The 72,089-nt window shown below is 37.9% G+C and overlaps 2 protein-coding genes across 2 annotated transcripts; one reads left to right on the top strand and one right to left on the bottom strand.

Moving 5' to 3' along the window:
- Window positions 1-12,741: 12,741 nt before the first annotated feature.
- On the bottom strand, window positions 12,742-14,151 carry LOC149839485 (insulin-induced protein). The gene is made up of 5 exons (XM_090004141.1): window positions 13,841-14,151; window positions 13,607-13,731; window positions 13,272-13,460; window positions 13,121-13,172; window positions 12,742-13,038 (listed from the first exon to the last, which is right to left on the bottom strand). Exons 1-5 carry the CDS (start codon window positions 14,111-14,113, stop codon window positions 12,910-12,912), a joined length of 768 nt encoding a protein of 255 aa, XP_089860267.1. The 5' UTR covers window positions 14,114-14,151; the 3' UTR covers window positions 12,742-12,909.
- Window positions 14,152-46,640: 32,489 nt separating this feature from the next.
- On the top strand, window positions 46,641-51,634 carry LOC149839486 (gibberellin 2-beta-dioxygenase 2-like). Its single transcript, XM_090004877.1, has 3 exons — window positions 46,641-47,008; window positions 49,893-50,238; window positions 50,903-51,634. Exons 1-3 carry the CDS (start codon window positions 46,641-46,643, stop codon window positions 51,143-51,145), a joined length of 957 nt encoding a protein of 318 aa, XP_089861003.1. The 3' UTR covers window positions 51,146-51,634.
- Window positions 51,635-72,089: the final 20,455 nt, after the last annotated feature.

Below are 72,089 nucleotides of genomic sequence, written 5' to 3' on the forward strand. Positions count from 1 at the left end.
ATTTTGACCCCATAGGAATGCTCACATGATTGATTTACTAGAAATCAACTCTTGGATCATGCATTTTGGATGAAAAATGGTATTTGAAGCCTAAAAAATTATAGGTCATTGATTTTTGAAACCATATAAAAACCTATCCATGCATCAAAATCAAATGTTCTAAAGTGATTCTTATAAAACATGCATATAGATCACATCTGTATGGTTAGAATTTTGAAAAGACACAAAAAATTCATTAGCATGATTCATTTAACACCACACCTATTTTATAAGTTTTCATTTTGTAGGTGCTTGCATGGCACCCCCACAACTACTTCAGCTCAACTATTATGTATTTGTTTATTTTAAAATATAAGAGGTCAGACTTCCACAATCTCAGTACAAAAATACACCAACAAGGCATATATACATAACACAAAGCATACATGCACATGTAATCAACAATCATAAGCATTTAACTAAATAATCAAAACAGTTAAGTTCAGAAAACATGATACAAAAATATATCACAATTAAATATCAACATAATCAAGAACATGCTTTCAACACAAACATAACCATAAAATGAATACAATATTTATAAAATATTCATACTCAACTAATGCATTGTTTCTCTTTTTAAAAGCTCTACTGGGTACACAAAGTGCAACTATAACCCAGTCCAAATGATTTGAGGTATATTATTCTATGTATTTTAATTTAACCGGGTATCTGACTGAGCTAGAAATCCATTGGAAGAGGTCTAATGCCGAAAAAATCTCCTCCAATGGAGGCAACCATGATCGATTCGAACACTCTATAGAGACAAAGATATACCACCTATGACATATTTGGTAGTTCGGCCCCTTAACTCAATTGACTGGAGGAATCCTTTCACCCACAAAAAATATAGGGTCCACGCAAGCTGTACCACCCGCCCTCTCCAAGGCAGGCATGGGATCTCCGATCATGCGAGTTCTGCAGCCAACACCCAGAACCGCTAAATGTGATCCATGATCTCGTGATTTTGGCAGTCAATGCCCAAAAATCATCGATTTCTGCAGCCAACGCCCATAAATTATGCGGGGTTCTCTTTATTAAGGTCAGGTCAGTGAATGTCTCTTTGATTCATCTTCCAGAACCAATATACATATATATTATTTTTCATAGTTTTATGCATCACACATACCTGACAAATTTTATGGTCATTCTATACACAATCATGATATGTTGCACTTAACCACTATCACATGCATATTATCACATCATATGCAAGAATCACATGGACACATGTTATGTTTCAGAACACTTTATGCATGTACAACCTCATATGCACCATATACATGTCATAGCCTTATATGCATCGAGTCATATCACATGCATATCATAAACATGCGATTCAATATGAACACATATATCAATTCATACTAATCATCATAATATAAACATATGCATAATCAACAAAGTGCATATTATAAACATTAATGATAACACATATTGATCTTTAACAATACATGTATTCACTTAGCTCAGTTCTGAAACTAAACTATGTCTCATTGATCTACTTTTAAAACCAAAACAACACAATCACAAGAGTTCCAACTCGAAATTGAAAGGATTGAATTTTATCAGTGGGTATAAATTCTATCATAGTTAGATTACAATGATAAAAAATTTGAGAATTTAGGATGTGTTAACTAAACATAGCCATAAACCTTGCCTCATTCAGAATTCAAAGCAGACAAAAATAAATAATTTACCAAAACTGTTTTTTTTTTCCTGCTCTAGGATTGATTTGTTTGATTTAGACCCTCCAAAGAAGTATCAATTAGTAATCTTACATAAGTAAAAAAAATTTATAAAAAATATTGTAGGTAGATGAACATGTCTAGAACAATCTTCCATAGAGATCAAGTTCAAACTCTATCTGAGATGTGAATTAAAATCCATGGATCGTAGCCTATTCAAGTTCTTAGACAGACTGTACTTCAAAAATTTTTAGGCTTCAAAGCCAACTTCCGTAATTTTTAACTGACATATCATAATAAATCTGTGCATTAAATTTTTATTGAAAGTTCATCAATATATAACATAACATACATAAATTTTTCAGCCATAACCATGAAACAAATTAAGAGAAATAATGTAATAACCATATTTTTTTGTTATTTGTTTAAATTTTGTATTATAATGCATAAATTTTTTGATTTGGGCCTGGGATCCAAGTTTCGGATCCAAGACCCATAAAGGGGTCGTTATATATATATATATATATATATATATATATATATATATATATATATATATTATATCATATAAATTTATATGTATATATAAATGCAATAACTTTAACTAATTTAATTAAGTAAGAATTATTTAAAATAATACATAGATGGGCCTCAGATCCACCTTTCGGATCCAGGATCCACAATGGAACTATATATATATATACTATAAAACTACGCGAGGATCCGCAGTTGGATCCATTTGGATCTGACCTACGGATCCATTTCACAAAGATGCCACGGATCCAGAAACCAGACCACATCTAGATCTTGGATCTCAGACTCTGCTTGTGCCCTGTGAAACGAACGAAAAAAAAAACTTTCGGACCTGGGTCAGATTTGACCCGGATACAATAACCCGTTAGGGTTATAATGCTCGACACAGGGGGGAAGTCGAGGGTTTTATTTTAAACCCTCTTCTCCCCTCCCCTGTGCTGCTTTCCCCTTTCCCCCTTGATTGAAAAGGGAAACCTTTCGAGGGTTTCCCCAATCGCCGCCCCCTGAGCTCTTTAAGAGCAATGCAGAGGGGAGAGAGGATTGACATTGCCTCCTCCTCCTCCTCCTCCTCCTCTCTCTCTCCCTATCCCTCTCGACCTCTTGCGTGACAGTTGTGTCATCAAGGCCGATGAAATCATCTTCGTGGTAGCAATCAACATCTCGCTGGAACATATAGAATTTCTCTGTTGTCTTCCTCCCCCATTTTCTCGCTCTCCCTCCCGATTGCCCCTTTGCGGCAGCGCTGTCGAGGCTCGGCCGACCTTCCTCTTGCTGCATCAATCGCCTCCAAAGAGTGCATTTTTGAGGTACGGTTCTTCTTTTGAATCTAGGTGAGGGATCAAATATCGGTTTGATTCTATGTAGTGTTTTGAGATGAGAATCCATGGGAAAAACTATATATGGGTGTGTGCCCTAAGAGACATGGAGGGTGAACCATGGATCACTCTCCATGGCCCGATTGATTGCTTTTCCGTCTACTTTCCCCTTTTTTTTAAGAAAAAAAAAACAATCTGTGTATATTAATGAATCTAAAAGAACTGATTTCTTTTTTGTTGAGATCTTAGTTTTTGTTTAAATTAATTTCATTGTTTCAACTTGGGCATTGAGTTTTTGGATTGGATTCACGTTCTTGGATTAGATTCACGTCAGGGGCGTAAATCTTTAGTTGTGTTTCTTTACTAAAAGGGGTTCACACTGATTTTAGTTTCATCGATTGGTGGATGAATGTGTACCTAAGTCAGACTACCATTACACAGTCCAAATCATTTTCTGTTTAGGATTTAAACTGAATATACCTGTCATGTAGGGCTGCGTGTTTCTTTTTGTTTTCTTGGGTTGAGATCACGCTGGACTGATAAACTATAATTTGTGTCTCTCCTAAATAAAGTTTCACGCTGAGTGAAGCTTGATTCGGGTGGATCGACATTTATGATCATAAAAAGACTGTTTTTACACATTCAGAAGTGATACCAAGGTTGGGATTAAACCTGTGCATCTGCCCTAAAAATCGACTTTTCTTTCCAGATTTAAGAAAAAGGGAAATCTGAATAGCCCTTAACAAAAAATTTTGACCAGGAAAAGCTTTGCTAGGTACCCACTTTCTTTGGGCCGTTTCAGTGCTGAACAAAGATAAATTTTTTATAAATCTGGTGTGTGTGTGGGTTGCGCTGATGCTATAACAAACATATCAACAACTCGATGTGTGTCGGTACACGTGCATTAAGATAACTATGTTTGTAATGGTTGATTCTATTCATAATGTTAATCATGTTCATTCATGATACGTTGATAGTGGTGCTCATGCATGAAAGTTATCAGGTCTGTCCCTATATTATATATATAATGGAGTTTGTTAGACAGATTTATTATATGATTTATGTATAAGCACCATAGGAATGTTTCCTGAAACCCTAAACTCTGGATAATGATATAATCATGTTAGACGGTTCTTGTGTGTTTCAAAGATGATTTCCTTTTTGGTACAGACCCATGGTACTATGCAAACTGTGCTTTTTTCATTAAAGCCCATGCAGTTTCAACATAATCAATTGATTTGTTGGACAGTCAACTCCAACTGATCCAGTCGGTGGGCAAGCTGGCGTACAAGCTAGAGTTGCTCCCATACTTCAAGGTATACCCGGTGTTCCACGTATGCAACCTCAAACAGTTCCATCCAAACGATGGAGATTCGGAACGCAGTATGCCACAACGCGCTCCCATCATGCAGAGGGCCCCGACAACACAATGGGCTGAGAAACACCTCAGTCAGATTCTTCGCCACAAGGTTAACTACTTGGGTGAAACAAAGAAATACTTGCTGCAGTGGGAGAAAATAACAGAACCTACGTGGGAGTCAGCTTTCCGGATGAACAACCGTTACCCGACTGAAGTCAGAATTTATCATGAAACAAATGGCGCCGAGGACGACACATGATTTGAAGATGAGAGCATGTTCCCTTGTGACTTACATTGTAAAGTTGCGTCTAGAGTCTGATTTGCTTTTGTTGACTCTGATGTAAGTTGCCCGATTCAGGTGAATCAATACCTCGAAGGGGCAGCCCATGTACTTGAACTGTAATTGCCTGCGGGCAAAATTGTGAATGAATTAAATGCATTGAGCTTTCTTTTGTTCACCCTTGTTGTGATTGCAATTATTTTCCCTCTATTCTCTCTTGCTCTCTAATTACAAAGCTTTTGCGACTGGAAAACGAGCTGACAAGTAGACTTGCGGTGGCAAGGAAGGATCATCGCGCTGTGCTGGCCTATTGAAGAAATTAAGCCCGTGACAACCATACTACTATTTATAAATTAGATACAATTATATGCATAAGATGTACTATACAAACTTCTTAGTAGCCTTTTATGCACAAGAATCATTTAGAAAAACAAAAAAATGTTGCACTGCTTCTTTAATTAAAGATTTATTCAGTGAAAAGTCAATATATATATATATATATATATATATATATATATATATATATATATATATATACAGGATGACAAAACTTTTTTTTTTTGAAGAATTGCAAAAGACAGAAGGTGTGGTCAACTTCAAAAGGTAAAAGTTGACACAAACAATAAGCTAAGAAGGTTGTGGTTTTCATAGACCTGAGTACTTGCCACCATATACAAATGACTTGGATGATAATGAAGATATGGAATATATCAACTTGTGTAGGATGGTACACTAAAAAGGATTTTTCATAATACTGATCATTGACAACAATCTTTTTATGGGTTTGTTAAGAAATAATAGGCAAAGTCTGTGAATGGTGTTGGGGATATTTTTACCTTTAGATCCACATGCATGCAATGGTTGTGCAAACCCTAAGTGAAATACTTTGCTTTCCAACCTCTGTTTGTTTGCTACACAATTGTCTTCAAAGATGTTGGCCTTCTGTGACCATACCCTACTGCTGTTAAATTTGTAACTCATATATATATATATATATATATATATATATATATATATATATATATATACTTTGTAATACCCACTAGAGGTAAAATAGTCTTTTTACATGTAACACACATATTCAAATGAATATGTTTTTTTTTTTGTTTTATTGGAGGGGTCCACCATAGAGACATTAGGGAGCCCCTCCTTGGGTCCCTTGTTGTCTATAAATAAGGGACATTGCCCCATGTAATCTTTAAGCTTTATAAAATTCTCTTTCTCAATAAAAGATTCTTTTTTATGCCTTTGTGTATTTGTGTTCTTTTATGAGTGTTATTTTGTGCCTTTGTGCACATATTTTCCATTGTAAATATAATGGGTTAATCAAGTCTTTTTTGAACTTGATATTCTTAAAGATATTTTTACATGGTATCAGAGCAAGGGTTATGAGAAGCTAGCGCGTGTGCTGCATCATCATGGTTGTTGCCTAAAAAATTATGCCCACTCTTCATTCTCTCATTTTGGCGTGGAAAGTTCTTACAAACTTCTTTCTCTTTGACATGGTACAAGAATAACTAAAGAAAAACCCATCATGGTGTGTGTTCAATCGTGAAGATTTCTCTTGTCTCTCAAAAAGCTTTTTCATAGTAGAAAAAGATTCACATTTCTCTCTCGGATTCAAACTCAATGGTTCAGACTATCATGTTTGGGTCGGAAATATGGAAGCCCATATCAAGGAAAAAGGGATTTGGGGCTACATCAAAGGTACGATTCTAAAACCGAGCCTAAAATTACTATAGTTGAAAAAGGTGAAATAAAAGTTCTTGATGGAGAGGAAAGAGTAAATGCTTTTGAAGAATACAATAAGAAACATGAAGAATGAGAAATAAAAAATTATAAAATTCTTTCATGAATTTTTTCTATGGTTGAGACTAAGATTAATGCTAATATTTTAAAATTCAAGAAGGCATCTCAAGTTTGGGAATATCTTGAGAGGATATATACCTCGAGAGATTTATCTCACAAATATTATCTTTAAAAAAATGCCTTAACCCTTCAACAAGGAGAAATGACTATTAGAGAATATTTTGCCGAATTATCATCTATTTGGGATGAACTCATTCTCCTTGAACCAAAGTGGAGTGGAGAAGCCATTAAGCTACGGTACAAACAATTAAATTTTTTTTTCCAATTTCTTGAATGGGCTTAGACCCGAATTTGAGCAAATAAGATATTCTCTTTTATTTTCTTTCACGTCTCCACCTCTAGAAGATGTTCTCACTAAGCTAAGTGGAGAAGAAACTCAAATAGGAATGAGTAAATCCAACCAAAGTGTTCTAGTTATACCTTCAATCAAAGATGAGAATGAAGAAGCCTATGCAGTTTCTAGACTGAGAAATAATTTAAAAACCTATAAACATCCTCACTTCAACAAATTTCAAAATCAAAATCAAGGAGTAAGTGAAGAAGGTGGTCAAAGTGAAAGATGAAACCAAGGAAGGGAGTATGAAGAAATTATTTGTCATTTTTGTAAAGAACCGGGATACATTAAGCCAGTTTGTTCAAAGTGGAAGAAGAAGGTAGTCATGTCTACCACATTTTAACCACACAAGGAGGAGAGTCCATCTACTTTCAACAATGGAGCATTATTATTGAGTCAAGTCATGGAGGATCTTCAACCCCTCTTCAAAGGATCCATTTTCAGTATCGCCATATCAACTTCTTCTCCTCTCGGTAAGATTCTTTGGCTTTTAGATTCAGGTGCGTCCTTTCATATGACTTCAAATATTTTTGCACTCTCTAAATACACAAAAAATGTATTACCTTCTTTTGTTTCAATCGCAAATGACGCTTCTCTTGAAATCAAAAGAGTTAGAAACTTTGAAAAATAAGATTTTTTTATTTCCAAAGTTAGATTTATACCAAAATTAAATTTAAATTTGCTTTCGGTCTCTCAACTCTCGAACCATGGATACGATGTTATGTTCTTATCAAATAAATGTTGGGTACATAATCGTTGGTCCGAGAAGTTGATTGGGGAAGGCTCTAGGAAAAAAGATCTATACTACATGGAGTTTCTACAAATTTCAAAACATTCTTTTTGTAATCTTGCCCAACATAAAGACATAAATGTTTGGCATAAAAGACTTGGGCATCCCAATGTCATCAAGCTTTCCTATCTACATTTTGTTAAAGATCGTTGTAAAAGTGACTTCACTTGTAATGATTGTATTCTTGGAAAAATGAGAAGTTGCCTTTTGAACAAAGATCTATGTTCACAACCAAACTATTTGAACTTGTGCATTTGGATGTATGGGGACCGACACCCGTCATATCTAAAGGAGGATTTGCATATTATGTTATTTTTGTTGATGATTATTCTAAATATTGTTGGATATATTTCTTTAAGCATAAACATGAGGTTTTTGAAGCTTTTAAGACATATCATATGTTGATTAAAAATCAATTTAATGGTAACTTAAAAATTCTTTGAACCGATTTCGAAGGTGAATATCTTTCAAATAAATTTAAAAATTATCTTGAAGATTATTTATAAAAAATCTTGTCCCAAACACCTTAACAAAATGGTTTAGCCGAAAGAAAACATAGACATATAATTAAAACCACGAGAACTTTGTTTATTTCTCAAAATATTCCTAAAAGATTTTGGGTCGAAGCGGCTCTTGCATCCGTTTATCTTATAAACCGTCTTCCTTCAAAAAATTTAAATAAGATCTCACTTTTTAAAATTTTATATAAAAAAAGAACCCGATTATAATAGATTAAGAGTTTTTTTATGCAAATATTTTGTTCTTACCGACAAAAATGATAAACTCTTACCAAAAGCCATCCCTTGTGCATTTTTTGGATATTCCGAAACACAAAAAGGGTTTAGATGCTATGATATTAAAAATGATAAATTATATGTTTTTAAGAACGTAACCTTTTTAGAAAATGTTAGTGGTTTTGAATAATGTGAACCTCATAGAGATAATATAGATTATTCTTTTTTGTTTGAGTTGTTATCTAGAAATGCTGATGTTTCTAGTGATGATGAAATCCTATATAATGCTCCTAGTGATGATGAAAATATAGAAGAGAATAACAACTCTCCTTATTAATCTTTTGAACAACCTACCAAAGTAGGAACATCCATACACATAGAGATAAAAACACTTTTAGAAGTGCAATTGAGAAATATAGTGAAACTACCTCCATAACTAATTCTCGTAGAACCGAAAGAGCTAAAAGAATTCATTCTAGATTTATATCTTATAAATCTTTTTCACCTAAACATAGAGCATGCCTTAGCGCCATTCATTCATATGTGGAACCTAAAAACTTTGAAGCCAATAAAAATGTAGAATGGAGGGAAGCCATGGATAATGAACTTAGAGCTCTTAGAAAGGCTAAAACTTGAGAATTTCAAGATCTACCTAGTGGAAAGAAGGCAATAAGATGTAGGTGAGTTTTTAAAGTCAAGACCAAGTGATGGGTCTCTTGAAAGATATAAAGCCCGTCTAGTTGCCAAAGGGTATAGTCAAGAATATAAAATAGAGTATGATGAAACTTTTGCTCTCGTTGCGCGTGTGGTTATTGTTAGGTGTCTCATTACTATTGCCTCAATTAAAAAATACAACATATATCAAATGGATGTTAAAAATGCATTTTTAAATGGTGACCTAAATGAAAAAGTCTATATGGATGCACCATATGGATGTTCCTAAAGGTAAAGTTCTTCGTCTGCAAAAATCTCTTTATGGTTTAAAACAAGCTCTCAAGGCTTGGTATGATCGATTTAATAACTTAATGATAGAAAACGGTTTTACTTTGTGTGTTATACTGACACTGCCTTATTTGTCAAGAAATCCAATGCAGGAATCATAATTTTATTAATTATTATATGTTGATGATATGCTAATTATAGGTGACGATGCTAAAGGGATTAAGAGTATCAAGTCTATATTAAAAGAAAATTTTGAAATGTCAGACTTAGGTTTTTTGACATACTTTTTAGGCATAGAAGTTGCCTATTCTCACAGGGGTTATTTCTTATCTCAAACTAAACTTGCATTTGAGACTATTGACAAGTCAGGAATTACAGATAATAAGATTTGTGAAACCCCTGAAGTGGTAGGAACAAAGTTAAAGATTGATGATGAGATTCTTCTAAAAGATCCCACTCCATACAGGTAACTTGTTGGATCTTTGATGTATCTTAGCATCACTAGACCTGATATTTCACAGGTTGTATATGTTGCAAGTCAATTCTAGCATGTTCCTACATCAGTTCATATGAATGCAATTCTTTGAATTATCAGATATATAAATGGATTCATAAATAAGGGAGTATTTTTATCTTCATCTTCTAAGTTAAATTTAATTACTTATACTGACTCTGATTGGCGAGGTGATCCAAATAACCATCACTCCACCACTATTTTTTGTGTGTTCTTAAGTGAATCATTAATTTCTTGGAGATGCAAGAAGCAACAAAATATGTCCATGTCATCTACTAAGGCCGAATACCGAGCCATGACAACTACAACCATAGAGATTGTTTGGATTCGTTAGTTGTTGAAAGATATGAGGGTTCATGTTCAAGGACCCACGAAGTTGTGTTGTGATAACAAGAGTGCAATTTATATTACCAAGAATCACATTTTTCATGAGCGCATGAAGCATATTGAGATGGACTACCACTATGTTAGAGAAGAATATCTGAAGAAAGTCATAGATCTACCTTATGTAACATCAGAATATCAACTGACTAACTTTTTTACTAAGGCGCTCTCTTCTCTTAAATTCAATTTTCTTCTTAGCAAATTTTCGGTTATTACACCGTAAGTTTGAGGGGGGGTGTTAAAATTGTAACTCATATATATATATATATATACCCACTAGGGGTAAAATAGTCTTTTAACATGTAACACGCATATTCAAATGAATATGTTTTTTTTTTATTGGAGGGGTCCACCATAGAGATGTTGGAGGGGCTCCAACGTCTCTTAGGGAGCCCCTCCTTGGGTCCCTTGTTGTCTATAAATAAGGGGTATTGCCCTATGTAATCTTTAAGCTTTGTAAAGCTCTCTTTCTCAATAAAAGATTCTTTTTTATGCCTTTGTGCATTTGTGCTATTTTGTGAGTGTTATTTTGTGCCTTTGTGCACATATTTTCCATTGTGAATATAGTGGGTTAATCGAGTCTTTTTTGAACTTGATATTCTTAAAAGATATTTTTACAACTGCTCCTGGTGATAATAATGCCTAACAATACTGTTGTAGCATGCAACATTGTTGTACAAGTCTCATGGTATTGAAAACAACTTAGGGCCTGTTTGGAATTTAGGAACTGGGATAGGAGTTAATGCATTTGGCAAAAAGTTGGTCAAACTATGACCTGGTGGCTGTTTGGAAACTGGTAGCTGGGATGAGAGTTAATGCATTTGGGATGGGAAGTTGCAATGTATTTACACTAAAGCATGGCATTGACAGCTACCACCTCCAAATACAGGATTTGGCAACTGCCACTTCCTGAAATGCCATTTCCCATCCCAGCTACTAGTTTCCAAACAGGGCCTTAATGAATTTGGACATGCATTTTTTTTTTCAGTCAATTCAGGACAGGAAGGCCTGGGGTGATCAATGATTGACCTCCGTTTAGTTTATCAATTACCTATGCTACCTATACCCGGTGAATAACATGGGATTTATTAGATATAAGTGCCCCAAGCCATGGATCTGCTTTTTTCTTCTCTTCCTGTTACTTGACCCTACTAGTTATGGTTATTGTAGCAATTGTTTTAGGTATTGGCAATTACAGAAATATCACTAAGCGATCATCTTGTTATTATCAGTAATAGTTGCAACACTATGATACAGAAATAGTAAATACTGTAGTATTAGTAATTTCTATTGGAAATTTCCATATTTCTTGTTTAATCTCCCCATTATAAATTATAGAAGTGACAGTTTCATTAGAAATCCTCATGTCCTGACTGGCGGGCCTTCTCTTCAATATGATTCAATTGACTTCTTTTATGTAGTCCCATTTTGTGTTTCCAAATTTCTTTCCACCTTCTTTGTTCATTTTCATAAGCCACATATTTGTTATTATAGACTTTTTTATGCTTGACGGTTTTTGTATACCACAGCAAACATTTGCTATCTGATTCTTACATTAGCCTGTCCACTGATTTTCATTCTGCATTTGTGTTGTATGCATACATGCATACAAATGTTTATATGTGCTTTGAGCATGCATGCAGAGTTGCAGACACTGACGCAAGTGAAATTGATCTGACTGAGATATTATAGAAATTCTCTCTAGAGGAACGAAAAACTACCAGTATGGAATTTTTTTCTGATAACAACTACCAGTATGGATTTGTTTTTTAAGATGATAAAGCTAGGATTAGGCAGACCCCTACCCGCTCATTGCAACATAGGGAACATTACATCTCAGAGTGAACAAAGTCTCCCAGAAACCAGTGCTGAGCCACATCACACTAGGACTAGTGGAAGCCATTCTAGCCAAACATTAGCTATATGATCACAAGATTTAGGAACTCTATGAACTAACATACGATCGAATTGAAACAAGCAATCCATGATGTCCTTGGTCACCCGATCTGGCCTACCTTGCCCCTCTAGCTGCTGATTAATAATGCTCACCACATCTCTGTGCGGCGATTCTAAATTTACTTTTCTTGAAGTCAACTTGATTAAGAATTTTCTTCCACCATGTCCGCTCCTCTATGGATTGGTAACAATGACATATAAACTAAACTGCATTTTTTCAGTATCTAAAAGAAGCGAATATACAAACTAGACTGCATTTTGCCTGTCCATGGCAGACTGGAGTCCTGAAGAAGCCATTTGGTTGGTCTAAGTTTGGACCTGCATAGGTTCTTCTTGGTATGCACTACTTATTGCATTTTGTAGGGCTAATAATGGGTTGTTTTAGTACCCTTTATTAGTTATACCATCTGATGTATACACCGTAAATTAGCACACACCAGTTTGCAGAGCATCTCCCTGAACGAATCCATGTAACTTGAGTCCACAAAGAATAGAGGCCAAATTGGGCAAGCTTTTTTAGTACATTAGTATGTTAAACTGATCCATCTATGGATCGGTAACAATGATATACAGACTAAACTGCATTTTGCCAGTATCTAAAAGAAGTGAACTTAAAGCATACGAAAAGCACTTTACCAACCGTATCCCTTCCATTTCAATGGTGAACATGCTACATTGCCTTCGGATCATCTTTAGATTCTTTACCAACTGATGCAACTCTTGCTCTCAACCAGCGTGATAAATTGATCAGGAAGGGTGTGTAAACGAAGTAGCAGGTGCATGTCCAAGTGACTAACCCCTGATCATAAAAGGGAAAATTTCATAATTTTCCTTTCCTAAATACCAATTAAAAAATGAGGCGGATTGTCCAGGAATCTTACCTCACCAAAAATTTCAATATTTGAATTAGGATAGTACCACAGATGCCATAACCTGGAGAAGTAAAGGCACAATTGCAAAATTTTCATAACCAATAAAAGTAACGAGAGAAAGCATTAGCTGCAACAACAATTAGAAAGGAGGAGAAGGTACTTGATCAGTGGAATCTCTGCTACTGGGCACCCAATACCAACAAGGGATGCTATTGCGAACCCCAACCATGTACCATCCATAAAAAACCATATGAACTCTGCCAAAGCAAACAATGCATAGGCTTCAACGTTCGCTGGTACACCAACCTTGTACATCTCAGCACTCAGCTCTATGAAAAGCACAAGCAACCTGGTTCATCCAATGATTAAATCCAGTATTTTACTACTTCCAAAGTCTCTATTTGCTCCATTCAATCCTATGAAATTTATATCTTCAAACTCCAGCCAGCACTGCAGCATGTCTTTCTAAGCTCACAGAGCAAAATGAAAACTTACAACAGTGACATTGATGTTTTCTGTAGGCTCCCTTCTGGAGCTTTTGTTTTTGCATACACCCTTTCATCCAAAAATAGTCGCAGCAATCCAACAGTGCAGTAGAATGCTCCAAGCAAGGGAGGAACCTGGTTCAGTAGCAAAGAGGTCTTACTCAAATTTCTTCTTGAAGCCAAAGATGGATGAATATATCAGGTAGCTCCAACAACCAACTGATCAAGTCAATTAAAATCTTACCCAAATGTTTGTATGAATGGGACCAATATCAATTGATCCATTTTGGTAGATTTGAAGCTGCACCCTAGAATGGATAGCATCTACAAGGGGACCCAAAAAGAAACCTGAACCGAAAAGAGTGAGAGAAATGGATGGCCAGGTTCGGTTTAGAGGGGCTTTACCTTCTGATTTGAGAGAGCAAGTGGGTGCTAGCGGAGAAAGGTTGAGTCTTTTAGGATGGTTGACGTTTAGGGGCAGGGATGAGGAAGCGAGAGAAGCAATGCGTGCCGTCATCTTCTCTTCGTTTCTATGGGGGAATTCAAGAGCTGATGCTCCTCATAAACTAGGAATGTCCTTTATTTGGATGTTTGGAAATTTGAAAGGTGAAAAGTCAGAGAGAGAGAGAGAGAGAGAGAGAGAGAGAGAGAGAGAGAGAGTCTTGTGTGGATGAGCTAAATTTTGACAATTCACTATTATATCCAGAAATTTTTGAACCATCGCCCGAGTTAGGGGCAGAAAGGCAGAGAATTCTTAGACCAATTGTGGGAAAGAAAAAGCTCACGATTAGTGCTCTGGAATGCATAAGGAAAAATAATAAATTTCACAGACAAAGAAAATAAGAATGAAAATTTAATAAGATAAAGAAGAAATAAGAAAGAGTGAAGAAAGAAATTGCCCTCATGATTGGGGCATTGTTGTTGGAAGAAGAGGAACGTCTGTTGGATTTGAAACCTTTGAGTCTAAGGACCCAAACAACCCAAATACTTCTTCATGTGATTGGGCTTGAACCCTCACCAATGGGTTTAGGTTTAGGGAACGGAACCATGCCTTCAGAAAATTCTTTATTGCATGATCTTACATATCATTTTCCCTTTTATCCATGGATAACTAGATCATCACTCCCCAAGTCCATGTAATGGAATGAAAATAAAACTTAAAACTTGTAAATATAGAAATTAAAAACCCCAAAAAAATAAAAAACACAAAATCAATAAAAACTAAAAATTGATATCAATAAAAATGAGAAAAATCTAAAAATCACTAAAAATAAAAAAAATCTAAAAACTCCTTAAAACTTGAAAATTTTTAAAATTTCTTAAAGAGCTAAAAAATACTCTAGAAAAAAATGGTATTTCCAAATTAACAGCCCGTACAATGATATGGGAAAAAAATTCTAAGAAGTGTTAAAGCCCATTTTGAAATCTTTTTATGTCCTTGGAGTGGACAAGCCTAAGCAATTCATCTACAATTTGCATAAATAAGAAAATCCATGATTACCACGTCTTGCCTGATTCATGTTTCCTGACCTAGTTCTTTCATGAATTTGGATAAAAATTGAACCAGGGGCAAGAACAACTTTTGGAAATTTTCATAAAAATTCTCAAGTTTTATGAAAAGATGTTATATTCTACTATTTCTAAAACAATGATTCTTAAATCCTGTCAATTATATTCGAAATCTAAATAAAAAGAATTATCATGAATAAGAAAACCTGCATTGTTAGTTCATTCAAACTAATTCAAAGCAAATCGTTGTAAGTCCGGAACCATGTTGATGACCAACTCTATATGTTCAAGAAATAAAATTAATGAAATCTTAAAAGGCCTAATCTCTAAAGCATTGGGTGTGAGGAAGTGACAAGAGAGAGAAGAAAAGCCAGGAGAGAGAGAAAGAAGAAAAAGAAAAAGAGGAGAAAAAACATGCATATGAAAAAGAGAGCGCATAGAGCACAAAAAAGTGAGGCATGAGAGGTGAACTTAGGCCAATGCTCATCCCGAGTAGGTTCCAATTATTTGTCTACCATAATGGTAGAGATTAGATTAGTACACAAAATGCACAAGGCACAAAGCTTAAAGCATGAGAGGTGCACTTAGGCCAAGGCTCCCAGGAAGGTTTAAATCATATGGCTAATATAGGTTGGATTAGAATGTCGTGTGTGAATGGAACCTCTCCTAGGTTAGCTTTTATGAGGCTCATGACTATCACAAACTAGGGAGTGGCAAAAGAAATAAAACCTTTTGAGTTTAAGCTGAAAAGACATTGTTTATATTTCTTAATATAAAGAGTTCTTTATATGTGGAATCCCAGTTTTGTGGCCAGGTGTCCTAAGGGATTAATTGGGTAATACAGATCCAACTAAAATCAGATTGACATTGGAATTGAATAGAGCGGAGCATGAAGAGAAGGATCAGAGCATGGAGCTAAGCAGGTCAACATTAAAAGGACCAGGTCCAAAGGAGACCTCAAGGGGCAACCATCCAAGTGGGCCCCACCAAGGGAGGTCGACCTTTCCTATTGAATGCCCTATATAGACGTGTAAGGGGCTTTATGAAGGGATTTGGGTGTTACCTAAGGGCCTAGTGGGTTCTACTTAGGGGACTCTTGGGAGTTTGCATTTTAGTTAATATTTCTTGTTATTTTCATTATGGTTTAAATGTTTTTGTTAAGGCCTATATATATGGCCTCTACCTTGTAAGTAGAAAATGAAAAATTAGATATGAAGTTGAGGTTCCTCTCTCTCTCAAAATCGTTTCCTCTTTTAAGGGACATCTCTCTCTCTCTCTCCCTTTGGCCTTCCTCAGCTCTACCCTTGGACCCTCATAGGCTCTCTTTTTCTAGCCTAGGTCTCTTGTAAGTCAACCCAGCGAGACTTAGTGCAAGCTTAAATCTGAACCTTGCAACAACATCCAGTAATTTGGTGGAACCAGCCCGTGTCAGCCAAATCAACTTCTCTGGACAATCTCCCAATAGTGAACCCTTAGACAACCTTCTAAACCAACCTTCAAAACCCTGGTAAGTCATCTAAGTCTAAGCCTTAACCCAAAACTTAGTCTTAGCCTCCTTAGACCTATTAACCTAGCTACAAATTCAATATTTTGTTGTTGTGATTTGTTGAATTTAACCCAATATCCAAACACTTTTCCTAATCCTGATCTAGTCCAAGCCTCCAAAGTTAACCCTATATACAACAACTTGTCCTTAGACTACCCACCAAAAATTGAATCCAAACTCATTCCCAGTGTGGAGAAATAAATCTGACATTGAAACCTATTTTTACCAAATCCTAGTTGAGAATCAGTCTAGACCCAAACCCATTTTCTGTGTTTTCCTATTTTTATCTCCCTGACCTTAAAGTCCCAGAACAATTTTAACCCAACCTTCTCTAGCATATCCCAAGCCTTTTTCTAATTTTTTCATATTTTTCATACTGGTATTTTGAGATAAATAAATTAATCTCTTAGAGTCTGTCAGAATCCAAACAAAACCTTGTCCCTAAAAAATCTCAAAATTTCCAAGAATTTTACCCCTCAAACGATAAGCCCTAAAATCTTGATATTTTTACCCAAGCTAGCCTAACCTATCTAGAATCCCTTCCTATTTTTTTAATATGTTATTTATTGTGAATTGAGAGATCCAAATTTTTGTACTAAACTATGTCAAAACTCAAACTGAACCCAAACCTGTTTTAGCCTACTCGACCTAACCTAGACCTAGGTTCAAACCCAGACCTACCTGTGACAAAACTGATATCAAAGACAACCTGGTGTAACCCATGCCACTAAAAAAGAACCAAGACACTCCTCTAGGGATGAACCCCAAACTCCTCAACAATTTCATAGAGGACACCAATGCAAGGATGGGTGGTGTTGAGAATCGCGTAGCGGGTCTCAAAACTGCCATCTTATAAATCACCAACCAAATGCAACATTTGCAAATGATGCAATATGGAGATGCAACAATTCCAGTCTACCAACGGAGGTGGCAGATCTCATGAAGAAGAGAATGATGAATTAGATGAGGACTCCATTCTTGGAAGACACCCCAGAGGCCAGCAAGGCGAATCAAGGTCTCCCAACATGCAACATGTGTGGTAATTGGTCTGAATCCTCATTGATTAGAGCATTTGTTGGAGGTCTTAGAGAGGACATAAGGTTGAACTAATGGCCTTAGACTCTCAAAGCTTCGAAGAATGCTTTGTCAAAGCAAGAGTAGTGAAAGAAAGAATAAAGAAGTTGGCTCATGTGAAGAGGCCAAATCGACCCCCGGATGGATATGAAAACCCAAAATTAGGACCAAGTTTCAAAACTGGGTTTCTTTCAAAGGCCCAAATGGCAAACCAGAGAAGTAAAGGCCTTTGTTACAATTGTGATGAAAAATGGATTCTGGGGCACAAGTGCAAAACCTTAAACATGTTTTTGGTATGCAAGAGCGATAAAGAAGAAGAAGAAGAAGAAGAGTCAGGTGATTCGGTTAAGGAAATCGAGCAAGGTCATAGAATATCTTACCATGCCTTGGTTGGGGTATCCATCTTAAACTCTATGTGATTTAGAGGACATTAAAACAGGGAGAGTATGAAGGACCCATAACTTTATAAGGAAAGATCTTATGCAAACCATGGGCTGCTCAACAAAGGACCAACTGCAATATGAACTCACGGTGGGAGACGGGAGTCACCTCAAATGTTGGTATGTTTGCATGAGAGTCGAGTTGGATCTCTAAGGATCCAAGTTCGTGGTGGACTTCTATGTGCTGCCCATGAAAGGTGCAAATATGGTGCTTGGGTTGAGTTGGTTGCGGACCATGGGCAAGGTTCAAAGGGATTTTTATAAGATAAAAATGAGCATCGACCAAGCCGAGAAAAGGGTGGTGTACACTTTATCATTGTATTTTTAAAAGGATAATTTGATGAAAAATATTTATGAAAGTTGGTCACCAAACTTTAAAAATCTAACTCACAAGTAGTGAGAACCGGGATCGAACTCGAGGAACGGGTTGATAAAACTTCATATTCCACTCAAAGCGAATTTGTTTATTGCCTTAAAAAGAAAAATTAAACTAATTAAAAGTAATTATGAAATAAGAATTAAAGGATTATTACAGACTTCAAATAATGCTGAAATTGAAATTAATTTGAAGCTTAAATATGGTAAAAAAGGCCCTAATTAACTAGGAATTAAAAATGCTAAAAAAAAACTAAAAATGAAGCTTCTTCACATTTGCTTCTTCACTTTAACTTCAAATTCACTTCACTTCAATCATGTGGAATCAACAAATGGCATCATCTCTTGAAAAAACAATAACAAAAACAAACGAAATGCAAAATCTACACTAATTTGAATTACTACACGAAATTATAATTCTACCACTAGTTATTATAGAATTTCTTATCAGAATAGATTTCTGTAATTTGACAGAATTAGATAGCAATTGAATTTAGATCCTTCTCAAAATTTTTAGATATGTTCTCAAAATATAAATGAAAATAATTCAAATTATAGAATTGTAAAACTCAATGTAGAACTCAATTTATTAATAAATGAACAATTTCAAAACTTTAGAAATTGTTGTCAAAATTTCTGATAGCTTACGATATTTAACTAATTTAGTCTAGAAAAATAGATTGAAAATGAATAAAAATTTCACAAAAAAATTAGATTCATTTATGAATCCAATCCATTTTACGGATTTGTATTTGGCATCCGGAAGCTCCAGATATATCAAAAACAAAAACAGAAAAAATGCAGGAAATAAAAGTTGCAGAAAATAGAGATGCCAAAATATACGTCCGAAAAAAGCTTAGAACGTCCCATCAATCTAAATCCGATCATGCTGAATTTTTTCAAAGAAAAATTAGACTCAAACATGAATCAGATCCAATTTATGGATCATAATTTGGATTCTGAAATCTCCATTTATGATAAAAACAAAAAGCTATAAAAAAATTCCAGAATTTCACACTTTGATCTATTGCATTAGATCAAAGAATGAACACTTCTAAATTCATGGAATCAGATCTAATTACTTAACTAATCTAATTCTAAAATATCAACAAAGAAACAAGAATTAAAATGCAATAATTGAAATCTAAACTATGAGATGGATTTATCTAATGCTCTAATTGAATTGAGATCAATCAAGCATAGATCCCCATCTTGTTTTTAGATTTTTTTAAGAACAAAAAGAAAATTGATCTAAAAGAGAAATTACAGTAAACAAAGCAATTATAGAACTTAAAAAATGCATAAAGATCAAATTAGAATAAATAAATAAAAATGAAAACTAAAATTATATCAATTTTACAAAGAGAGGGGTAAAGAAAACTCACTAAATCGTTAGATCTAGTGAATTCGAGGAATGAAGGTGAAGAAGAGGGGCCTTCAACGAATTGGATGATTCCAGATCTCTTCCGAATTAGCTTTCAATTAGATCTCCCTTGCTGAATGAGAAATGATAAAAGAAGAGAAGAAAAGGAGGAGGAAGAAGAAGAATGAGAAAAAGAGCAAGAGAGAGGCTAAGAGGAATTCTTAGAAGGGATGAAGAAGAAGAAGAGAGCTAGCGTAAAATGGGCTAAAGACCCCTTTCACTCAGCCCTAAGCTTTTTATTTATACTAAATTTTAGGTTAAAAACTATTTATAATTAACTTCTTAAAAGTTTTCTTATTTATAAATTAGTACTTAACTAACTAGATTTTGCAAAAAGAGGGTTTGACGTCAATTCAAGATGAGTTTCTAAAAATTATGAAGTGGGTTTGGGTTTAAGTGTTTGCTAAACACATTAGCATTGGATCCAAGATCCAATTAATGTATTTTGGACTGGATCATGGTCCAAATTTCCTTGGGATTCGCTCTAAAACCGTAAAATGGTCGCAACTTTCTTATTTTAACTTCGAATTCTGCAAGATTTAAACGTGACTTCTTTAACTCTGAAACATCATAAGAATGAATTGTAAACCAATAAAATACACTTAAATGCATGATTTATGTATTAAGAATGGATGCATTATCATGCATTTTCAAAGGGCTTGCCTCAAGGGCCATAAACCCAAGGGAGATGATAAAGTGGGTTTTGGTGAAGCCCTTAAGATCTATAGAGCTACTTAAGAAGCTCTACATAGCACCATTATGATGAAGGGCCCACAAGAAGTCAAAAGGCTCAAAGAAATGCAACCCGAAATACAAGAGATCCTTGACCAATTCAAGAAAGTGTATATCGAGGTCATTGGCCTACCACCCAAAAGGTCTCCAGACCATCATATCACTCTCATCCCAGGTGCTGGACCTGTGACTAGGGATGGCAGTGGGGCGGGGCGGGGTGGGGGACAAGGTTTCCACCCCCGCCCCGCCTCAAAATTTTATCCTCCACCCCCGCCCCGCCTCCGCGGCGGGGATGGATTTTATCCTCCACCCCCGCCTTCATCCCCGTTTCATGTCCTCCACCCCCGCCCCGTCCCCGTCCCCGCCCCGTCCCCATCCCGCCCCATCCCCGTCCCCGTTTGTCAAATTGCATCCCTACTTAGAAATCATTCACGCTAATATTTCAGTTAATGATAAATGAATTTATCCACATGGAAAACATGATCTCCCCGCCTTCATAGCCCAGACAAAAATTAGATTTTACTTGTGCCTAGTAAACTAATACATAACATCCATGGATCATGCTCTAGAAGATATTGAATGGATTCAGTTCCTCATCCTCCAATTTTTTCTGAACTGGAGAATATTATTTAATAATTAGAAAAATGAATATGCAAATAAGTTGATCTGAAATGTTAAAAAAAATTAAGCCAAATCAAACAACCACAATAAATGAAAAAATTAACCTATTGAAACCTGCTTTATAATCACAGAAAAATGTGTCCACTATATGAGAAGATTTGACAGCACAAGCAAAACCACAGAGTGCAACACAAATTTAAAACATGAAGGTCCAGAAAGAAAGCAGGATGAAAATATTGCCCTTATGCTTCTTCAGAATGTCAAGCAAAACCCTAGTCCAGTAGCCACGATAACTTAGATTACCAAGATCGGAGAGTGGTCTCTCAGGTGTCCCAACCTTACCTTCTTTTTTTGATAGTTCATACGCTGACAAACAAACAATGCATCAGCCATGTCAAAAGTTGTTTTTAAGATCTCAGAAGATGTCAAACAATGCATCAGCCATGGAAGGAGGGAGAGATCGTGTCGGCCAACGGTGGTCGGTGTCGGCAAACGGTGGTCGGCGACGGCCAACGGTGGTCGGCGACGGCCCAACTCCAATGATATTGCGGATGGGGAAGGAAGGGGAAGAGGCGACGACCCGGCTCGGTGGCTCCAGGGTTAGGAAATTAGGGAAGGGAGTTAGGGTTAGTAAACATGTAGAAAAATATAAAGGGTTGGGGGCGGGGATGGGGCGGGGCGGGGCCGGGACGGGGATGGGCCGGGGGCGGGGCGGGGATGGGCCGGGGCGGGGGAACATGCTAGTCCATCCCCGCCTCCACCCCCGGACGGGGATGGATTTTAACCTTCGTCCCCGCCTCCATCCCCGTTTCATACCCTCCATCCCCGGTCCAAACGGGGCGAGGCGGGGCGGGGCCCCGCTTTCCCCCGGTCCACTGCCATCCCTACCTGTGACTGTTCATCCCTATCAGTATGCACGTTCTCAAAAGAATAAAATTGAAAGACTTGTTTGGGAGATGCTTGATAGCGGGGTGATCCAACCCAGTTCAAGTCCTTACTCATTACTGATTCTCTTGGTGCAGAAAAAGAACAACACTTGGCAATTTTGCGTGGACTATAGGGCCTTGAATGCCGTGACATTGAAGGACAAGCATCCCATACCCATCATCAATGAGTTTTTGGATGAGTTGAATGGGGCCCAAGTCTTCTCAAAGATAGATCTTTGATCTGATTATCATCAAATCTAGATAGTGGACGAAGACATTTAGGACTCATGATGGACAATTTGAGTTACTTGTAATGCCCTTTGGGCTAACCAATGCCCCCGCCACATTCTAACAGATTATGAACGGTGTATTTCGAGATGTGCTTCGCAAATATGTCTTCATATTTTTCGACAACATATTAGTCTATACCATCTAGAACATGTAAGGGTTGTTCTTTAAACCCTGAAGGAGCACCAATGCAAAGCCCAGAGGTCCAAGTGCAGTTTTAGACACTCAAGAGTGTCCTACCTTAGTTACATTGTCGACAAGCAAGGCATGAGCATGGATCCCCCAAAAAATAAGGTGATGCTCTATTGGCCAAAATCGACATCCCTCAAGGTATTGAGAGGGTTCCTTGGGCTCACCGGTTACCACCAGAGGTTCATAAGAAATTGCGAGATTATTGTTACACCATTGATTGCTATGTTGAAGAAAAATATTTTTGCTTGGTGCGAAAAGTTTGAGCTTCCTTTCGAATGACTCAAGCAAGTCATGTGTAAAGTGACTATATTGGCTCTATCAAACTTCTCCAAAGAGTCCGCGATCGAGATTGATGCTTGTGACAACGGAGACGAGGCAATGTTAATGTAAGAAGGTCATCCCTCGGCTTTCCTAAGCACGAGTCTTTTCAACCATGCCAAGGCACTCTCCACTTATGAAAAGGAAATGCTCACAATAATATTGGAGCTTGAGAAGTGGAGGCCGTATCTTTTGGGAAGGCACTTTGTGGTTTGTATCAACCACAAAAGCCTCAAGTACCTTATGGAGCAAAAAATCACTATCACAATCCAACAAAAATGGGTAGCTAAGATGATGGAGTATGACTTCGAGTTGCAATACAAGAAGGGAGTGGAGAATCAGGTAGTCGATGCGTTATTTTGACAAATAGAGGAAGCGACGACAAGTGGCTTCTTACCTAGCAGACTAGGCAAATTCCAAGGCAGAGGGGATGATACATATCTAACTAAAACCGGATCCACATTAGCGTTGGATGGAGCAGAGCAGGAAGAGATCCGACCCAACTCAACATTGGATGGATCCGAGCAAGGAGCTATGTGCATCAACATTGAAGGGATCGGGTCCAAAGGAAACCCCAAGGGCCAGCCAGCCAAGTGGGCCTCACTAGGGGAGGTCGACCTTCCTTATTGAATTCCCTATATGGACATGTAAGGGGCTTTATGAAGGGATTTGGGTGTTACCTAAGGTCCTAGTAGGTTCTATCTTTCAGACTCTTGAAAGTTTTCATTTTAGTTAATATTTCTTGTTATTTTCATTATGGTTTACATGGTTTTGTTAAGGCCAATATAGGGCCTCTACCTTCTAAGCAGAAAATAAAAAATCAAATATGAAGTTGAAGTTTCCCTCTCTCTCTCTCTCTTCAATGGGTCCTAGGCCCTTGTCTATTCTCAAGTAGGCTCTCTCCTTTGAGCCTGGGCCTCTTGTAGGTTAACCCAACTGGATTTGGTATAAGCCTAAGTTTGGACCATACAATAACATCAAGTAATTCAATGGAACCAACCTGCATCTGCCAAATCAACTTCTCTGAACCATCTCCCAGTCGTGGACCCTTAGACGTCCTTCTAAGACAACCTCCCAAACCTTGATAAGTCAGCTAAGCTTAAGCCTTAACCCAAAACTCAGTCTTAGCCTCCTTAGACCTATTAGCCCGACCACAAGTTCAATATTTTGTTGTTGTAAAATATTGAATTTGACCCAACTTCATCTGAATGCTTCTCTCAATCCTGACCTAGTCCAAGACTATAAATTTAACCCTAGATGCACTACGTGTCCTTAGACTACTCACCAAAAAATGGATATAACTCATTCTCAGTGTGGAGAAATAAATCTAACACTAAAACCTTTTTTTACCAAATCCCAGTCCAGAATCAGTCCTAACCCAAACCCATTTTCTATGTTCCCCTATTTTTATCTCCCTGGCCTTAAAGTTAAGAACTCCAAATTTTAACCCAACATTTCTTAGCTTGTCCCAAGCTTTTTCTTAATTTTTTATATTTTTCTGATCGATATTTTGAGAGGAATAAATTAATCTCTCATAGCCTGTCAGAATCCAAATAGAAACTTGTTCCAAAAAAATCCCAGAACTTCCAGGAATGTTACCTCCCAAATGACAAGCCCTAAAATCCAGATATTTTTACCCAAGCTAGCCTACCTATATAGAATCCTCTTCTAATTTTTCAGCATTTTATTTGCTGTGAATTGGGAGAACAAATTTTTTTTTACTAAACCGTGTGAAAACCTAAACCAAACCCTCACCTGTTTTAGCCTACCCGACCTAACATAGACTTAGGTTCAAACCCAAACCAAGAACGTAACACTGGGCAAGACCAATTTGTTAAGATTAAGCCAAGAATCAGAAAGAAAAACTAAACTTTGAGGATCATAGTGGGTCCCTTATCCATAATAATTCTCGAGAGGAGGATTAAACGTAAAATTGATTGGATTAAATAATCAATGCCCAAGAAAAGATAAAATATTCCATCTTAAATGAAATAAGAGATCTTTTCAAAGAGAATTTTGAAAATCAAAGGCAAGAATGAAATGAATAAAGATCCTTCAATCATAGATCTTCTCCCCAAAAATGCAAATGAAAAAAGAATAGGTAAGCTTGTCTACCCTGAGCAAGAGATTGTTTTTGCCAAGAAGGAAAATCACAAGTTTAGCCTACTTTGATTTTGAGAAACATCAACCTTCTCCTAAAAAATTTGTATATTCCATCTTTTTACAAACTGGGGCAACCTTGGCATCTTGAGCTACGAAGTCTCCTTAAAAGGAGTCTTTGCTCGAAATTGCTTGAACCCTTAATTTTCATTAAAATGAGAAAATTTTCAATCAAGCCCATGATTTTTAGTACCCCCATCACATCTTAAGGGAAGTCTTGTGTTGTTCGCACTTCCAGAAAGTGCATTGCCTCATTATCATGGATAGAGGTTCTCTTTGTAAATATTATAAATAACAAAATCCAAAAATAAAAAATAAAAATTGAAAAAAAAAAATCGTCATAAAAATTCTTGATAAGCTCTCTTTGATCAATCATAAACATACCAAGAAGCAAAAAGAATCGAAAATCATGAAAAACCTATAAAAATCATGAAAATAATGATAAAATCAATAAAAAACAGAAAATTCATGGAAAGTTCACAAACAATAATATAATCACCCTGAAAGCGATATGAGATTTTAAAGAACATACCTTAGCCTCTACTCTTCTGAGCAAGCTACCTCATTTTGATAAACATGTTCTTTTTTTTGGTTGTTTTTTGGACAAGAACCCCTACAACCCACGAGCATCCATGCTAGTTGGTGCATTTCTCTAAAAATGAGAAGAATCCAAAACAATCATCAAAATCTCATCAGAATTTTTCTAATCTTTTGTCTTTCTCTATTGGATCTTGTTCAGTTCTGGCAAAGCCAATGTAGTGCCTTTGTGCCCACTCTGCACCGACCGTGTTGGACATGACTTTTGAACAAGTTGCTAAACTTTTCTGGGCAAAGCTAGTGTAGAGCAGTTGTGCACCGACTTAAGTTCAGTAGAACCTTGGCTCAGTCCTGACAATGCCAACAAATGGCCCACTTTGCACTGACTTTGAACAAGACCTCCTAAACTCACTTGGATGAGTGTCAGGGGACCCTCGGGTAAGGTTCAATATTTCTCCATAAAAAAATACTAAAATCAAAACAAGACTATAAGAACAATATCACAAGAACAAGACAAGAATTAAAATCATTGTCCTTGCATTCTCTTATTACAAACAAACCACCAGCATAGTTTGGATAAAAAATTTGGGTGTGTTAACTTCTTTGTTATAAACGGAGCTTCACATGCTCGATACCAAAGAGGGGCATCCTTTGACACCCAATTTTTTTTTGAGTTCTCAACCAACATTTGTGTTGTCCCTGACTTAGTCAATGTCATAACTCATCTAAATTGAGATGCATGTTCATACTCTAAAGAGCTAGGTTGTGAACTTTTTGAAAGGAAAAAAATTCTTGAGAGGCACACGGAAACATATCAAAAAATACTCACATACTTTTAAAGAGCATTTTTAAAAGTCCCATTTGATAAATAAATTTCAAAGAATATTTTTGATACTTTTTAGTGTTTTTGTGACTTTCAAAAGAAATCTAGTTTTACTGAATTTTGAACTCATAAATTAACATCCTAAACTTTTCAGCTTTTCAATGAACCAAAAAATCACTTTGATTGAACATCGTAGTGAAAAGTTATAGCAAAAACATGTTTTTTGTTTAAAAGACTTGTATGTAAAGTCGAGCCCATTTTGGTGGCATTTTTGACATTTCAAATGATCTAGTTTGATGTGAAGCCCAAAAGACCGATTATAAAGGAATATGTTAGCTTTTAAACACACCAAACCACTCATCAAATGAACTTGTAAAAATCAAGATATAAGCATTTATCTGAAGTGTTTCTGAATGGGTCTAGGCTGTTATGGGTTTCTGATCTGACCTAGATCCAGATCCATTGGGTTAGCGCTAATGTTACCCACTGATGGCAACCTAATGGATTTGGATCAGGTCTGGACCCAATTCAACAAGGTGGCATAGACCTAGTAGGATCGGTGCCGGTGCCTCCCCCTAGCATCAACCTCTTTGGATTGGACCCGATCTATATTCGACCCAATTACGCAGGTGGGAGCCAGTGGGAAGCACTGGCGCCAACCTGGGTCGGCACCGGTGTAGTTTAAAATGCCATGGTTTCCCCAGTAGACAAGCTTAGCTATTCTTTTACCATTTACATCTTTTGGGAAGAAGATCCATGATTGAAGAATCATTATTCATTTTATTCTTGCCTTTGATTTTGAACATTCTTTTGAAAATAGTGATTTGAATCTCTTATTTCATTTAAGGAATATTCTATCTTTTCTTGAACATTGATTTTTTAATTCAATTAATTTTACTCTTAATCCTCCTTAATATAATTATTATGGATAAGGGACCCACTAAGCATCATCAAAATTTAGTTTTTCTTTGTAATTCTTGGCTTAATAATAGAGAATTAGTGCTGCCCCAATTAAGTCCTAGGACACCTGGTTGCCAAACTGGGATTCCACGGATGAAGAACTCTTTACGTTAAGAATTAAAAACAATGGCTTTTTGGCATAATCTTGAAAGGTTTTTCTCTCTTTTCCACCCCCTGGTCCAAAACTGAACAATCATAGGCCATGAAAGTCAAGTCCAGGAGAATGCCTTTCACACACATTTTTTTAGTTCAATCTCTACCCTCATGGTAACCATTTGTTCAGAACCAACCCGGGCTGAGCCTTGGCCTAAGTGCACCTCTCATGTCTTTTCGATATTTCTGGTGCTTTATGCATTTTATGTGCTAATACAATCCCTACCTTCATGGTAGTCATTTTTGGGACTTTCTCGGACTGGGCTTTGGCCTATGTGTACATCTCGTACCTCACTTTTGGTGCTTCGTGCATTTGTGTGCTCCTTTTTTTTATGCGTGATTCTTTTTTCATGCTTTTATTTTTTTTTTCTTCTCTACTCTCTCACTCTTCTTTTTCTGCTCGCACATGATGCTTTTCGAGATCAGGCCTTCTATGATTTCAACATTTTTATTTCTTATGCAAATAGAGTTGGCACCAACATGGTTCCTTAGTGGACTTACACTGATATCTAGAAGCTTGACGCGAACCCCACCAATTTATTATTACTTTCTTCAAATTAGTTTGAATAAACTATCTGCCGCACTATGGGTTTTCTTATTCAAGATAATTTTTTATATTTGGATTTCAAATATAATTGATAGGATTTAATATAGCATCTTTTCATGAAATTTGAGATTTTTCTGAAAATTTCAAAAAAAAGTTGTTCCTGGATCATGTTATTTCAATCTAAAAATATGATCTTAATTCATGAAATTTTTGTGCATTATGGGATGTTGATTTTTTATGCCCTTGAAAAATATGCTTATATGTCACAATCACATGATTCAAAACTCATTTTCTACTAAACAACTTTGTAGATATATTTATAAGGTCTAATCTACAAAAAGAATCTAAAAAATATGAAAACAAGGTGATTTATACTCAATAGTAGTTCAGTGCCTTCAATACTACCAGTACATATAGGGTCACTAGAATATGAGAACTAGAATTATGGGCATTTCCAACACTTTTTTTGCAAATCCAACCATGTGGTTGTTATTGGCATGGTGGATTTGATAGGAATCAACCATTGTATCCTGTGTTTTTGATGAAAAAATGCAATTTTTGAATGCTTGAATATTTATCAAGATTATGAGCCATTGATCTTAAAGCCTTAAAAAAATCTCTTTTATGCATCAAAACTGGAGGATTCAATAGAGGGTTCTTATAAAACCAAGCATGCAGATCACATCTTACATATAGATTCAAGAGAAAAGAACAACAAATTTATAAAAATCTCGGTTCACACATTAGTCCTCATATTCTAGTGATTATATATATATATATATATAGCTGAGCTGATCCGGTACGCTCAAATATATAGTCAGCAGCGTTGCATACTCAAATGTATTTTGGTGATTGTGACACTGAAATCTGGTTTAAGGCAGGAGGGTTTAACATCCTCTACCAATGTACAATAATTGATCAGATAATTTTTCACTCATTTTGACCTGAAACACACTATATCTTTTAAACTTGCATAATTCCATCAAACGTTGAAAAATGTTTGGAAAATTGCCAATGGCACCAAACTATTAGGTGCAGCAGCACACCAAAAGTGTGCAATCACATTGCACTAGTAGCCCCATTACCACCTTTCTTTTTTCTTTCCTTTTGTAACCGCTATTTCTTGTCAATTTCAAGTGTTAGAACGATATTCCTGGATCATAAAGTGGCAATATCGAGAGGTCTCCCATTCGAATCCTATGATGGCTTTTACATTATTTTTCCTTCACTTGGAAACTGCTGGCATCCAGGAGTATCTAGATTGGTGTGGGATTATTAATGTTTGTGTGTGCACGTGTATGTGACTTAAATCGCGAGGTGTAGCAGAGCATATCCAGTACTCAACGTGGTAGCTTTCAAAAGTACTCACCCAATGACTTGACTCCACATTTCCCGTCCCCCTTTTGCAAGAATTAAGATTAAGTGCCATCACATTGCACAAATGCAATGTGCCCTGTTCGCTGCACCTGAGCATCCTCCCTCTGTTTCTAGCCCCCCACAGCTGACAAGCTATACGACAGCAGATGCAGTGGCACGTTGCATTTGTGCAATGTGATTGCACTGGTCTGCCCTCCTTTGGCAGAGTATTCTTTCTGTGGGTTTCATTGGCTCCCAAACTCGGGAAGTCCTCGCTTCTGATTTAAGTTTGGTTGGCTTTTGGTTTTGCACTTATTGCTAATGTCATCTCCTTTATGCTCTGTTGGAGCACTTGTTTTGTTTCTATCTCTCCTTTTTCTCCATCACCTTGGCAGGGTGACGTGGCCTCCCCATGTCCATGTCTATAGTATTTTTGCTAATTCTTTCCATCTTCAATGAATTTAATTTGCTTATCTTTCAAAAGAAGAATCCCTATATGGCCATCTTCTAGCCTACCTAATTTCTTGTCAACGTCAAACAGGAAAGAATTAGTGAGGTGAAAACCAGGAGCGCCTGCGTTTTGAAAATATCAAGTCATGGAAACTGTAAGCACCCAGTTTTACGCTGTCAGGACAGCGACCACAAGTATGGCAGGCAGAGCCAGTGGGCTAGGTTTCTGATCGTGAGGGTGGTTTCTCCATATAAATATCAAAAAACTGTGAGCACCCATTTTTTGGAAAATATCATTCATAGTCATGGATTGCTTGCATGTGCATATGCTTATGCACATGTCTATATATATATATATATATATATAGTCACTAGAAATGAGAACTAATGTATGAACCGTGATTTTCATGAATGTTTTGTTCTTCTCTTGAATCTAACGGTACAAATGTGATCTACATGTTTGGTTTTATAAGAACCCACTCTTGAATTTTCTGATTTTGGACGAGATTTTTTAAGGCTTTAAAATCAATGGCTCATACTCTATAAATATTCAAGCACTCAAAAATTATATTTTTTCATCCAAAATACACGATCTAATGGTTGATCCCTAGCGAATTCACCATGCCAAACACATCCACATGGTTGAATTTGCAAAAAAAGTGTTTGAAATACCCATATTTTTAGCTGTCATATTTCAGTTCTCATGGGCTACTAGAATATAAAAACTGAAAATATGAGAACTATCGGGTGAACCGAGACTTTCATGGGATTTTTATTCTTATCTCTTAAATCTGACCATATTGTTGTGATCTACATATGCTTGGTTTCACATGGACCAGCTCTTGAATCATCTAGTTATAATGCATAAGTAGGAGGCTTGAAAATCATCAGCTCAGAATTTTCATGTGTTTGAGAATCCAAAAATTATGTTTTTCGTCAAAAAATCATGATTTACTGTAAACAGTTAGCAAATTCATCATGCCAGTCGGATTTGCAAGCAAGTGTGCACTCTCTCTCTCTCTCTCATATATATATATATATATATATATATATGAGAGAGAGAGAGAGAGTGTGTGTGTGTGTTCTGTGGCTGTGATCCTGGACACTTTGAGTATAGGTGCACCCTACAATCATTTCTGTGGTTTGGATTCTTTAACGGTTGAGTATGGGTGCAATCTACCGATGTCTCCGCCATTCCTTGTGGATAGGTAACAGTTAGCTGGTGACAATGCCCAGTTGCCACTTTTTAGGCCCCCCCAACAACGGAAAGCCTAATGAGTGGGTGATCCTGCAAAATCAAGGGGCCGGTTTTCCATCTTACAGCGACTGCTCGGATTCTAGTTCTCTTTTCATTTTAAGCCACTTTGGCATTAAGAGGGTGTAATCCATTAGTGCCCGCTAGCCAGACTAACGGCTTTAGCCATGCTGGATATTTGGTGCTAGCCTTTGCAAATATATACACGCACACACGAAAACCCGTATCTTCAAACTGGTTTTCGTCAAACTCGGGTCAGATGCGCGGCTGTGTGCCGCGCATCTACAAATTTTTTATTTTGTACCTTTAGTGGTGGTTTTTAACTCCGCCTGTGTAGTTATACACTGCCGGTCCCAAGCCCGGATAAAGGAGGAGGGTTGCGGTAGGCCTGTGACAGCCAGCATAAAAACTTTGTCATATCCTATGAAAATGAACCAATATGAGAATTTCGTTGGGGCGTTCCCTACTGAGCGACGCGCTGTACTCTCTAGGCCCGGAGGCAGTGATAAATGTGCAAGGGTTGCTAGGTCGTCGCCCAGAAGCGACGCGTCACACCGGCGCCCGGGTGTGGTGTCAAATAGGCAAGGGTTCCCTCACTTTGTTGGACGGGTGGGGGTAAAGAAGTTAGTCCAAGACCATAAAATTAGGTTAACCACTTGGAATATAGGGTCTTTAACTGGTAAGTTGGTAGAGTTAGTAGATGTTATGTGTAGGAGAAATATTGATATTTTATGTCTTCAAGAGACCAAATGGGTAGGTGAGAAAGCTAAAGTGATAGAACCTTGGGGATATAAGATTTGGTATACAGGAATAAATAGGAATAGGAATGGAGTAGGGATTGTTATGAGTCGTCAGTTTATAGATAATGTAGTTGAGGTCCGTAGGAAGGGTGATAGAATTTTACTTATTAAATTAGTATTAGGTACGGATATTATTAATATTATTAGTGTTTATGCACCTCAAGTAGGTTTAGATGATTCCATTAAGCATCAATTTTGGGAAGATTTAGATGGAGTAGTACAAGAGACATCTTATGGAGAAAAGCTTTTCATCGGCGGTGACCTTAATGGACATGTAGGCATTAGTAGGGATGGATTTGAGAATATCCATGGAGGCTATGGTATAGGAGAAAGAAATGAAAGTGGAGAAAGGATTTTAGATTTTTGTTTGTCCTATGATATGATCTTAGCAAACACTTGGTTTAGGAAGAGGGAGTCTCACCTAGTAACATTTAAAAGTGGGGTTAATACGAGTCAGATAGATTTTTTCCTACTTAGAAAGAGAGATAGGGGTTGTTGCATCGATTGTAAGGTTATACCAGGAGAAAGTGTAGCTACACAACATAGAGTCTTAATTTTAGATCTTAGAATTAGACAATGCCGCAAAAGGGATAGACATAGGATAGATCCTAGAATTAAGTGGTGGGCACTGAAAGGAGCTAAACAAGGAATGTTTGTAGAGCAGGTAGTTAAGGAAGTTGATTGGTGTCTCGAGGAGGATTCAGAATCAATGTGGAATAAGATAGCGGGTGGTATGAGAAAAGTAGCTAAGGAGGTATTGGGTGAGTCTAAAGGCGGTGCACCACTAGGTAAGGATACATCATGGTGGAACTAGGATGTCAAATTAGCTATTAAGGTTAAAAGAGAGTGTTATAGAAATCTAAGTAAGAGTCGTGATAATGAGAATTTGGAGAAGTATATGATAGCAAAGAAGGAAGCTAAAAAAGTTGTTCGAAACGCGAGGGCTAAGGTATATAAGGAGGTTTATGACAAGTTGGATACCAAAGAAGGCGAGAAGGATATTTATAGGCTTGCAAAGATGAGAGATAGGAAATCGAAGGATTTGGGTATGGTTAGATGTATCAAAGATGAAACGCAAAGGGTTTTAGTCAAAGATGAGGAGATTAAGGAGAGATGGAAAGATTATTTTGATAAGCTATTTAATGATAGTCATGCTCAAGATCTTGGAGACTTCTCCATTCCTTTTCATGAGATAAATCGTGACTTCATGCGCAAGATTCAAAAGAAAGAAATTGCAGAGGCTTTGAAGAAAATGAAGTCAAGAAGGGCAGTTGGCCCAGATGGTATACCTATCGAGGCTTGGAAATGCTTGGGAGAGAAAGGTTTAGAATGGTTGACAAATCTTTTTAACTTGATTTGGCGAACAAATAAGATGCCTAATGAGTGGAGGAAGAGTACTTTGGTGCCTTTATATAAGAATAAGGGTGATATACAAGATTGCACAAACTATCGTGGTATAAAACTCATGAGTCATACTATGAAACTTTGGGAGAGGGTGATTGAGTCTAGGTTGAGGAAGGTTGTCATGATATCGGAGAATCAATTTGGTTTTATGCCTGGAAGATCAACTATGGAAGCTATACATCTTCTTAGACAACTTATTGAAAGATATAGAGAGAGGAACAAAGATTTGCATATGGTTTTTATTGATTTAGAGAAGGCATACGATAGAGTACCTAGGGACGTTCTCTGGTGGACAATGATGAAGAAAGGTGTTTCTCTCAAGTACATTAGTATAATTAAAGATATGTATGAAGGAGTAGTAACCAATGTCCGCACTTGTGGAGGGGTGACAACCAATTTTCCGATAACGGTTGGGTTACATCAAGGATCTGCTTTAAGCCCTTTCCTATTTGCGATAGTGATGGATGAGCTTACGAGATCAATTCAAGAAAATGTACCGTGGTGTATGTTGTTTGCTGATGATATTGTTTTGATTGATGAGTCTAGAGCTGGGGTTAATGCTAAGTTAGAATTATGGAGACAGACATTGGAAGCTAGAGGTTTTAAGTTGAGTAAGAGTAAGACTGAATATATGGAATGTCGGTTTAGTAAGCAACGAAGTAGTGATGGGAGTGTAGTGAAGCTTGGTGAGCAAGATATACCGGTGAATGATTATTTCAAATATTTGGGATCCATCATTCAAAAGTATGGAGAAATTGATGGAGATGTAAATCATAGGATAAAGGTTGGGTGGATGAAATGGAAAAGTGCTACTGGAGTGCTGTGCGATCGTAGAATGCCATTGCGGTTGAAGGGAAAGTTTTATAGGACGACTATTAGACCCGCTTTACTATATGGTACGGAATGTTGGGCTGCCAAGAGACATCATATTCAAAAAATGAGTGTAGCTGAGATGCGGATGCTTAGATGGATGTGTGGAAATACAATAAAAGATAAGATTCGGAACGAAGAGATACGTAAGAAGGTAGGTGTTGCACCCATTGAGAATAAGATGCGAGAGAATCGTTTACGGTGGTTTGGACATATTCGGCGAAGGCCTAATGATGCTCCAGTTAGAAGGTTGGAGAAATGGGAAAATATATTAGTTAAAAGAGGTAGGGGTAGGCCTAGGAAGACTTGGATGGAGATGATAGGAAAGGATATGAATGCTTTGAACCTCACCGAGGACATGGCGTTGAATAGAAATGATTGGAGGAAAAGGATTCATGTGGAAGACCCAAAATGAATTTCTTTTTTGGTTCATATCGCTGACCCCAATTGTTTTGGGATGAAGGCGTAGTTGTTGTTGTTGTTGTTGTTGTTTAGTGGTGGTTTTTGACCGCCACCAAAAATCCCAAAAAGCGAAAAAAATTGTGCCACTAAGTGCGATCAGCGGTGCAAAGTGTCCAGAATTGTTTGGACACACGGGTCACTATTATATATATATATATATATATATATATATAGAGAGAGAGAGAGAGAGAGATTGGTAGCTGCTCACACATTAGGTGATAAATGATGTGTGCTAAATGGGTTTTTCTATATATATAAAAGGATTAAGGTGAAGGTCTCATTAGGCCCTTTCAAAAATTCGTAGTTTTAAGTATTTTTTTGTTAGGCCCACTTTTTCGTTAGGTCATGTTAGGCCCATTCAAAAATCATAGTTTTAAGTATTTTTTCTCACGTCTAACACAGGAGATGTGATCTATAGGTTTTGTTTAGTTGGAACCGGCTTTTAGATTGCCAGAATCTGACGTGTATGCAGGTTTTTTGGTGATCCAAAATCAATGTCTATGAAGGTACCCATTTTTCCCGGTTCAGAAAAATATGTTTTTTCGTCAAAAAAACATGAACCAAGAGTCTATTCTCACTAAATCTATCATGATAAACACATTTATTTCAGATCTATCATAAAACACTTAAAACCTATGGGGCAGAACGAGAAATGGGCCTTAATATGTTCAGTTCTTTTTTTCTCTATATATATTATAGGTCCGCATGGACTTATTAGTGAGAATGGAGTGCACTCTATTTTTCACAAATTTCTTTTATTTTTCTCTTAATTATAACTGTACAAATGTGTTGCATGTGATCAAATTAGTAGGGGCTGACTTTGAATCATTGGATTCCAACATATAAGCCGTTTTTTTTAGAGGGTTGAAGAATCATCAGTTCATGATTTTTTCTTTACAAAATCATATGATTTCATTTAAAAATACAAAACAAGGGTTGATTCCCAGCAAACAAAACCTGCTGAAAACATCCGTATCGTCAAACCACTGACAAACAGTGTCTAACACTTAAGCTGTGCACGGCCACCTTTTTTCTATCTTGGAATGTATTTGCTACATTCATGGGTAATAAAACCCTTAATATGAACTCACAGGAGGAGGTTGTTTGATGAAATCTAACCCCAAGAAAGCGTGATCAAAATAGTAACAATTGACTCATGATTCGTATTCATTGACATAAAAGTAAGAGTTTATGAGGACTAAACTTCAGTATATTGTACGTCATCAACTTTTTAACCTCCAGAAAGCGTGACATACTCGTAGAATACATCTAAAGGGTCAGATCCAGATGTGCAATAAAATAATAATAATATTAGGGGTGGCAATCTGGTCGGGTTGGCGGGTCAGCATACCTCAACCCGAACCCGACCCGTTTATTAAATGGGTCGGCTGTGGCAAACACGAACCCGACCCGTTTAATAAACGGGTAACCCGACACGACCCGCCAACCCATTTAATAAATGGGTTGGGTCGGGTAAACGGGTTTTCAGGTTCACGGGTCAGGTTGGCGGGTAGGCAGGTTGGCGGGTCGGGTTGACGGGTCGGGTTGGCGGGTTGACCCACCCGCCTAACCCGTTTATTAAACGGGTCAGCCGGGTTGGCGGGTTGGCATACCCCCAACCCGAACCCGACCTGTTTAATAAACGGGTTACACAGGTCGACCCGTTTATTAAACGGGTTGGCTTATGCCCAACCCGAACCTGCATAAGAGGCCGGTTGGCCGGTCGTGTCAGAAATTGCCACCCCTAAATAATATGCTAGCCAAGTTAAATCGAGGGCACAAAATAATATGCTAGAAATTATATGTTCAAGCTTTATCGAACTGGTCATTCCACATAAATGTGTTCAGCATGGTTTGTTTGCTAAAGATCAAAACCTAGATCATGTTTTTTTTTTCGATAGGCAAACTGGGGTTAGGCTGACCCCACCACATGGTGACGTGCATTAACTTGGATCATGTTATTCAAATGTAAAAAATAAGATTTTTTTGAGTTGTAATATTTTAGTACATTGTGGGCTGTCGATTTTTTAAAACCTTAGAAAACCTACTTGCATGTTACAATCATATGATTCAAAACTCATTTTTAACTAAACAAACCTTTTAGACCACATCAACAAACATTTAAAAAGATATGAAAAGAAGGTGATTTATATTCAATATAAATACCACACACACACTATATATATATATATATATATATATATATATATATATATATATATATATATATAGATAGAGAGAGAGAGAGAGAGAGAGAGAGAGAGAAAAGGTGGTTGATGCTAACTCTCATGCTAATCAGGCTTTTTTCTTTTATTACTTAAATTTGAGAGTACAAATGTGTTTACAGAGTCTACTTGGATCATGTTTTTTTTATAAGAGAGAGAAGGTGGCAGCTTCTAACCACTTTTCTGGCTAACAGGGCTTGTAAAAAGTTTTTTCCACGTATTACTTAAATCTGACCATAGAGATGTGTTCAACACAATCGATTTACTAGGAAATGACACTTAGATCATGTTTTTCTGTGAGAAACATGATTGTTTAAGTCTTGAATATTAAAGAAAATCTTAGATCATCGATTTTTTAAACTTTATAAAAATTTACCCGTGTATCTGAATTGGATGATCCAAGAGTTGATTCCTATAAAACCGAGAATGCAGAATGCATATGTAAGGTAAGATTTAAGGAAAACATGGCAAACTTCTTTGAAAGCCCGGTTAGCATGGTGGTTTGCTAGAAAAAGCCTTTAGCAGCTACCACCCTCTCTCTCTCTCTCTCTCTCTCTCTCTCTCTCTATATATATATATATATATATATATATATATATATATATATATATATATACCCATAGCTGCCTATCGCAGCCAATAACCCAAGGCTGCCCATCAGTGGATGATGGGTGGCCAGGATGCACCGAGTGAGCGTGTCGCAAGTGCTTGTGAATATTTTCTTGAAATAAAGTTTGCATCTATGAGTTTTAACTAGGGGTGGCAATCGGGTCGGGTTGGCGGGTCGGGTTGGCATGTCAGCATACCTCAACCCGAACCCGACCCGTTTATTAAACGGGTCGGCTGTGGCAAACACGAACCCGACCCGTTTAATAAATGGGTAACCCGACACGACCCGCCAACCCATTTAATAAATGGGTTGGGTCGGGTAAACGGGTTTTTAGGTTCACGGGTCAGGTTGGCGGGTCGGGTTGACGGGTCGGGCAGACGGGTTGGCGGGTTGACCCACCACTACAACAGAGCAGTAGATTAGCGACGACCACCTTCCGTCGCTAATCCGTCGCTAACCATGTTAGCGACGGATTAGCGACAACGCGGCGACAGTATGCTTACGTCGCGAATATTTCGACGCTAACTGGCGACGGAATAATTCCGTCGCCAAGTCCGTCGCTAATTGCGACGGAATAACGAGCGCTATATTCCGTCGCCAATCCGCCGGTACTAAACGGCGACCACGGCGTGGCGACGGATTTAATTCCGTCGCTAAGCCGTCGCTAGATTAATATGAATAGCGACGGAATCATCCGTCGCAAAAACGAAAAAAATTCAAAAAAAAATTATTTAAAAATTAATTACGGAGAACTGTACAATTTATATTTCCTGTACAATTTATATTTCCTGTAAATAAAAAACAAACCACACAAAAAAATTCATATAACAAGTATCTATAATAATTAATCGTTCCACCTTAAAACTAAGAAGTTTAATTATTTACAATTCAACAATTACAATTAGGAAAAATAAAAAAAATAGAACTTCTTCAACACAGTCCTCTAATCATCGCCAAGATTTTGTGCGTCTTCTTGTTCATTGTCTTTATCTGTCCCTTCAGCTCCACTACCCTGATTATCACTAGCAGCCTACACAAGAAAAGAACAGTCAGTATTGATAAACAAAATATAATGAAATAAATTACACACTATATGTGATTCTATCATGTGCTCATGTGTGATCTAAGGCAATAAAAAAACTCTATATGTGATTCTATCATGCTCATATGTGTGCTAAGGCAGTCAAAAAATTGAATATGTGATTATAGCATGTTCATATGTGTTCTAAGGCATATAAAAAAACTCTATATGTGATTCTACCATGCTCAGATGTGCTTTAAGGCAAGCAAAAAACTATATATGTGATTCGATCATGCTCGTATGTGTGCTAAGGCAGTAAAAAAATTGAATATGTGAATATAGCATGCTCATATGTGCTCTAAGGCAGGCAAAGCCAAAAATTTTATATGTGATTCTATCATAAATGATATATAACATATTCATATGTGTTCTAAGGCAGTTAAAAAACTCTATATGTTATTATAGCATGTTCATATGTGTGCTAAGGCAGTCAAAAAACAGAATATGTGATTATAATATGCTCATATGTGTTCTTAGGCAGTAAAAAAACTGAATATGTGATTATAGCATGCTTATGTGTTCTAATGCAATCAAAAAAACTTTATATGTGATTCTATCATGCTCATATGTGCTCTAAGACAGACAAAAAGTTAAATATATATATATATATATATATGTGATTCTATCATGCTCATATGTGTGCTAAGGCAGTAAAAAAATTGAATATGTGATTATAGCATGTTCATATGTGTTCTAAGGCATCTAGAAAAACTCTATATGTGATTCTACCATGCTCAGATGTGCTTTAAGATAGTCAAAAAAACTATATATGTGATTATACCTGAGAGGGACCTGGAATCGAAGATCCCCTATCCTGAACAGCGGCCTTGATCTCATTTCGGAGAAAGGGGGCGACGGTGTATTGGAAGTAGTTATTCAGTGATTCATTAATGATCTCGCGTACATCATCACCGGAAAGAATAGTCGGCTGCTTGGAGCTTATGTCGGCGCAAGAAGTTGGTGAGCCGTAACTGGAAGAACCAATAACTGGTGAAGTGTTCATATTACTCCCAAACCCGAACACGCGACCTTTTTTGGGTTCACCTGCTGCAGTCACCCATACTGTAAGATCAAATGATGGATGCTGAGTAGCGTCTTCACCATATCGCTCTACCATTTGTTGCTCATATGCCTCCTACGAAATAATGTTTAAAGTATTCATTAATAATTAATGATAACATTATGATGACTTGCATATATATTGCAATGATTATTAATAGAATTAATACATACCGTTGTCGTTCTCGCCTTCTCTGATACGAAGACTCCCGTGGTCTTCCGTTTATGTGTTTCTACAAACACATCCTTATATGGTACACTGCCTCCTTTTTCTGCTTCCTGCGAAGTTAAATGACAAAAGATTTAGTACACAAATTTGCAACTATACTTATAAAATTAATATTATATATTGATGAGTTACCATTTTCTTTAGGTGGCTCCCAAATGTCTTAGATCCACCTGTGTGTAGATGGGCTTCGGGCATCTTCGATCGATTTTGTGAAGCCTTCGCAGAGCGATTTTTAAATGCATCTCCCGCCCACATATCGCACATTTCATCCCAGTAATCTCTCCTGATAGTAATAGGACCATGGCCCTTCCACAGTAATGGATCATCTACTACGCCAGATGCTTTTTTTGCTGCAGTCTTCATAGTGTGCAGCATGTCTGCAAATCGATTGGCAGCCACCTTCTGCCACACCTTCCTTGCATCATTTTCTTCCACCGTAGTTGCAAAGCGATTCAAAGCCTACAAATATTTTCAGAAAGTTAGTAGACATTGCTTAAATAAATTAAATATGAAACACATTAACTATGAGGAACAACTGTATACCATGAATGAGGACCACAATCTGTCTAATACCTCCTTTGGGTACTCTTTCCATTGAGCAACTGGTCCTGGTAGATGTTGAAGAAGTGAATTCCTAATCTCCCGTACTACTTCTTGTGGCTCAAACCTCGTGCTGCACATGAATTGTTACACAGTAAATATCAATATAAAATATTTAAAAGATATGCAATAATTGAAAACAAAATACTTACGGTCGATTATCGATATACACTATTCGAATGAGTCTTCTTGTGCCAGCCTGTGAAGACCCTGTTTCCTGTGTTGGCTGTTGACTTGTGCGATCAACTGGTGTAGGTGGGTCGTATACAGGCGCAACATCATCTGTAAAAAAATACACACCAAGTTCTCAGAATGTGCATTTGAACTAATCAAGCATCTAATTAGTTATATGATATACCTATCACAGGAGCCCGTGAAGATGAAGGTTGAGCCTGGCTACTACTGGATGAGCGACCACTATAACCTCCACGAACCATATTCTAACAAATAACATATGTCATACAATACATTCAAATAATTCACATCAAGTATTACAATGCATTCAAGTCATTCACATCAAGCATTGCAATGCATTCAAATAATTCAAATCATTGACATCAAGTATTGCAATGCATTCAAATAATTCTGAAAAATCCGCTCAACTCAGACAATACCCCCCATATAGGTTTGTCTAACATATCATGGAATGCTAGGGGTATCAATCGTTGCATAAAGATATGACAATCATGGCTCTTCAACCCATATAACTGTCCATCGTCAATCTTCACAGCCCGAGCAATGTTAGAGACATATCCATCTGGAAATCTCAGTTGTCTCAACCATTGACATACATGTTTTATTTGATCAGGTCCGAGCACGTACTTCGCCTTTGGTTTCAGTACTTTGCCATTATACTCTTTGAGTTCCAATTCTGGTCTTTTACATATTAATTTTAAATCCATACGGGCCTTCGGATTATCCTTCATTTTTCCTTTAATATTCATTACTGTATTGAACACATTATCAAACACATTTTTCTCTACATGCATCACATCCAAATTATGTCGTATCAATAGGGTCGGCCAATACGATAGTTCCCAAAAAATAGATTTTTTCGTCCAATTGTGTTCCTTCCCAAATCCACGGAAGGGTGTAGGACTGCGGGCATCTGTTAATACATCTGGAAAGTATCGCAATCTTCTTAAAATCTCTATGCCAGACAATCTTGAGGATGGACCTTCCATTTCAGTTGTGCCTGCTGTAAATGCATTCTTTTGACGTCGGAACGGATGATCGCTGGGTAGAAATTGACGATGGCAATCAAACCAGCAAGGCTTCCTTCCATGCCTCAATCTAAAAGCTTTGGAATCCTCCATGCAGTACGGACAAGCCAACCTCCCATGTGTGCTCCAACCAGATAACATACCATATGCAGGGAAGTCACTGATTGTCTATAGAACAGCGGCCTTCATGTTGAAATTTTGTTTTTTGTGGGCATCATACGTGGTAACACCGTCATCCCACAGTACTTTTAATTCATCAATCAATGGCCTTAGATATACATCAAGATTTTGGCCAGGTGAGGTCGGACCAGGGATCAACAGAGACAAGAAAAGATTTGGACGTTTCATACACAAGCTTGGTGGAAGGTTGTATGGAGTTACAAATACTGGCCAGCATGAGTATGGAGTTGATCTACCCCCAAATGGATTAAATCCATCTGTACATAGACCAAGTCTAACATTTCGCACTTCCATTGCGAAGTTCTGATGAGTACGATCAAAGTGCTTCCAAGCTTCAGCGTCAACAGGATGTGTGATCTTGTTTTCATCGTGTCGAACTTTATTTGCATGCCATCTCATGTGTTTAGCTGTCTTTGAAGACATATACAATCGCTGCAATCTAGGAGTGATAGGAAAGTAGCGGAGCGACTTGTATGAAACTTCCTTTGATCTCGTGCTACCATTGCCTCTTGTCTTTGGCTTGAACCGAGGATGCCCACATGACGGGCATGATATGTCGTTTTCCTGCTCCTTGAAATACAACATGCAATGATTTGGACAAGCATCAATCTTTTTGTAACCCATACCTAGAGCGTTGACCATAACTTTCGCACGATAGAAATTTTGTGGCAATTTCTCATCTTTAGGCAACATACTCTTCACAATCATGCACAAACGGTCAAAACATGATTGACTCAAATTATACTCGGACTTCAAATTCATTAGTTGAAGAACTGCAGACAAGATAGTGTGACTCTCACAACCGTTCCAAAGTGGCTCATCAGCATCTTTAAGTAAATCATAAAATCTACTAGCTGCATCGTTTGGTGATTTTTCATCTACGACAGTTCTTACATCACTAAAACTCATAGCAGAACCCAGTTCTGTTCCTGCAGCATCAAATATCAAATTCGTATATGGATTATCGTGCACCACATTCACCCGTGCATCAAAATCGTTTCTAAATTCTTCTCCATGAAACGCCCAGTTCTGATAATCACTCACAAAACCCTTCCTGTATAGGTGATGTCTAACGCCATGAGGTTCTACAAATCGATTATTCTTACAAATCTTGCAGGGACACAGAATCCGACCTGTGGGATCTACCGTACTGACACTCGCCGTTGCAAATTCAATAAAACTATCGACACCATCCATATATTCATGCGATAACTCATTGTCCACTATCCTACGGTACATCCATTCACGGTTTGCAGTCATTCTGTCGTATGATGTTACGAATAGTATCCTAACGAATTAAGAAAAAAACAATCAGAATGCGACGATGAAGAAAATATCAAATTTATCATGCAATATACTATGTCAAACAATAACGAGAATTTTGATGCATGCATTGATAACTTAATATTTTCATGTGCAAACTATTAATGACATGATACAATCATTTGAAGCATGCTTTTATTATAAAATTTTACATGAAAGTCAAAATCAAATTGAAAGTAACTACATGCAAGCATGGATACAATTACATCAAACATTGCAATACATCATAATCATTCATATCAAATAAATGGCAAACATGTACCTGCAGCAAACACACTTCAATATCTCACTAACTACTACCATGCTTAGCATGGACTCCGTACTCCAAAAATAAGAACACTTCCATATTTCTACATTAAAATCATGCTCAACATGATCTCCGAACTCCAACAAAGCAGTCCTAGATATCAACAACTAAGTGAGTGTGTGAACAATAAAGTGCTGCATTCAATAAATTAAATAACATGTGATACGTTTGCATCACTTACTCACCACGGGTATTTACCCGATTTGCATTGTTTTTGTCATTTACTTACCACAGGTGGCCGAGCACGAGTTGGTTCCGTTGAAAAATCTGCACAAAAACAAAACAAATTAAGTAACAAACTAACTAATCATGAAACAAGATGAAACACTAACTAAAAAAATTAAAACAAATTAAAACAACTCTAACTAATTGAAAGAAGAGAAAAGAAAAATAGTATATATGTTAAGCCAAATCTAACTAGAAGATGCTAATTTAACAAACCAGCTATAACATGTTGAACCAGTCGACTAACATAAAGTCATAGACAATTTCTAATCTGAACTACTTAGCAAAGGTTGGAGGCCTTGTGCTCAGCCAAGCTCCCTTCCACAGCCCCTTTTCGCGTTTTTCTCTCAAGGTACGGGCATTTTCTTATGTGAAACGTTTGAGAAATCGGGTAGAGGTAGGATTTCCATGCATGTTTTGATGGAAATCCATGGCGAATCAGTGGATCTACGAATCCACTATGTTATATTGATATTTTTCCTTGTTTTTCATTTTTTTTTTCAAAAAGAAATCCATGGCACGATCGATGTGGTATGGGTGTCGGCTGACAGACCAGCCGAAGTCAAGCCGTGAACCCTCGTTGTTGGCCCAGCCGAGTGATCGGCTGGGTATGATCCCTTTATTTCAAAAAAAAAATCTTTTTATTCACGTTGGTGGCTGTTGGCTGGCTGGCAGCCAGCCGAGTAGCACTCGGCTGACTGCCAGCATGCTGGCAGGTGCGCCAGGCCCAGCACCCAGTCGGCTGGGTGCTAGGCGAGCCTATGACAGGGCCATAGCCGGCCCAGCCGACAAAAATTCTTTTCAAAACAGGGAAGGGGGTTAAACCCCCTGCCGGAAAGGCAGTTCCGGCATGGGGGGTTGACCCCCTGCCGTGCCTTTACGGCAGGGGGGTCGACCCCCCATGCGTTTCCGGCAGGGGGTCGACCCCCCATGCCTTTCCGACAGGGGGTCGACGCCCCTTGCCGGAAACGCAGGGGGTCGACCCCCCCTGCCGGAAAGCACGGCAGGGGGTTAAACCCCCTCCGTTTCCGGCAGGGAAGGGGCGTACCCCCTGCGTTTAGAAGAAGAAGAAGAAGAAGAAGAAGAAGAAGAAGAAGAAGAAGAAGAAGAAGAAGAAGAAGAAGAATATTACCTGCGCTTCGCCGGACGGTGGCGGGAGGTTGACGGGGAGCGGCAGCTGGCGAGCGCTGGCTGGCGAGCGGTGGACGGGGAGCGGCGGCTGGCGAGCGGCGGTGGCCGGACGGTGGCGAGAGCCGACGGGCGGTGGGAGGGAGCAATACAGCGAAACAGGGAAAAGAGAAAGAGGGATGGGATTAGGGATTTACGCGACATTTAGCGACGGCTTAGCGACGGAAAAATTCCGTCGCGAAGCCGTCGCGAAACCCAAATACCAAAAAAGCGACGGAATATATTCTGTCGCTACTCCGTCGCTAATTAGCGACGGAGTAGCGACGACAGAGTTCCCTCTCTAAATCCGTCGCTAAAATGGTGTTCTTGTAATCAAAAGTAGCGACAAAAACATGCAGTCGCTAATCCGTCGCTAAGTAGCGACAGATTAGCGATAAAAGCCGTTTCCTCGCTAATCCGTCGCAAATTAGCGACAGATTCTATCTCTAGCTAATCTGTCGCTAAGTAGCGACGGGAAAAATCCGTCGCTAATTTCCGTCGCTAATTAACAATTTTCTTGTAGTGCACCCGCCTAACCCGTTTATTAAACGGGTCAGCCGGGTTGGTGGGTTGGCATACCCCCAACCCGAACCCGACCTGTTTAATAAACGGGTTACACGGGTCGACCCGTTTATTAAACGGGTTGGCTTAAGCCCAACCCGAACCCGCCTAAGAGGCGGGTTGGCGGGCCGTGTCAGAAATTGCCACCCCTAGTTTTAACTTAACTAGAGAGTACCTTATATTTGTAATTTTTGTTTTTCATATATATGTACGGAAATGGAAACCTACAAAATATAAAACCTACTAAATGATACATGTTATTGGATTTTTATGAATTTCTGATGTTTTTTCAAAATTCTGACCATACATAAGTGATCTATATGCTTGTTTTTATAGGAATCACTTTTCGGGATATTTGATTCCGATGCATGGATAGGTTTTTATAAGGTTCCAAAAATCAATAGGGTACAATTTTCATATTTTTTTTAGACTCCAAATACCATTTTTTTTCATTCAAAATGCATGATCCAAGTGTCTATTTCTAGTAAATTAGTCATGCTGAACACATATATGGGGTTGGAATTTCGTAAAAAAAAGTCCATTTCATTTTAGTAGGTTTTGTATTATATATATATATATATATATATATATATATATATATATATATATATATATATATATATATATATATATATATATATATAGAGAGAGAGAGAGAGAGAGAGAGAGAGAGATCAAGTTGAACGTTGTCCCCTTCAAGCCAAGTTAATCGTAGGTCACCTGATGTTTAGGCCCTAGTCGTCTCGCCTAACACGAATCTATTACTCCTACTAAATCGACTACCAAAATTCTTACGTCCACGAGTCCACATTGTCAACACCCGCACAAAGATTCCTTTCAATTAAAATGGTCAAATAAGTCGCCATCAAATTGCACTATCAAACCCTTTCTCTGCTTTATATTTCTTTCACTGACAGAAAAAGGTTCTCCCCTTTATATCGTAGTACCAAAACTCCTCAAAATTCAAGAGCTATCTATAAATGTGTGTGTGAGCGCTTTCGTGTATGTGGGGGAAGGGGCCAGGAAACTAGCCATGGTTGCAATTGGCAACGAAAGCAATGGACTTCTCTGCATTCCTGTTATTGACCTGTCATCTCAGAAGGATGCTGTTGTAGATTTGCTGTTGAAAGCATGTGAGAGATTTGGGTTCTTCATGGTGATCAACCATGGTGTTCCAAAGGAGAGTATCAAGAGAATGGAGAGTGAAGCAGTCAGTTTCTTTGAGCTACCACATTGTGAGAAGCAGAGGGCAGGGCCCCCGGACCCTCTCGGCTATGGCTGCGGCAAGATCGGATTCAATGGTGACCTCGGCGAGGTTGAGTATCTCCTTCTCCACACCAATCCTCAGTCTGTTGTTGAGAGATCTATGGCCATTTGCAAGAGAAACCCACTGGAGTTTAGGTACAATTTTTGCTCTCTGCTGACTCTAGCCGGTCTTCTTCTCCCTTGTTTTAAAAAATTTCACTTTCATCCCATTAATTTATAAAATTTACCAGCAGGCTTGTTTTAGAAAAACGCCAATTATACTACATCTATCTATGTCTCCCGTTTAATCCTTCGCCAGTGTTTCTAGAAAGAGATGTACCAACATATGGACGTGATTTCATTCAAAGCAAGCAGGCCCTTCAACTTCTAAATTATTACTTGAAGCCCCTTAAACGACCTAACCTTTTAAAAAATTCCTAATCAAACATGATGGTGTCAATTATTGAAGATTAATTGGTGTTTGTTCTATATGCCAATTATGTTCACCTTGGTATGGTTTAACTCAAGCTTATCTTGACTTGCTCTCGATTATTGAGTGGATGGATGGTGGACGGGTCAAGTTTCATCTACCAAGCATTCCATTACATTAGGTGAAAAAAGAAAAAACTAAGAGATTATATATATTTATTACTGCTTTAGCTCAATATTGATTCAGTTCGGATCTCAAGCTATATCCTTGTTCACTTGATCACAATCTTGAGTTTGAGCAAGATAGTAACTAAAAGATGTCTAATTTACATATTAGTATATGACGAATTTATGTCTAAACACCTCAGGTTTCAATTGTTTAAGATAAAATCTTTTTGAAATTTTGCACTGATAGCTGCTTAAAGTTACTTTCTGTTTTCTTTACTCTATTTAACTCTTAAATGGACAATTTTAATCTTTTCCTCTAAATAACACGGTGATTTAAAAAAGAATGAGGATGGTGGTTTTTTATTTTTCAAGAAAGTTGGCACATGGAGATCGCGGACCAGGTATAGTTGCCATATTGTACTATGAATCTCTCATGTGTCTGCGCGCATGCATACACAATAAAGACTATAGCGAAGGGTAAATAACTAATTTCAGATGGTAAAAAAAAAAGCAACTCTGACAACCATTTGACCAATTTCATGAAAATTTAGGTGGATATTTTAATTAGATGAATCTTAAGGCATCTAAATGTAACTTTGCCACAGGTTGGCGGTTTTGACACAGAAAGCTGGGGGGTTAGGCAGACCCCTACCAGTTATACAACTCGGGATTCGAACTTGCAAAGTCCCAACACAAGGTGACGTGCACTAACTGATCCTGCCACACAAGCGAAGCCCCTTTTAAACTTTGAAAGATTCATGACAGCTCTAAGGGTCACAGGGTTCGTGGGGAGGTTTTGTTATTGGAGAAAACTCGCATTATATGCAGGGTCGCTGCATGGTGGGCATGCAGGTACCTGACAGCCTTTCCTCTTGGCATTTCTCGAGATAGGTGCCATGTCGATCCGAGAAATGTTGAGATGGATGGTTAGCAGTAGCAGAGCTGCTGCATAAAAAATGACCTCATTGGAGAATACGGCCTTTAGCGGTTGTTTTTTAAGAATTGGGTTTTCTTTGCAAATTAATTCTTTTTTCTTTTTTTTCATGACGAGGAACCTTCGTGAAGCGAGGAAAACCCTGGGTGGGGCCCCATGACCACTCTGCCTAACGTCGCCCACCGTGAGACATAAATTGCCTAATTCAAAGAAATTGACTTCTGATTCTTTATTTGATATTTTTTTATAAGTTTTTATTTGTAAATTAGTTATCAAATAAAGAATATTCTTTAAATAAGTTATCTGTTTTTTTTTGTGAGGAAAAGCCCGAATGGGGCCCCACGACTGCCCTGACTAAGGGATGGCAGTGGACCGCGAGACAACGGGCCCCACCTCACCCCGTTTGGACAGAGGATGAAAGGCATGAAACGGAGATGGAGGCGGGGATGGACTTACGCTTTTCCCCACCCCGCCCCCGTCTCAATCCCCGCCTTGCTCCGCCCCGCTCCATCCTGTCCCATCCCCAATCCTTTAAAGAATGTCTATAGACCAATAGGGCCCCACCCCACCTCGCCTCGCAAGGGAAAATGGGGCCCCGCCTCGCCCCTGTTTGGACCGAGGATGGAGGACATGAAACGGGGATGGAGGCCATCTTCGTGCGGGGATGGAGGTTCGGATTTTGAAACGGGGCAGGGGTGGAGACCTTGTCCCCCGCCCCGCCCGGCCCCTGTCCACAGCATGATATCCCTACCCTGACTTCTGATTCTTTAAAAAAAAATCAGATAAAAGAATCATAATTCAATTTCCTTGAATTAGCCATCTGGCAATTTCTGTCTCATGGCGTCTATGACGAAGAGGGACAATAGTCGTCGTTGACTTTTATTGACGTATAGCAAACTAACCTATTCAGACTTGTCGAAAATTGCAGGGAAGTCCTAAAGTCCCATAACTAAAATAAAAATATCAAATAAATCACACAAAAAATGAAAAGCATACAGGAAATAATGTTATGCTTTACAAGCTAAGGATCATTGGCACAATTTGAAAATACCATGATATAAAGGAGATATATATGAATATAAAGTATGAATAATCAGATATTATCACTCAAAAAATTGGTTGTATGTTATTATTTCAATTCCTCAAGTGGTAGGAGGATTTCTCCTTTCATATTTTAAGTATGATTTTAACCTATATATACTTTTTCAAACTTTTAAAGTTTCGTTACTTTTTTTTAAAGTAAAATATTATTCAAAGTCCATCTTTTCTTAACGTTTTTTTAATTATTTTTTTATTTTTAATGTTAAGGTCATGGGATGGTAAAACCAATGGCTAATTCAATCGTTATAAGTAGAAATTTGTTGGAATCCCTGCTCTGCCACTTGGGGCGGCTGTTGGTCTGGTAGGAGTCCGCCTAACCCCAGCTTGCCTTTCAAAAAAAACTTTCTGTTCTTTTTTTCTCTTTTTCCCTTTGGTGCCTGCTATTTATAGAAATTGCATGTTGTTTAGTTGCGTGGTGAACGAGTACACTGAAGGTTTGAGAGATCTTGCATGTAAGATATTGGAAGTGTTGGCTGAAGGACTGGGCCTCCAAGAGAGTAACACGCTGAACAGATTCTTGAAAGACAAAGAGAATGATTCAGTGTTTAGACTGAACTACTACCCGCAATGTGGGGATGTTGAAACTTCAGATCATAAAATTGGTTTTGGGGAGCACTCAGACCCTCAGATTCTCACGCTACTGAGATCCAACAACACGTCAGGGTTGCAGATTTTGTTAAAGGATGGGTGCAGCTGGATCTCAGTTCCTCAAGACCCCAACTCCTTCTGTGTGATGGTGGGTGACGCACTCCAGGTTAGGACTCTCGCCCTCACTGAATTTTTGGTATTTTGCTAATGCTGCAACCCTTCTCAAGTGCGGTTTGGCGGGTTTGCATTGCCAATTTCAAGTGAAAATGCATTCATGCAACACTTAGTACGTGAAGGAAACTTTGACAACTAGCTGTTGATTTTCGAATCACCAACAAATCCTGCACAGAGGTCAGATTTTGGCAATGTAAATGTTGTTCGTCTTCATCAAATGAATCATTTTGATCACATCTGTGGAGTCGAGTCCGATTTGATCAAAACAACATGCATCAATAAAATCCCAAGGGAGGATATAAAGATAGGGAGATGCGTGTAGCTGATTTGCCAGATGAGAAAGGCCCTTTGTGCAAAACCGCATGCACTTTTAAGATCTACAAGGGCTGGCTCCCTCTCTCTTCATTTTTTAATCTTTATTTAACTCATCTATAATAATATAGAAAAAGAATATAAAAACTTTCATGTCCAAACCTTTGGGCAGGCACACCAAATGTCCTGGTATATGTAAAATTTGCAGCGCTCGTGGAGAACACGCGTGTGCACACATGCACACAGGTTTCTTAATACATGAAATTCAGCATTTTTTGTCGAACTATAACGAACTTTGTAACACTCTTGTGTCTTGACTTAATTTTAATAATATGGGGGTATAGGTGTTAACAAATGGAAGGTTTGAAAGCGCGAGGCACAGGGTACTGTGTGGATCACAGTCACGGATGTCAATGGCCTACTTTGGAGCTCCATCTCTCCGCTCATGCATCTCTCCCTTACCTCAGCTCGTCACACCAGCTAGCCCTTGCAAGTACAGACCTTTCACGTGGTCCGAGTACAAGAAGAGTTGCTATTCCTTGAGGTTAGGGCAGAGTCGCCTTACCAACTATGAATCTGACCTGTGAAATTGTGGCTCGCTCATCATTGCCATGTATGGAAATTCTAAAAGTTATGTACAAAATTAGGAGACAAAATGAATTATCATTGTAGTGTCTTGTTCCGATATCAATATCTTGCTAATGGAGTGTCAAGTGCTATCCTTTCTTTACAGAATTTAATAAGGAGAAAAGAAGCAGCAGCTGGTTGCTCGCTTCTTCTTTGAAGTGAAGTGCAGGTTGATTGTGGCTCGAATTATTTTATATTGGACTAGGGTTTACCTTGCCATATAAAGAAGTCTTTTTTTTACACTTGTTTAGAATCTCATATGATATGAGAAATATAAATCATATGAGGTTTTTTGATGGATAACGACTCTACCTTGAGAATTATAAAATAAAGGATAAAGAGGTACTTCTTGGGCTTAAGGAATAGTGTCTTTCTTTTAGTGTAGAAAGGTGGTGATTTTGCTCTCTTGGGTGGTTCTCCCATATTTTAGGATTTTTTTAAATTTTGAGAAAAGTGTTAGAGAGAATATAATGATTTCTTCTTAACGAAAGAAAAGAAGATTTGGGTTGTACGCATCGATCATCTTCACAAGTCGAATGGCATATGTGGTTGTTCCCATTAGTGACTTTATTTGTTCTCTCTTGTATCTTATATTAATAATGATTGTCGATACTCTCCTTGTGAACATAGGCGGTTTTGCCGAACCACATAAAATGTAAGACCCATGAATTTTCTAAGAAAAATTCAATTCATGAAAGAACTTTAAATCTATTTTTGAGGGCATACATACATGTATATGTATCTGTACATATTCGCATATATATGTACATATATATGAAACCCTAAAATGAGTATATATATATATATATATATATATATTCCTCATAATTATACTAAATCTCTAAGTTTTAATAAAAATGTGTAAATTTACTTGAATTGCACATCAAAAAATTTAGATGCTTAAACATGTTTCGTTATAGACATTTATACATCAAATGAGGTTTTAAAAATGTTAAGTAGGAATTTAAAATAAAATTTGGAATTTTAGTTGTGCTTGGGCTTGACTTGAAAAAAATTTGGACCAAGTCAACGCCCACACCTAGCTTGGGCATACTAGGTGCAACCCACGTGGTGGGAGCCCTAGCTGGGCATGTTTGACCAGCTGGGCGGTGGCCCAAGGATAATATTTTCAAGGTTTATCAAAGTAAGACGGCCCATTGGCCATAGGGACAACAACTCTGATGCATTTTTGAAAGAAAGTTCAAAAATATTTGAATATTATAAGCATATTGGGGGCGTGGGAGGCAAACTTGAAGTATTTTAAGTTTACCCTTGCCTAGAAGGGTGTGAATTCAAGCCCATTCATCCATCTTGAACCCTTAATCTTAGTGGTCCATTGTTAAACCCTAGACTATTAAAGTCTTTTAAGGAGGAGAGAGAAGAAAATGGGTAATTTTTACTCTCTCTCTCTCTCCAAAATCATGAACCCATCCTCTTTCTTCCTCCCTTTGTGCTTTTGTATAGGGGTGGGTACCGATTTGGGACTCCCCTCTACACTCTAAGCAAAGGGGAGCCATTGTCAACCATTCGAAAGGAAGAACTCTACATTGTTGGGTGAGATTCATCATGCCATGGCTATCATTTTTGCAAATACATGAGTTTCTAGTATGAAGCTGTGCATCCCCAATGCGTTCTTGCATGTGTGGGAGCTGGGCAGACTAGAACCCTCCATGGGTTTATTCATTTTCTTGCTTTTGTCTACATCACATACTCACGCATGCAAACAATCATATTTTCTTTTCTTGCTGGTTTTGTTTTTAAGTTTCAACATAGCATAATGGTATTATTTCTCTTTGTTTCAATGCATTTGGGTGTGGCTGGAGTTTCAAAAATCAAGGTGAGATTACTTTTCATTCCATGGCTTTCATTTAGTGAAATACAAATTTCCTAGCATGAAGCAAGCTCCCTAATGCATGTATGCACATACGGGAGCTAGGTGGATTTGGGAAACCCCAAATGGGTTTAAAGTTTTTGAATACCTTATCACGGTACTCTCACACACACAATATCTATATTTCTTTCCATTGTGCATTGCAGTTTTTGTTGCCCCATTTTCGTTTGGTTCAAGCCTAGTATAGCACTTTGGTAGTTTTGGTCTTGTTCAACGAGGTCTGGCAGCATGGGGTATAGGCTGGTTGGAGTTTGGTGTCATCCTTGTTGCATTTGAGTGCAAGGGAGGCCGATTCCATCACCCCCAACCTGCAGCCGTGTATGCCCAAACAATTCAAGTTCCAGTCCTTCTTCCTCTTTCGATTTGTGTGCCACGGTTTGGGCAAGGTTCGACCCACCAGTATTTACTAGTCTGTGCATGGGTTCTGCTCTGCTATGGCAGCAACCCAGTTGCACTTGGACCGGTTGGGTCCAGCTTGCAACCGGGCTGGCTTTGACTCATCAGCGCCCTCGGGTTTGATTGCCCTTCTTGGCGGACAACAGTCTGTTGCAGCTAGACTAATCCTAGTCCAGACCGAGCAGCCCGGTATTCTGCACACCCTGTGTGATGGCAGAGCATGACTGGACTAATTTGGCTCGGTCCAGTTCATGCCCTAACTTTCCTCTTGTGTTTGCGCTTTGGTCCTTGTTGTTACAGATACTCCTCTTTTTTTTATTGTTTTCTTCCCCTTCTAGACGCCCAGGCCAGACCGGGCCTTGCTGCCACAAGAGTAGTTACAACACCTTAAGTGTTGTGTCCATATTTGGTAGCCTTGCTCAGAGGAGTTTGAGTTGCGCTGCAGCCACAATGGCTGCTGCATAGCCGGTGCACCTATTCAGCTGGGCCGAGTAGGGCGCAGTCTTTGCTTCTGGTCGGTGGGTCCTGGCCTGCAAGTAAGGCCATGTGACCACCTATTCTTCGCCCTCGTACCTGCCCATCGACCCTGCCCAGCAGAGACAACAGTCCGCGCACTTGCCCAGCAAGTATCCGAACACCGCCTAAACGAAAATCGACCAGAGCTGGTGTGTTCCTTAGCATTAGGTAGACTGGCCATGAGTCAGCCCCTTCGCCAACCCTTGCCTCGCATTTAGGGAGCCTAGTTGACAACACTTTAAGCGCTGGAATTTTTTCAGTCGTATGATGGTTGTGCTAGCACTTTATGTGCTGCATTCTGTGCCGCAAGGATGGGAGGTATGGCAGCATACCTCTCGCTGCGATCTCTGACATATCAAATACGCTTTGGGGCAGCACTACCTTATTGTTTTCCTTTCCAGCATGATGGACTTCGTGGCAGCACCTCGGATGCTACCACCCCATTGCGAAGATACACATGGGTGGCAATAAATGGCTTGTTGCGATTGTCCTACGCACTCGGCACATGTATGGCAACTCATGGATGTTGCAGCTTCCTGCACTTTGGCACCTTTAGGCAGCACTTTGGTTGTCATCGTTGTGACGGTTAGATTACAGCTTGAACTATTTATATAGTTGTTGTCATCTCATTGCACTTATGACACCTTTTGACTGCACTTACATTTTTCCTTTAAATAGCACAATTCAAGCCCAAACGAAGTTCTTGCAACTTGAATGTGATATATCACGCTCATCTCTAAGCACATTTGTGAACTTTAGAATTTTAAACATAATATCTAAGTGTTGTATCTTTTCACAATATGCGTGATGAGATGATTTATGTCATGAGCACTTATCGCACATCTTGACACAAGTATGAATTGGCTATGCAAAGTGGCTCGTGTCTTGCTTAAATGAGTTTTTCTAAAATTCATGAAAATACAATGTATATGCTTATACAGTGTGTCTAGTTCAACGTATGTATGCTTCGATGAGTGGCTCCATTCGAGCCCAACAATGTATTACAACATGCTCGATGAATTAGGATATAACACATGCACTTCTCACATCTTGACACGATGATGAATTGCTTACGATGTGCATGTTATGATAACTCAAGTGTCATAGTTTAGACGGCATGCTTGTTAGTTTTGATATGTTCACATGCACTTTGGCATATCATGTCACTGAACTAAAATGTGTTGAATTGAACATGTTTATAAATCAAGTGTCTTATATTTAAGGATGTTTCTTAGCATGCAATGAATGTTTAAAAGGATTCTTGTGCATTTACACTCGACACTTGATTCATCCCGAAAATGCAAAGGGGACTTGGGACACATTGTAGGGGTATAATTATCTTTTGAGACTTGGTGAATGTCGAAACTCCATGGCGAGTTATGTGTGGGTGATGGACCCACCTCGTGAGTCAAGCTCACTTATTTACGAGTGTCATACACCCCTGAATGATGATTGATTGATGTCACCTTCACCGGCGAAGTGCTCATCTTAGCTTTGATGTGCTAGAGCATATGATGCACGAGTGTGACCTTGTTGTGTTGTTCGTGTTGCCCTGCGGAGAACACAAGGTCAGATGGGCTTAAGTACCTTAGAAGGAGGGAATGTTGCTAGTCAAGCCAAGGCGAGATAAACCGCTCGGATGTCCATTCACGAAGCGGTTCACCTTGGAGAGTGTGCATTAAAATCTGTGACTCACGCGAGGTTCCCTCATATACCCGAAGGGGATAATCAAGACAATGCAATTAAACTAATGTATTAACAACTAACTTATGAGTTTGATGGTTTATGTCGTAGTTAATTTCTTAAATTACTACTTGCTCAATTGCTTAATTATCTAATTGTTTAATTGCTTAACTGCTTAAGTACACTGAGTTATGAATCTAGATGCATGCTTGTTACACGATGATGTCACTCACTGTCTTATGATAACTCTATGATTAAAATTGTATTTCCTTGTTCATTGTTATAATTGCTGAAATATTCACTTTTGCAATTGAATGTTAATTATTCATCACGTAAGAATGCGAGTCGCTTGATAATGTTCTTACTGCTTATCTTTGGTTATGCTATTAAAAATTGTATTTTTTCCTGCTTGCTGCTCATTGCTTATAGGTGCTCTTGTTTAATTATTGCAAATGTTTCTTACTATTCCATCATGTTATATTTACTTATGGTTGACCATGTTGATAGTTGTACATCATGCTATTATTGCTCATGTTTTTCATAAATAAAAAGTTATGGATTGTATCTCACCAACTCGCAAGAGTACTGACCTTATTTTATGGGGATGCAAGTGATGATTACCAGTGGTGCGGTGACATTAGATGTGCGGTGGAGGATTGAACCCACACTTTAGATCCTTACGATCTTGGCAGTTGGTTTTGAGAAATCTCTTGTTTAGAAGACTTTTTGTAAAGGGGAATGATGTATAATTCCTTCCGTCTCATTTTGTAGATCAATAGTAATGGAATGTTTCTTCTTGTTGTTCATCCTGCAACTCACTCAGAATTTCTAACTGATTTTCCCTTATGGTTTTTCGCTTGCGAAATATTTAAAAAAAATCTCTAAAAATCTGAGGATTTTCCAAGTTGGGATTTTAGGGCATTACATAAAATCTTCTTGTCTTTTAGTTATTTACTTTTTGGTTTTATTATGATTGTTTGTGTTCTTTAATCAAATTGGTTTCTTACGTGGGTCTTTAATAGGATCCTAATGTTAGCGGTCTGAAACCAGTAAAGCATAGTTTAGAGAGTTTACAATGATCTGACTTTGGATAAAATCTAGATCTAAATCAAGTTAGAAAACACTTTGCATATTGAGTTTAGAGTTTTTTATTTAGATCTTTAATTCTTTATGGCAAAAAATGTTTTCTAAGAAACCAAAATTTGTGTTGTCTAATATTATATTTTTGACTAGTTTTGAAATTAAATCAATATCTTTATGAATATCAGTTCGCAAAATATAAATAAAATAACCACAATCATTTACACATCTTGATCTTGAATTTTAAATCTTGTTTCACTCATTTTGGATCCGTATTGTTGAAGTTATGCATGTTTTAACAGAGCCTCAATTTTTGGCCCTATTTACAGGATGATTTCGACCCATCTTTGATAAAAGTTATAAATACCTTTAAAAAATGACTCTAAATATTTTATAAAATTTTTAGATGAATTTTAATACCTAATACCAGACTATGTAAAAAACATTTTTGTCAAAAATATTTTTCTTAAATTCTAAAAAATACTTTAATCGGATTAAAATCATGTAGATTATAGATTTTAAATCGAAACTCTATTAGAATAGGGTTATGTAAATAATTTATTATTATTTTTATATTCATTATTTTTTAAAACAGTTTATTGGGTTGTATTCTTGACATGTACAGGTAACCACGTTAAAAATATTGTGATTTTATCGGCGATCTACTAGTCTTGATAGATTTTATAAAATCAAGTCACTAAAGATTTGAATTTATCCCAGAAACTTATACTTGTTTTTAATTAACGTGTTAAAAGCTTATGATTTTAATATATTTTTGACATGTATTACATATTATTAGTGATTTTATGTCATACTGCATCAAGATTAATGATTAGACATGTGAGAAGATCTGATTGTGATGTTTATGTGAACCATATGTTTAATACATGACTCTTTTCGTATTGTTTTGCAAATATATTATTCTGATTGATTTCGAAGGCATATTTCATTGAGATATGAATTGTTTATAGTTTGAATAAATAATGTGTATTTATCTTGTTTGAGCATGATTACAATTGAAACGTGATTAGAAATACGTAAGCCTTTCCGGTTTAGGCTTATAAGGACTTGAATCATACTCTTGAGTAGTGAAACATAATCATTAAGTTCTAACTCCGGCCAACTAATTGGCATATTGTTGATTAATTTGTTAGGTTTAGTATGCGCTCATGAGCACTTGCCATGCTTTTAATCCCTAGCACACAAGGGCGCTCTGCACACTTAGCAAGGTGGTTTGGCTTAAGGCATTCAAGTTGAAGGATGCTAAGAGTTTGATACTAGAAGTGTGCAGCCTCTACTTAAGGCAAAGCTGCAGCTCCTTGTATATATGGTAAAAGGGAGCTGCTAAGGGATTTTAACCACTTGGGTGAAAGAAGAGCTGTCTAACTTGAAAACTCTGGTTTTCTCTTGTCCATTTGGATACAACATTCATATACAAGAATAGGAAATCACACACACAAGGAAATTACAAAAGGACGTTAAATGTTCAAGGGGATAAGACGCCAAGAGAGGAAGATACAGTTGCTCTTTCCCACCTCAACCTTACCGGTTGTGAGAAAGAGTCTTTTGGTATTGACTCACTTGGTGACCTGGATGAGTCGGTTTCCTTAACATTGGGGTAGGCCATATGTCATAGCATAGCATAGCAACCATCTCTTCCATGCCCTGCCAGCTGATCTTGGGTTGGGCCATGTCATTTCAAATCTCAGATACAATCCCCAAATGCCATAAGCACCTTAGATTTCGTTTTACAGGACACAGTTTGACATCGAGTAGGGAATAGACTCATAGAAGGCTTTGCATTTTCAATTATATATTGTAAAAATACTTTGAATGAACATTGCATTATGTGGATAGGATTCTGCCAACTCAGCTAAACGGACCATATGTTCCCAAATAAGTTGAACGAGACCCGATGTACTGCAGGCTAGGTTTGCCTCCTCACGAACTTGATTTCCTTGTTTAACTGAAGAGGTGAGAAACAACACGAGATTTGAAACCAAATCTGTCCCACTCATCCCTATATTCATTCCCCTCCTTGACGTTTCATTGATCCAAGTTGTTTAGATCAAATCCGACTTCACATACGTGATCTACATCATTCATTTAGTGAAGATTGACATTTAAATTACCGTACTTTGTCCAGGATTTTTTGGCGATTAAAAATCAATGGTTGACAAAGTACAAAATTTTGTTATATTTTTTTCTTAAAAAATCCAATCCAACAAAATACAAAATTTTGTTATACTTTTTTTCTTAAAAGATCCAATCCAAGGGTCGATACCTATTAAATCAACCATGCTGAAACCGTCTGTAGGGTCTGATTTGATCAAATCTTAAGATTCAAAGAGTAGTGTGAATATGGAAAATGACATAGAGGATGAGTGGAATCCAATTGATTTGGAATAGTTCACACAGATAGCTGGATCTGAACTTGAAAACACACATGCCTAACCCTTGAGAGAAACATTTTCATCTTTTTTCTTGGACGTGTACTCTACTTTTGATTTTCCTTGTTTCTCTTTCTTTGCTTGGACACAATAGGGCTCAAAGTCACTTGCATGTAACGACCGTCCCACCGGAAAATCTACTGAACAACGTTCATCTACTGGAAAGTGGGTTCCACCATGGAGAGCTGGAATTTTGCTGTCCAAGCCTAATTGAAAGACGTGTTAAAGGGATAATATTCGCCTACTCTCGTGGGTAAGGAACCCCCTTAATAAAAAACCATAATATTATTGATTTTTTAATGTTTTTTGCACATCATATGTGGGTTAAATCAGTTCTTGGATCATGTTATTCTACAGGATATCTAAGAATATTTTGCAGAGGTTGAAAAATTAACTGCCTACAATGTATCAAAATTTTAACCATCATAAAATTTTATTTTTATGTCGAAGAAATATGATCCAAGAGCCAATTCCTATTTGACCTGAACACATCCATATGGTTAGATTTGGTCAAAAGAACTTTTACTATAAGTTCCAAGTAAGGGGTTCCTTACCCGATAGTAGCCAATATTATCCCGTTAAATAAATCATCTACATGAACATTGAACAACCACCATTACTCATTTTGGAGTCAAGAGATTCAAGAATGGGTCATTTTGACATGAGTCCAGATAATAACTACAACCCAGGAGGGTTTAGCTTTCTAATTCTTGACTAGGGTGACCTCAATTTTGTCATCTGACATGAGTCGATTATGGTTCAAAACATTGAGAGCATCCTTAGCTACAAGGTTGAAGCTGAGTATACTCTCAAGCAAACCAGGTACATCAAAAGTTTTACCAACTAGAGACCTGCTAATAATGTGTTGTCAATGATGGAAGGTTTTTCCTTGAACTAGCCAAATAAAAGAAAGAAACAACTTGCTAGCAGGTGAGGAGGCAAGTGTTTTTAATTTGTAAATTAGCTGTTATGTCAAGATCCAATTTTTTATGATATCCTCCTGGAAAAATAAGGGCTTTCCATTTCTCTATAACGGGTTGCAAGATTTTTAGGGTTTTGCAAAACCCAATCGAACCTCAAAAGTTTGGAGGTCTCAATCCCCTCCCCCCCAATCAATTTCAAGGTGGGACAGAACGCCGTACCCTAAGACTGAAGAATGGGATGCCGATGGGCTCGGGCAACGAGCAGCTGGTGGAGCCCATCAATAGGCCAATGTCCTTTCAGTTAATTTCAAAAACGAAAGCAGGCCAAGGCTGGCCCTTTGACCGGACCCTTGAAGACCATGAGCCCTGAACCCCGCCAGTCTGACCGTGTGGGCACATGATGTTCTTGCTGATGCCAATCTGGAGGTACCAACTTCGATAAATGTTTCATTACGATAGTTGATATCACAATGACACACAAACATAGGATGTTGTGGATTCTGTTGTTGGTGTCTGTCACCTTACGTAGAGGCGTGGTCAAGTGTTGGGGGCGAAACTTTATGGACACTTTTGAAAGGAAGAAGAACGTAGGAAAAGTGATACAAAATAAAAATAAAAAAATCTTACGGATTTTTCAACCCTTCTAAATGATAGACTTTTTTGCTGAGCAAGTTTTTCTAAAAAGTACACTTTTTAATAAGAAGCATTCTTCCAAGGAATAGTAGAGGAATGTTTCCATGAAAATTTTGTAAGTATGCTCTCCATCTCGCCACCACCACCACCATCACCTACCCACCACTCACCACTCACCACCCACCACCCACCACCCACCACCTCCCAAAAAACTGCCCTCCCCACGATTTTTCACCGTCTATTACCACCATCCATCTTATAGAAAAAGATAAAGAGGAGAAAAACGACATGTAATGTGGTTTGGTCAATGTGACCTCCGTTCACAGTGTGAAAAAATTCCTCTCTAGCTTGGTTTACTCATGTACTTTCTCACGTATCTTATACAAGCAGTTTCAAGCAAGCTCATAATAAAAAAATGTACAAAGGTGTAGGTAATGACAGTCCTTTATTGTACTTTTTTTAAATCTGGCAGGTCTTCATGGTTGTCTTTACAAGAATGAAAAAATGGAGGATTGGTGTGTTTTTCATAATATTAGCTTTGGCAGTTTCTGTCTGGTCCTTACCTTGTATGACAAAACGATTTTGATTGTTCTCAATGGCAAGATCATTCATGCCTTGAGTTTGAATTCTTTCTTTGTGAGCTCTTGTCTTGTCATAGAGAGATCATCTTCATCACGTTGAGGGCTTGCCTTTTCTTGAGTCAACTTCCCTTGAATGAGTTTTTATCAGATCCACACTTACCTTGTTTGATAATAGACGTGTGACATGTTTCTTGAGGTTGTTGAATCAAATCGAACTTGCCTTGAAGGTATTTCAAATCCAGAACCACTGGATGTTGTTGTGAAGGCCGAGCTGACTTTCCTTGTTGATTCAAATCTATTGGATACTGCTGTATAGGCTGAGCTGACTTTGTTGATTCACAACCAAAAACATTGGATGATGTTGTGTAGGCTGAGCTGACTTTCTTTGTTGATTCAAATCCAAAACCATTCGATTTGTAAAGGTGTAGTGATCTTATTACTCTCCATCAAATGATGTCGATTACATAGGCCAAGTTTGTCTCGCAGACCAATGAATTGGGCCTTGGTTAGGGGTTTGGTGAACATGTCTTGACTTTTTGATGAAACATACTTAGTGACTAAAGTGCCTTGAGCAACTATATCACGAACATAGTGATAACCAATTTGAATATGTTTGGTTTGATTATGAAAAACCAAATTTGCTGACATGTGGAGAGCTTTAATATTATCACAATAAAGAAGAGACATGTATAGTAATTCCAATATCTTGAAGAACCAAGGATATCCATGTGACCTCGATAGTAGTGGAGGCCATGGATTTGTATTCTGCTTCAGCACTAGATCGAGTCATTGTGCTTTGTTTATTGGAACTCGAGGAAATAAGATTACTTCTAAGAAAGGTGTAGAATCCAGTGGTGGATCTTCTAATATCAGGACATCCAGCCCAATCCGCATTGAAGAAGGCATACAAATCCAAAGTGCTTTGTTTTAAAATACATAACCCGAAGTTCATAGTTCCAGTGATGTATTTGTTGTTTAACACTTTGAAAATGAGCAATAGTAGAACCATGCATAAATGAGATAACATAGTTCACACTAAAAGATATTTTGGGTCGAGTAATGGTCAAATATTGAAGAGCCCCCACTAAACTTCTACAGATAGTAGGATCATGAATTTTTTTGCTAAGACTATTGTTGTTTTTGGGCCACACGATTGGTGATGAGCTTACAATATTGCATTTGTGCCTGATCCAAAAGGTTATTGGCATATTTTTCTTGGCACACAAAAATGCCTTAATCATTATAATAGACCTCAATGCCTAAGAAGAAATGAAGACACCCCAAATCCTTAATGGAAAACTTTTGACCAATTTTTTTAGTAAATCTTTTCATGAGTTCGGTAGTGCTTTTGGTTAAAATCATATCATCAACGTATAAAACAAGATAAGAGTGTGGCAAGATTTGTAATTAACAAATATAGGAAGATCAGCAATGCTACAAAAAAATTTCAAGTCTACAAGAAAAACACTTAATCTGTGAAATCAGGTCCTTGAAGATTATTTAAGATCATAAAGGAACATTTTTAATTCGCAAACGTACTCAAGATTCTTAGGATCTTCACATCTTGGGGTTTGTTTCATTATGAGAACTTCCTCTTTTAAAATCTCGTGAAAAAAAACATTTTTGACGTCAAGTTGGTGCACTGCCTATCTCTTGACAGTAGCGATAGTAAGAACAATCCTAATACTCTAAGGTCTTATAATAGGCAAGAAGGTCTCATAAAAATCTATACCTTTAATTTGAGTGAAGCCTCGAGCGACAAGACGGGCCTTGAGCTGATCAAGAGCTTCATCAGGTCTTAGCTTAACTTTGTAGACCCATTTTGAACTGACACATTATCTCAGCCCTTTCTGAAATGAGCTCCCAAGTATTATTGGCCATAAGAGCATCCATCTCTTCTTCCATGGAGAGAGTGCAACCTTAATAGAACGAGGTTTCTTAAGAATGGTTTAAACACATCATGCAATCCAAAATACTTAGGATTATGTTTAAAAATTCCATACATAGACCTAGTGAGAGCACAATTTTCATTGTTGGAGCTGTGATCATTGTCACGAGAGACATACATTGCATTACTATTGATGATCTATTGAAACATCATCACCAACGTTGAGATCCTGCAAATTAAGATTCTAACGCTTCACAAATAGAGAGCCTAGAGAGCTTAGTTGATCTCTAAGTTGACGAAATAGTTAGACTTCACGGGGTGTCACGGTCGATAGTGTTAGATCGAGACCCTCGCTTCATGTTTGGATTTTAGCATCAGCTTCAGAAAGCCCTTGGTACTACATTGAAGTTCTGTACAACATTCCATCCATAAACTGACGGGCAGTCAGAGCGTACGATACAGACACTTGAGGACATGTTGAGAGCGTGCGCTTTGGATTTTATTGGAGACTAGGATAGGCATGTAAAACTTACAGAGTTCTCGTACAACAACAGTTACCATGCCAGTATCGGCATGGCTTCATACAAATCTCTGTATGGCAGACCATGTCGATCCCTGGTGTGTTGGGATGAGGTTGGAGTAAGAGTAGTAGAGTCTTCAGAGTTCATTCAATACTACGTTCATCAGGTGTGTTTGATCCGACAGAAGTCGGTCGTAGTATAGAGCAGACAGAAGAGCTATGCTGACTAGCAGTGTAGGGAGCTCAGTTTTGATGTTGGCGATCACGTGTTCATACAGATCTCGCCTATGAAGAGTGTCTTCTAGTTTGAGAAGAAGGGGAAGCTGAGCCCTCGGTACGTGGGACTTTTTGAGGTCCTTGAGTGTGTTGGAGAGATCGGATACTGAATAGCACTTCCTTCTCAGTTCTCGCCGACCCATAACATCTTTCACATATCGATGTTAAGGAAGTATGTGCCTGACCCCTTACGTGTGATCCACTACGAGGTGATCGAAGTACAGCCATACTTGATGACAGAGGAAAGGCCAATAGAGATTATGGGCCATCGAGAGAGGACACTGCGCAGTAGGACGATCATGTTCATGAAAGTGTGTTGGCAACATCACAGACTGGATGAGTGCACCTGAGAGCCTGAATCAGATATACGTCAACACTACTCACACTTATTCACTATATTCTAATTTCATGAACGATTTTTTTTTAAAGGGATAAGGATGTAATATCATGTATTCTCACACTTAATTGAATTTGAGTTTTTCAAAAATTTGGCTAAGTATAGAAGAAAAATTGGGTAAACCTCGATAATAGGCCTATGTTTTTTGAGTCTGAAATTGACTCAGGTCTCATCAATAAGGTCTAAATGAGCCAATTAAAAGGTGAGAAAAAGTTTTATTTTTTACCTTTAAATTCAAGTGATTTTTGAGCAAAATTTGAGTTAAATTTGGATGAATTTCAAAAGTAAAATTCAAAGTATATGTTGTTGGTGTGTCGTGGAATCTCGAGTCCAACAATATTTTATTTTTCCCAATCCGAGCTACGGTTGGCCCGAAATTTGTTTTTTTTCAAAAAGGGACTGCCCCGACGGTCCGGGTCCGAATTTGAATTAAACTGGATCCAATGCTTTTGATCCAAATTAACATGGATCTAGACTCTGTCCAAGACTCATATTAATTAGAATTTGATCCAGCCTAGGATCTAATTGAGGTTGGATATGGATTTGGATCTTAAATTCGGATCTAGATCCAAACCCATACTCAATGATAATATAGTTTTAAGTTTATTTTTATATTCAAATTAAAGTTAAAATGCCCCCAGAGGGATAAGATACCCTCTAAAAGCTTTTAAATAATTATTTAGTAATAAATAATTTATAAATAATTAAATTATTATTTAATAGGTATTAATTCTGAATTTCAAAAGTTACTTTATGGTTAATCTTGAGAAGAATCTACCATAACCATGAAATGAGGAGAGAAAAAGGTAAGTAAAAGGGTAAAGGAGAGTAATTAGTGAAAGAAAGAAAGTAATAAATGGGGTTTGAAAAAAGTTAACAAAAGAGGAGGTTGAGGAAAAATAGGGAAAGTAGAATTTGGAGATAGAATGGGACTCTATCTCCAGTCCACCATATGGGGAAACCCTAGAGAGGCGTCACCTCTAGGGGCTTCCTTAACAAAAAAAAAACCATGAACTATAGAAAGGGAAGGAAAGAAGAAAAAGAGGATAAAAAAGAAAGAAAGAAAGAGAGGGAGAGAAAGAAGGAAGAAGTCGTCTTCCCCTCCGTATAGTTGAAGCACATTGGGTTCTTTTCAAAGCTCAAAAAAAAAGGTACGAGCTCTTTTCTCTTCTCAAATGGGAAAAAAAAGATGTAAATCGGATTCTACGAAGTATGTTAGCGGAAATACAAAGAAGAATCTTATTTGTTCTCCTTCGATAGTGTTAGGTATATAAATCCTGTTATTAATTTCTCTTTCCTAAAAGTAAAAGCTGAAAAAATTAGATATATGAGCATGTATATATACTTGTACCTATGCAGATTGGGTGTCTCTTGTGCAGATCTGTCCACTTTTATAAGTAGACAGGTTTGCATAGATCGGCCACATGTAGTGTGGGTTGAGCGGGACTGGTCGGACATACACACATGGGACAGATTTAGGGCAGACCGGCCATGACTGCCATACGCATATCTGACCCACATATGTTGTAGGGTGAGGTTACAAAAAAATTAAAAAAAGAAGGCAATGCATAGTGAATGCTAAATCTGTGATTTATAAAGTTTGTTATCCAATGCATAATGAATGCCAAATCTGTGATTTATAAAGTTGATATCTAATGCATAGTGAATGCTAAATCTGTGATTTATAAAGTTGTTATCCAATGCATAGTGAATGCTAAATCTGTGATTTATAAAGTTGTTCAATGCATAGTAAATGCTAAATCTGGGATTTATAAGGTTGATGTCCAATGCACAAGGGATGCTAGATTTGATATCCAATGCAAAGTGAATTTTAAACATGTTATTGAAGTATACTGAGATGTATTATACGGTCCATAGTTCAACCATTTACATATTCCCATTTTTTTGTGTAGAAAATTAGATCATAGACTGACAAATGATATATTATGTAAGTTCATGTTTTGAAAAAGGTTTTATGTTATGTTTTTACCAGGCTTAGCCGAACCCTGGGTTTTGGCTGGGCATATGCATGTGGCTGGACCCAGCCGACTATGTTGTCTGGGTAAGTCTTAGCAGGGCACAGACCCAGCCGAACTAGGTTCAGCTGGGCCAGGTGCCTGCAAGCAAAAATAAAAATAAAAAGTAAAAGTAAAAGATTTTTTTAATATAATTGTAGAGCATTTGCAGGCCCAACTGAACCGGGTTCAGTTGGGCAACTGCTGAGCCTGTCAGGCCGAGCCGAACCAGGTTCAGTTGGGTAGGACAGTGTTGGCTAGTCCCAGCCGAACCAGTGTCAATTAGAGGAGCTATTTGGTAGCTTGTCAAGCCCAACCAAACTGGATTTGGCTGACAGGTGGGTTGAAACCCTGTCAAAAAAAATGTGTGTTACATTTTTTGGTTTTGGGCAAACAGTTGCTCTGTCAAACCCAGCCAAACTGAGTTTTGGCTAGACAGATACAAAGGCCTATTAGACCCAACCGAAATGGGTTTGGTTGGGCTGAACAGGGTCTGCCAGACCAGGACGACCGACCTAAGTAGGTTGTGCCAAGCCATATAAAAAAAAGTGTGTATATATATATATATATAAATTAGGGTGCCTGTTAATGTTTTCAGATTTACTTATGTTAAGATACATATGCTGGTTTTCGCTTTTTGAGTACTCAAATTCTCCTTATTACATGTTTAGATTTTTATGGAAGAAATACTCATATTGTGCACTTAAATGTGCAGATTTAAGCATGAATAAAGATTCAGCTTTAATGTGTTGTCGTTAGTGAGGTTTACACATGTTACTCATGCTTATGTCATAAAAGTTCAGATTTGCATGTATGAGAGGCTCATGTTATTCCATATTGATATATGCTAAAAAGTTTAGTCTCATGCAAGTAAATGTATAAACGTTGACATACACTATAAGCAGTTTTGTGTGAACATACATGTGCAGATTTTTACTGTTATTGAGTTGTTATATATATGTCATGAGAACATTAAAATGTGCTAGTATACCTACCAATGCTATCCTGTGTGTGGGTAGCAATGGTATGGCCTTGGTAGGTACGAGTGTCATACCCTGAGCTTGTCAAAATGGAAAGGGCATGTCGATTATGCATGCTTTTGACATTTAAAGTGATGACTACATACATATGCATGAAATGAAAATGTACACCTTGGAATTTGGATTTTTGTTGTGACACTTACCTAATCATATGGATAATTGCATAATGATCATGAGAAGAATCACAAAAATGACTGGTATTTTGTATCATGTGATTATATACATGAGAGATTGTGATGCAGGGCATCCAGAGGTTCTGAGTTCGGACGTGGAGTTGGATCCCAATCCAACTCTTCAGACTCAATCCAGACATCGCTACCCAAGGCGATCCACCCACTTAAAAGATGTTCCTTGTCTTAGTGGATCCACAATTTAGTCGATGCTCACCTTGATCCTTCGCTTGATTCTATTACGCTCTTCATGGAATCGTATTTTGAATATTTTGTCATCAACCTTTATTTTATGTAATTTTATTTTTTATTTTATTTTTTTAGGTGCTAAATTCTATGGATCCGGATAGTTCTAGTGCCTTGTAGGATTGATTTGTGGCACTAGATGGTGTATGGAGAAGTCGGGTAGATTTTTTTTTCGTATTTTATTTTTAATGCATTTTTGGAGTTGGATTCGGAATGTCAGATGTTTGGATCTTACACAAGATCCAAACCACTTGGAATCCAACCATAGTTGGCGCCACTTCATGTGGATAGCCAAAGGCTCTAGTCAACCTCCAAGTTTGACTTGAAAAAGGAGCATGTGACTATTGAAGGCAATGATGACCTTTTTTTTCAAAAAGAGCCCATGCATTGGGCAAGTGGGCGGTGACTTGGAGAAGCCCACCTCCCTTTGTGAGTGATTGGAGAAAGTGGGCGGCACCATCATTGTACCCTCTCGAAGGCTAAGACCCTCATAGGGGTCGACCATGAGGGGGCTGGTCTTTTGCTGTTTGAAGAAAAAAAAGAAAAGGGAAGAAAAGAAGTGGGGGAGTGCTTGTGAAGGAAGGAAGAAGGGAAGAGTAAAATCGGGTTTTTGTGTGTTGGAACCACGTTGAGGAAGGTCACGGTGGATGGTCGAGAGTTGCAAGCATCACATCCATGGTGGAGAACACTGAAACCTCCAAACCTCCACAAGTTGATGTGGGTGCTGGCTGCTACCCAGCTTCACCATTCATCTTACCGACGGAGTTTGCATTCGTTGAACCATCTCACTTTGTAGTTCAATTTTTATGTTTTGATGTTCGTAAGGACTTGTGCAAACTTTTCTACATTCTGTAATTTTTGGTTGGACGAATTCTTTTCCTGTAAAAAAAATCAAATTCCCGAATCCTGAGTTATCTGAAACTGCTCCAAAGAATCGATCGTATCTACCTGGATACTAGTTGGATCCTGGACTTTTTAGATTTTTTGGAAAGCCAAGACACAGGACTCCAACTTTATAGTTGAGGTCTCTACTCCGGTTGCTTTACTTGCTTCAACTGTTACTTGGTTACTTTGCTCCTCAGTACCTGTTATTGATGTTACTACCTTGAGCACTTGATTTACAGTTACTGTTGCTTCTTTAGTTACTTGCTGCTCAGTTCGTTATTTTAGCTACTTGTTTACCCTGTTACTGTAGCCTGTTGACTAGTACTTGTCACTTTGCACTTACCTGACACAGGCACTTATACTTGTTAGCTTTTCTTGTTTTTCTTGTGTACATGGTATATATATACATGCTTATGGTTGTTTCTTCATCACCTCGCAAGAGGACTGACCCCGTTTTATGGGGATGTAGGTGACAAACAGGTGTAATGAGGATGCGGTGATACACAGTGGAGGCTCTGAGAACCCACACACACTTGACCTGCAAATCCAGTACCTGGTGGTTTTTGGGGTTTTGGTTGTTGTTGGGTTATATTCCCAGTTTTGTACCTTTTGTACTTACTTTTGTAAACTCTTTAAACTGTTGGGGTGTTCCCCTTTTTACTTCACTGTTACACGTTTGTACACACCATTGGTTACACTGTTTCCACTTGTTGCACTTATCTGTGGTGGCCGCTCAGACTTGCGACTTTGTTGTCTTTATTCCCACACCTGCTTTTCGCTGATTTTCTACTTAAACCCTTTCAAAAAAAAAATCCTGGAAATTCCAAGTTTTCCAAAGTCGGGGTTTGGGGTGCCACAAAAACAATCAATTTAAGCCTCATTTGGTTTTGTCTCTAACTGGTCTATCCATAATGATGTTTTGATGTTCGTAAGAACTTGTGCAAACTGTTCTACATTATGTAATTTTTGGTTGGACGAATTCTTTTCCTGTAAAAAAAATCAAATTCCAGAATCTATAGTTATCTGAAACTGCTCCAAAGACTCGATTGTATCTACCTGGATACTAGTCGGATCCTGGACTTTTTAGACTTTTTGGAAAGCCAAGACACAGGACTCCAACTTTATAGTTGAGGTCTCAAAACTTCTCTGTCTAGCCATCAGTCAGACAGAGCCTATCAACTCTTGTCCCATCTAGAACACTTCAGATAGTGTTCCGTATTTTTTAGATTTCTCACGGTTTCTCTATGAAAATTGGATCTATTTGATTCTGTGGAGAGCTAAGATGCAGATCTACAACTTTTATGTTTACATATTTTGCTGAATCATCCTATAAGTTACTCAAAATGTTATTCTTTTAGCATCTATTTTAGAACTGAGCATGTGAATCTCCTGTTGTAGTATCATGCATAGGCTTATGTAAGTTTGAATATCTGGGTATCTATAGCATGTTTTCTAAAACTAAAAAGTAGTCTGATTAGATAACACTCTGATGAACCTTAGTAAATTTTTGAGTTTCTTCCAAATCCCGCGTTTGAGTGCCTGAATCCATAGTGGTTTGAATGCATGAATAGAGCCCCCTGTCGCTGGTTGTGACAGTTACCAACTAGTTCATCAAAAAGTTCAAAATTTTGTAGGTGCCATAGGTAGGCTAAATTTGTGTATCATAGCTCGTTGGAAAGATTTGAATCTGACCTATATTTCCTTCGTTGAGAGTTTTTGCAAACTCTTCCATCTGAGGGCTCAAAAACCCATTTGAACAGACTGTTCGCTGAGCTTGGGGGTCTGTCGCAAACTTGTCTACAAGTCCTAGTTCTGAGTCCATGGAGCGGATACTTCTGATCCAATTTTGGTGATTTTGGATTCATTGAAAAGGTGCGTGAGTCACACACGACTTTCCTTTGGACCGCCTCTGTCGAAACAGAGTGAACGGGTCCTAAAAACTCTGTTTTCCATAGTCTTGTTCACACTCACTCCCATGAAATGCTTCAGCACGTATCGAGATTCATTTGGATCGTGGATCGGTGCTTACCGAGTCCACATCAGATTGGTTATTCATATATAACCTTGTTTAATATAAGCGAATGTAAATTTGAGTGCATATTGAATGATTTCACAAGTGGCATGTGCATTATAGTTTTTTCCTTAGATGCATCAATGATCAAAATGGATCACCGCAGGCTGTGTGAGCCTTAAGCAGGTGTTGCTCCATGTTTAGTTTATGTATCACAAAAATCAACTTAATATTTTTAAACTAATTGCATTGTTTTATGTGATAACGAGCTATGGTCTCATGATGAGTTTCACATGTTGAATTGTGAAACAAATGTTTGGTTTTTGCATGCTGAATTGCAAAACAAAGAATTAAAATAAATTATTATTTTAAATAAAAAGATAAATGAGAAAATAGTGTAATTAATGTTCTCCTATATGTCCCTTCCTTAGTGTGGGAATCCTGGATTATGATTTTTGTGAACCATGAGGATACTAAAACTCTGTGTGCGATTGTGCCTCTAAACCCAACTAGGTGGTTCACCTTTCAGCCACTATTTTAGAAAGATTCTATCACTTTGCCTGGGGTGGCGTGTAGACACAGTTGTGGTTATTGGTATACCAAGAAAGTTGTATTAGTGGATGCTGATTTTCCTAATGTCTTGACATTAGATGCTGAATTCTAATGTTCCGATGAATGATGCTGAATCCTGAAGTCGATCGAGGGCCAAGTAGGAAACCTAGTATTAAAATACAAATTGTGTGTTAAGGTACAACTAGGGACCCAACTTGAACTTGAGAATTGTTTACCTGTTTTGAGTATCTGCGGGTTATAGTAATAACAAGATAAACAAAAATGTGTGCATTGAATAGGGACATGCATACATAAAGAAAACTCTGATAATAACTTAATAAGTTACTCGTGCATTAAATCCATGCATTTTATTGTTCCGCATTAGATCATGCACTTTATTGCTTTCTGAAATGTGTTATCACCCATCAAGATGAATGGTGCCAAGTCAAGCTTCATCAACAGACCAAACCTGGCCCATCTTGGAATCAGCAGGATGCTCATGCAAACTGCTTTGTGGTTTTGTCAGATACTGGGAAAAAGGGTGTTACTCCCCAAAGAGATCATGATCTTTCTCAGAAGAAAGCTGGCATTTCTCAAGACCCGAGTAACCAAGTGGTGGTTGAATCTCCTCTAACTTAGGTTCCCTTGAACTAGATGGGTTCCAATGACAATCAGGAAACAAGATCTCATCAGGCTCCTAAGATCCCCTTTCATCCTGAATCTAGGTCTCCTATGGAAATTAGTATGATCA

The sequence above is a fragment of the Nuphar pumila genome, chromosome 4, assembly GCF_984573655.1.
Source record: "Nuphar pumila chromosome 4, dmNupPumi1.hap1.1, whole genome shotgun sequence".
NCBI classification, from domain to species: domain Eukaryota; kingdom Viridiplantae; phylum Streptophyta; class Magnoliopsida; order Nymphaeales; family Nymphaeaceae; genus Nuphar; species Nuphar pumila.

What these genes read in the sequence shown, in the direction of transcription:
- LOC149839485 (XM_090004141.1), bottom strand. Translation starts at nt 14,113, where the DNA reads ATGACGGCACGCATTGCTTCTCTCGCTTCCTCATCCCTGCCCCTAAAC. An exon ending in CCATTCATACAAACATTTGG is followed by an intron (nt 13,732 to 13,840) that starts GTAAGATTTTAA and finishes CTACTGAACCAG; the next exon opens with GTTCCTCCCTTGCTTGGAGC. An exon ending in AAAACATCAATGTCACTGTT is followed by an intron (nt 13,461 to 13,606) that starts GTAAGTTTTCAT and finishes TGGATGAACCAG; the next exon opens with GTTGCTTGTGCTTTTCATAG.
- LOC149839486 (XM_090004877.1), top strand. Translation starts at nt 46,641, where the DNA reads ATGGTTGCAATTGGCAACGAAAGCAATGGACTTCTCTGCATTCCTGTT. An exon ending in AGAAACCCACTGGAGTTTAG is followed by an intron (nt 47,009 to 49,892) that starts GTACAATTTTTG and finishes CATGTTGTTTAG; the next exon opens with TTGCGTGGTGAACGAGTACA. An exon ending in TGGTGGGTGACGCACTCCAG is followed by an intron (nt 50,239 to 50,902) that starts GTTAGGACTCTC and finishes ATGGGGGTATAG; the next exon opens with GTGTTAACAAATGGAAGGTT.